Source organism: Dermacentor andersoni, unplaced genomic scaffold, assembly GCF_023375885.2.
Source record: "Dermacentor andersoni unplaced genomic scaffold, qqDerAnde1_hic_scaffold ctg00000108.1, whole genome shotgun sequence".
Taxonomy (NCBI): Eukaryota; Metazoa; Arthropoda; class Arachnida; order Ixodida; family Ixodidae; genus Dermacentor; species Dermacentor andersoni.
The window spans coordinates 191,504-263,019 of record NW_027314815.1 but is presented as its reverse complement, the minus strand read 5'-3'; the positions used below and the strand labels follow the sequence as shown (position 1 = coordinate 263,019).

The following is a 71,516-nucleotide window of genomic DNA, read 5'->3' as shown; positions in this document are numbered from 1 at the left end:
ACACACGCGAGACAGATCTTAAAACGCGTTTTCGCACAAATCCGTGCGCGGGTGCTAAAAAGAGCAGCATCGGCATGCTTAGCACGTCGTTTGGTAGAAATCCACGTGCGCGTTCTGCCAAAAGCACCATTTGCATGCACATCTTGTGGTTTTGCAGAAAACTTCATCCGCGTCTACCAAAAGATGCATGTGCATGCTTAAAACGCGTTTTCGCACAAATGCGTGCGCGGGTGCTAAAAAGAGCAGCATCGGCATGCTTAGCACGTCGTTTGGTAGAAATCCACGTGCGCGTTCTGCCAAAAGCACCATTTGCATGCACATCTTGTGGTTTTGCAGAAAACTTCATCCGCGTCTACCAAAAGATGCATGTGCATGCTTAAAACGCGTTTTCGCACAAATCCGTGCGCGGGTGCTAAAAAGAGCAGCATCGGCATGCTTAGCACGTCGTTTGGTAGAAATCCACGTGCGCGTTCTGCAAAAAGCACCATTTGCATGCACATCTTGTGGTTTTGCAGAAAACTTCATCCGCGTCTACCAAAAGATGCATGTGCATGCTTAAAACGCGTTTTCGCACAAATGCGTGCGCGGGTGCTAAAAAGAGCAGCATCGGCATGCTTAGCACGTCGTTTGGTAGAAATCCACGTGCGCGTTCTGCCAAAAGCACCATTTGCATGCACATCTTGTGGTTTTGCAGAAAACTTCATCCGCGTCTACCAAAAGATGCATGTGCATGCTTAAAACGCGTTTTCGCACAAATGCGTGCGCGGGTGCTAAAAAGAGCTGCATAGGCATGCTTAGCACGTCGTTTGGTAGAAATCCACGTGCGCGTTCTGCCAAAAGCACCATTTGCATGCACATCTTGTGGTTTTGCAGAAAACTTCATCCGCGTCTACCAAAAGATGCATGTGCATGCTTAAAACGCGTTTTCGCACAAATCCGTGCGCGGGTGCTAAAAAGAGCAGCATCGGCATGCTTAGCACGTCGTTTGGTAGAAATCCACGTGCGCGTTCTGCCAAAAGCACCATTTGCATGCACATCTTGTGGTTTTGCAGAAAACTTCATCCGCGTCTACCAAAAGATGCATGTGCATGCTTAAAACGCGTTTTCGCACAAATGCGTGCGCGGGTGCTAAAAAGAGCTGCATCGGCATGCTTAGCACGTCGTTTGGTAGAAATCCACGTGCGCGTTCTGCCAAAAACACCATTTGCATGCACATCTTGTGGTTTTGCAGAAAACTTCATCCGCGTCTACCAAAAGATGCATGTGCATGCTTAAAACGCGTTTTCGCACAAATCCGTGCGCGGGTGCTAAAAAGAGCAGCATCGGCATGCTTAGCACGTCGTTTGGTAGAAATCCACGTGCACGTTCTGCCAAAAGCACCATTTGCATGCACATCTTGTGGTTTTGCAGAAAACTTCATCCGCGTCTACCAAAAGATGCATGTGCATGCTTAAAACGCGTTTTCGCACAAATCCGTGCGCGGGTGCTAAAAAGAGCAGCATCGGCATGCTTAGCACGTCCTTTGGTAGAAATCCACGTGCGCGTTCTGCCAAAAGCACCATTTGCATGCACATCTTGTGGTTTTGCAGAAAACTTCATCCGCGTCTACCAAAAGATGCATGTGCATGCTTAAAACGCGTTTTCGCACAAATCCGTGCGCGGGTGCTAAAAAGAGCAGCATCGGCATGCTTAGCCCGTCGTTTGGTAGAAATCCACGTGCGCGTTCTGCCAAAAGCACCATTTGCATGCACATCTTGTGGTTTTGCAGAAAACTTCATCCTCGTCTACCAAAAGATGCGTGTGTATGCTTAAAACGCGTTTTCGCACAAATCCGTGCGCGGGTGCTAAAAAGAGCAGCATCGGCATGCTTAGCACGTCGTTTGGTAGAAATCCACGTGCGCGTTCTGCCAAAAGCACCATTTGCATGCACATCTTATGGTTTTGCAGAAAACTTCATCCGCGTCTACCAAAAGATGCATGTGCATGCTTAAAACGCGTTTTCGCAACAAATACGTGCGCGGGTGCTAAAAAGAGCAGCATCGGCATGCTTAGCACGTCGTTTGGTAGAAATCCACGTGCACGTTCTGCCAAAAGCACCATTTGCATGCACATCTTGTGGTTTTGCAGAAAACTTCATCCGCGTCTACCAAAAGATGCATGTGCATGCTTAAAACGCGTTTTCGCACAAATCCGTGCGCGGGTGCTAAAAAGAGCAGCATCGGCATGCTTAGCACGTCCTTTGGTAGAAATCCACGTGCGCGTTCTGCCAAAAGCACCATTTGCATGCACATCTTGTGGTTTTGCAGAAAACTTCATCCGCGTCTACCAAAAGATGCATGTGCATGCTTAAAACGCGTTTTCGCACAAATGCGTGCGCGGGTGCTAAAAAGAGCTGCATAGGCATGCTTAGCACGTCGTTTGGTAGAAATCCACGTGCGCGTTCTGCCAAAAGCACCATTTGCATGCACATCTTGTGGTTTTGCAGAAAACTTCATCCGCGTCTACCAAAAGATGCATGTGCATGCTTAAAACGCGTTTTCGCACAAATCCGTGCGCGGGTGCTAAAAAGAGCAGCATCGGCATGCTTAGCACGTCGTTTGGTAGAAATCCACGTGCGCGTTCTGCCAAAAGCACCATTTGCATGCACATCTTGTGGTTTTGCAGAAAACTTCATCCGCGTCTACCAAAAGATGCATGTGCATGCTTAAAACGCGTTTTCGCACAAATCCGTGCGCGGGTGCTAAAAAGAGCAGCATCGGCATGCTTAGCACGTCGTTTGGTAGAAATCCACGTGCGCGTTCTGCCAAAAGCACCATTTGCATGCACATCTTGTGGTTTTGCAGAAAACTTCATCCGCGTCTACCAAAAGATGCATGTGCATGTTTAAAACGCGTTTTCGCACAAATCCGTGCGCGGGTGCTAAAAAGAGCAGCATCGGCATGCTTAGCCCGTCGTTTGGTAGAAATCCACGTGCGCGTTCTGCCAAAAGCACCATTTGCATGCACATCTTGTGGTTTTGCAGAAAACTTCATCCTCGTCTACCAAAAGATGCGTGTGTATGCTTAAAACGCGTTTTCGCACAAATCCGTGCGCGGGTGCTAAAAAGAGCAGCATCGGCATGCTTAGCACGTCGTTTGGTAGAAATCCACGTGCGCGTTCTGCCAAAAGCACCATTTGCATGCACATCTTGTGGTTTTGCAGAAAACTTCATCCGCGTCTACCAAAAGATGCATGTGCATGCTTAAAACGCGTTTTCGCACAAATCCGTGCGCGGGTGCTAAAAAGAGCAGCATCGGAATGCTTAGCACGTCGTTTGGTAGAAATCCACGTGCACGTTCTGCCAAAAGCACCATTTGCATGCACATCTTGTGGTTTTGCAGAAAACTTCATCCTCGTCTACCAAAAGATGCATGTGCATGCTTAAAACGCGTTTTCGCACAAATCCGTGCGCGGGTGCTAAAAAGAGCAGCATCGGCATGCTTAGCACGTCGTTTGGTAGAAATCCACGTGCGCGTTCTGCAAAAAGCACCATTTGCATGCACATCTTGTGGTTTTGCAGAAAACTTCATCCGCGTCTACCAAAAGATGCATGTGCATGCTTAAAACGCGTTTTCGCACAAATCCGTGCGCGGGTGCTAAAAAGAGCAGCATCGGCATGCTTAGCACGTCGTTTGGTAGAAATCCACGTGCGCGTTCTGCCAAAAGCACCATTTGCATGCACATCTTGTGGTTTTGCAGAAAACTTCATCCGCGTCTACCAAAAGATGCATATCCATGCTTAAAACGCGTTTTCGCACAAATCCGTGCGCGGGTGCTAAAAAGAGCAGCATCGGCATGCTTAGCACGCCGTTTGGTAGAAATCCACGTGCGCGTTTTGCCAAAAGCACCATTTGCATGCACATCTTCTGGTTTTGAGAAAACTTCATCCGCGTCTACCAAAAGATGCATGTGCATGCTTAAAACGCGTTTTCGCACAAATCCGTGCGCGGGTGCTAAAAAGAGCAGCATCGGCATGCTTAGCACGTCGTTTGGTAGAAATCCACGTGCGCGTTCTGCCAAAAGCACCATTTGCATGCACATCTTGTGGTTTTGCAGAAAACTTCATCCGCGTCTACCAAGAGATGCATGTGCATGCTTAAAACGCGTTTTCGCACAAATCCGTGCGCGGGTGCTAAAAAGAGCAGCATCGGCATGCTTAGCACGTCGTCTGGTAGAAATCCACGTGCGCGTTCTGCAAAATGCACCATTTGCATGCACATCTTGTGGTTTTGCAGAAAACTTCATCCGCGTCTACCAAAAGATGCATGTGCATGCTTAAAACGCGTTTTCGCATAAATGCGTGCGCGGGTGCTAAAAAGAGCAGCATCGGCATGCTTAGCACGTCGTTTGGTAGAAATCCACGTGCGCGTTCTGCCAAAAGCACCATTTCCATGCACATCTTGTGGTTTTGCAGAAAACTTCATCCGCGTCTACCAAAAGATGCATGTGCATGCTTAAAACGCGTTTTCACAAAAATCCGTGCGCGGGTGCTAAAAAGAGCAGCATCGGCATGCTTAGCACGTCGTTTGGTAGGAATCCACGTGCGCGTTCTGCAAAAAACACCATTTGCATGCACATCTTGTGGTTTTGCAGAAAACTTCATCCGCGTCTACCAAAAGATGCATGTGCATGCTTAAAACGCGTTTTCGCACAAATGCGTGCGCGGGTGCTAAAAAGAGCAGCATCGCCATGCTTAGCACGTCGTTTGGTAGAAATCCACGTGCGCGTTCTGCCAAAAGCACCATTTGCATGCACATCTTGTGGTTTTGCAGAAAACTTCATCCGCGTCTACCAAAAGATGCATGTGCATGCTTAAAACGCGTTTTCGCACAAATGCATGCGCGGGTGCTAAAAAGAGTAGCATCGGCATGCTTAGCACGTCGTTTGGTAGAAATCCACGTGCGCGTTCTGCAAAAAGCACCATTTGCATGCACATCTTGTGGTTTTGCAGAAAACTTCATCCGCGTCTACCAAAAGATGCATGTGCATGCTTAAAACGCGTTTTCCCACAAATGCGTGCGCGGGTGCTAAAAAGAGCAGCATCGGCATGCTTAGCACGTCATTTGGTAGAAATCCACGTGCGCGTTCTGCCAAAAGCACCATTTGCATGCACATCTTGTGGTTTTGCAGAAAACTTCATCCGCGTCTACCAAAAGATGCATGTGCATGCTTAAAACGCGTTTTCGCACAAATCCGTGCGCGGGAGCTAAAAAGAGCAGCATCGGCATGCTTAGCACGTCGTTTGGTAGAAATCCACGTGCGCGTTCTGCCAAAAGCACCATTTGCATGCACATCTTGTGGTTTTGCAGAAAACATCATCCGCGTCTACCAAAAGATGCATGTGCATGCTTAAAACGCGTTTTCGCACAAATGCGTGCGCGGGTGCTAAAAAGAGCAGCATCGGCATGCTTAGCACGTCGTTTGGTAGAAATCCACGTGCGCGTTCTGCCAAAAGCACCATTTGCATGCACATCTTGTGGTTTTGCAGAAAACTTCATCCGCGTCTACCAAAAGATGCATGTGCATGCTTAAAACGCGGTTTCGCACAAATCCGTGCGCGGGTGCTAAAAAGAGCAGCATCGGCATGCTTAGCACGTCGTTTGGTAGAAATCCACGTGCGCGTTCTGCCAAAAGCACCATTTGCATGCACATCTTGTGGTTTTGCAGAAAACTTCATCCGCGTCTACCAAAAGATGCGTGTGCATGCTTAAAACGCGTTTTCGCACAAATCCGTGCGCGGGTGCTAAAAAGAGCAGCATCGGCATGCTTAGCACGTCGTTTGGTAGAAATCCACGTGCGCGTTCTGCCAAAAGCACCATTTGCATGCACATCTTGTGGTTTTGCAGAAAACTTCATCCGCGTCTACCAAAAGATGCATGTGCATGCTTAAAACGCGTTTTCGCACAAATCCGTGCGCGGGTGCTAAAAAGAGCAGCATCGGCATGCTTAGCACGTCGTTTGGTAGAAATCCACGTGCGCGTTCTGCCAAAAGCACCATTTGCATGCACATCTTGTGGTTTTGCAGAAAACTTCATCCGCGTCTACCAAAAGATGCATATCCATGCTTAAAACGCGTTTTCGCACAAATCCGTGCGCGGGTGCTAAAAAGAGCAGCATCGGCATGCTTAGCACGCCGTTTGGTAGAAATCCACGTGCGCGTTTTGCCAAAAGCACCATTTGCATGCACATCTTCTGGTTTTGAGAAAACTTCATCCGCGTCTACCAAAAGATGCATGTGCATGCTTAAAACGCGTTTTCGCACAAATCCGTGCGCGGGTGCTAAAAAGAGCAGCATCGGCATGCTTAGCACGTCGTTTGGTAGAAATCCACGTGCGCGTTCTGCCAAAAGCACCATTTGCATGCACATCTTGTGGTTTTGCAGAAAACTTCATCCGCGTCTACCAAGAGATGCATGTGCATGCTTAAAACGCGTTTTCGCACAAATCCGTGCGCGGGTGCTAAAAAGAGCAGCATCGGCATGCTTAGCACGTCGTTTGGTAGGAATCCACGTGCGCGTTCTGCAAAAAACACCATTTGCATGCACATCTTGTGGTTTTGCAGAAAACTTCATCCGCGTCTACCAAAAGATGCATGTGCATGCTTAAAACGCGTTTTCGCACAAATGCGTGCGCGGGTGCTAAAAAGAGCAGCATCGGCATGCTTAGCACGTCGTTTGGTAGAAATCCACGTGCGCGTTCTGCCAAAAGCACCATTTGCATGCACATCTAGTGGTTTTGCAGAAAACTTCATCCGCGTCTACCAAAAGATGCATGTGCATGCTTAAAACGCGTTTTCGCACAAATCCGTGCGCGGGTGCTAAAAAGAGCAGCATCGGCATGCTTAGCACGTCGTTTGGTAGAAATCCACGTGCGCGTTCTGCAAAAAGCACCATTTGCATGCACATCTTGTGGTTTTGCAGAAAACTTCATCCGCGTCTACCAAAAGATGCATGTGCATGCTTAAAACGCGTTTTCGCACAAATGCGTGCGCGGGTGCTAAAAAGAGCAGCATCGGCATGCTTAGCACGTCGTTTGGTAGAAATCCACGTGCGCGTTCTGCAAAAAGCACCATTTGCATGCACATCTTGTGGTTTTGCAGAAAACTTCATCCGCGTCTACCAAAAGATGCATGTGCATGCTTAAAACGCGTTTTCGCACAAATGCGTGCGCGGGTGCTAAAAAGAGCAGCATCGGCATGCTTAGCACGTCGTTTGGTAGAAATCCACGTGCGCGTTCTGCAAAAAGCACCATTTGCATGCACATGTTGTGGTTTTGCAGAAAACTTCATCCGCGTCTACCAAAAGATGCATGTGCATGCTTAAAACGCGTTTACGCACAAATGCGTGCGCGGGTGCTAAAAAGAGCAGCATCGGCATGCTTAGCACGTCGTTTGGTAGAAATCCACGTGCGCGTTCTGCCAAAAGCACCATTTCCATGCACATCTTGTGGTTTTGCAGAAAACTTCATCCGCGTCTACCAAAAGATGCATGTGCATGCTTAAAACGCGTTTTCACAAAAATCCGTGCGCGGGTGCTAAAAAGAGCAGCATCGGCATGCTTAGCACGTCGTTTGGTAGGAATCCACGTGCGCGTTCTGCAAAAAACACCATTTGCATGCACATCTTGTGGTTTTGCAGAAAACTTCATCCGCGTCTACCAAAAGATGCATGTGCATGCTTAAAACGCGTTTTCGCACAAATGCGTGCGCGGGTGCTAAAAAGAGCAGCATCGCCATGCTTAGCACGTCGTTTGGTAGAAATCCACGTGCGCGTTCTGCCAAAAGCACCATTTGCATGCACATCTTGTGGTTTTGCAGAAAACTTCATCCGCGTCTACCAAAAGATGCATGTGCATGCTTAAAACGCGTTTTCGCACAAATCCGTGCGCGGGTGCTAAAAAGAGCAGCATCGGCATGCTTAGCACGTCGTTTGGTAGAAATCCACGTGCGCGTTCTGCCAAAAGCACCATTTCCATGCACATCTTGTGGTTTTGCAGAAAACTTCATCCGCGTCTACCAAAAGATGCATGTGCATGCTTAAAACGCGTTTTCACAAAAATCCGTGCGCGGGTGCTAAAAAGAGCAGCATCGGCATGCTTAGCACGTCGTTTGGTAGGAATCCACGTGCGCGTTCTGCAAAAAACACCATTTGCATGCACATCTTGTGGTTTTGCAGAAAACTTCATCCGCGTCTACCAAAAGATGCATGTGCATGCTTAAAACGCGTTTTCGCACAAATGCGTGCGCGGGTGCTAAAAAGAGCAGCATCGGCATGCTTAGCACGTCGTTTGGTAGAAATCCACGTGCGCGTTCTGCCAAAAGCACCATTTGCATGCACATCTAGTGGTTTTGCAGAAAACTTCATCCGCGTCTACCAAAAGATGCATGTGCATGCTTAAAACGCGTTTTCGCACAAATGCGTGCGCGGGTGCTAAAAAGAGCAGCATCGCCATGCTTAGCACGTCGTTTGGTAGAAATCCACGTGCGCGTTCTGCCAAAAGCACCATTTGCATGCACATCTTGTGGTTTTGCAGAAAACTTCATCCGCGTCTACCAAAAGATGCATGTGCATGCTTAAAACGCGTTTTCGCACAAATCCGTGCGCGGGTGCTAAAAAGAGCAGCATCGGCATGCTTAGCACGTCGTTTGGTAGAAATCCACGTGCGCGTTCTGCCAAAAGCACCATTTCCATGCACATCTTGTGGTTTTGCAGAAAACTTCATCCGCGTCTACCAAAAGATGCATGTGCATGCTTAAAACGCGTTTTCCCACAAATGCGTGCGCGGGTGCTAAAAAGAGCAGCATCGGCATGCTTAGCACGTCATTTGGTAGAAATCCACGTGCGCGTTCTGCCAAAAGCACCATTTGCATGCACATCTTGTGGTTTTGCAGAAAACTTCATCCGCGTCTACCAAAAGATGCATGTGCATGCTTAAAACGCGTTTTCGCACAAATCCGTGCGCGGGAGCTAAAAAGAGCAGCATCGGCATGCTTAGCACGTCGTTTGGTAGAAATCCACGTGCGCGTTCTGCCAAAAGCACCATTTGCATGCACATCTTGTGGTTTTGCAGAAAACATCATCCGCGTCTACCAAAAGATGCATGTGCATGCTTAAAACGCGTTTTCGCACAAATGCGTGCGCGGGTGCTAAAAAGAGCAGCATCGGCATGCTTAGCACGTCGTTTGGTAGAAATCCACGTGCGCGTTCTGCCAAAAGCACCATTTGCATGCACATCTTGTGGTTTTGCAGAAAACTTCATCCGCGTCTACCAAAAGATGCATGTGCATGCTTAAAACGCGGTTTCGCACAAATCCGTGCGCGGGTGCTAAAAAGAGCAGCATCGGCATGCTTAGCACGTCGTTTGGTAGAAATCCACGTGCGCGTTCTGCCAAAAGCACCATTTGCATGCACATCTTGTGGTTTTGCAGAAAACTTCATCCGCGTCTACCAAAAGATGCATGTGCATGCTTAAAACGCGTTTTCGCACAAATCCGTGCGCGGGTGCTAAAAAGAGCAGCATCGGCATGCTTAGCACGTCGTTTGGTAGAAATCCACGTGCGCGTTCTGCCAAAAGCACCATTTGCATGCACATCTTGTGGTTTTGCAGAAAACTTCATCCGCGTCTACCAAAAGATGCATGTGCATGCTTAAAACGCGTTTTCGCACAAATCCGTGCGCGGGTGCTAAAAAGAGCAGCATCGGCATGCTTAGCACGTCGTTTGGTAGAAATCCACGTGCGCGTTCTGCCAAAAGCACCATTTGCATGCACATCTTGTGGTTTTGCAGAAAACTTCATCCGCGTCTACCAAAAGATGCATATCCATGCTTAAAACGCGTTTTCGCACAAATCCGTGCGCGGGTGCTAAAAAGAGCAGCATCGGCATGCTTAGCACGCCGTTTGGTAGAAATCCACGTGCGCGTTTTGCCAAAAGCACCATTTGCATGCACATCTTCTGGTTTTGAGAAAACTTCATCCGCGTCTACCAAAAGATGCATGTGCATGCTTAAAACGCGTTTTCGCACAAATCCGTGCGCGGGTGCTAAAAAGAGCAGCATCGGCATGCTTAGCACGTCGTTTGGTAGAAATCCACGTGCGCGTTCTGCCAAAAGCACCATTTGCATGCACATCTTGTGGTTTTGCAGAAAACTTCATCCGCGTCTACCAAGAGATGCATGTGCATGCTTAAAACGCGTTTTCGCACAAATCCGTGCGCGGGTGCTAAAAAGAGCAGCATCGGCATGCTTAGCACGTCGTTTGGTAGGAATCCACGTGCGCGTTCTGCAAAAAACACCATTTGCATGCACATCTTGTGGTTTTGCAGAAAACTTCATCCGCGTCTACCAAAAGATGCATGTGCATGCTTAAAACGCGTTTTCGCACAAATGCGTGCGCGGGTGCTAAAAAGAGCAGCATCGGCATGCTTAGCACGTCGTTTGGTAGAAATCCACGTGCGCGTTCTGCCAAAAGCACCATTTGCATGCACATCTAGTGGTTTTGCAGAAAACTTCATCCGCGTCTACCAAAAGATGCATGTGCATGCTTAAAACGCGTTTTCGCACAAATCCGTGCGCGGGTGCTAAAAAGAGCAGCATCGGCATGCTTAGCACGTCGTTTGGTAGAAATCCACGTGCGCGTTCTGCAAAAAGCACCATTTGCATGCACATCTTGTGGTTTTGCAGAAAACTTCATCCGCGTCTACCAAAAGATGCATGTGCATGCTTAAAACGCGTTTTCGCACAAATGCGTGCGCGGGTGCTAAAAAGAGCAGCATCGGCATGCTTAGCACGTCGTTTGGTAGAAATCCACGTGCGCGTTCTGCAAAAAGCACCATTTGCATGCACATCTTGTGGTTTTGCAGAAAACTTCATCCGCGTCTACCAAAAGATGCATGTGCATGCTTAAAACGCGTTTTCGCACAAATGCGTGCGCGGGTGCTAAAAAGAGCAGCATCGGCATGCTTAGCACGTCGTTTGGTAGAAATCCACGTGCGCGTTCTGCAAAAAGCACCATTTGCATGCACATGTTGTGGTTTTGCAGAAAACTTCATCCGCGTCTACCAAAAGATGCATGTGCATGCTTAAAACGCGTTTACGCACAAATGCGTGCGCGGGTGCTAAAAAGAGCAGCATCGGCATGCTTAGCACGTCGTTTGGTAGAAATCCACGTGCGCGTTCTGCCAAAAGCACCATTTCCATGCACATCTTGTGGTTTTGTAGAAAACTTCATCCGCGTCTACCAAAAGATGCATGTGCATGCTTAAAACGCGTTTTCACAAAAATCCGTGCACGGGTGCTAAAAAGAGCAGCATCGGCATGCTTAGCACGTCGTTTGGTAGGAATCCACGTGCGCGTTCTGCAAAAAACACCATTTGCATGCACATCTTGTGGTTTTGCAGAAAACTTCATCCGCGTCTACCAAAAGATGCATGTGCATGCTTAAAACGCGTTTTCGCACAAATGCGTGCGCGGGTGCTAAAAAGAGCAGCATCGCCATGCTTAGCACGTCGTTTGGTAGAAATCCACGTGCGCGTTCTGCCAAAAGCACCATTTGCATGCACATCTTGTGGTTTTGCAGAAAACTTCATCCGCGTCTACCAAAAGATGCATGTGCATGCTTAAAACGCGTTTTCGCACAAATCCGTGCGCGGGTGCTAAAAAGAGCAGCATCGGCATGCTTAGCACGTCGTTTGGTAGAAATCCACGTGCGCGTTCTGCCAAAAGCACCATTTCCATGCACATCTTGTGGTTTTGCAGAAAACTTCATCCGCGTCTACCAAAAGATGCATGTGCATGCTTAAAACGCGTTTTCACAAAAATCCGTGCGCGGGTGCTAAAAAGAGCAGCATCGGCATGCTTAGCACGTCGTTTGGTAGGAATCCACGTGCGCGTTCTGCAAAAAACACCATTTGCATGCACATCTTGTGGTTTTGCAGAAAACTTCATCCGCGTCTACCAAAAGATGCATGTGCATGCTTAAAACGCGTTTTCGCACAAATGCGTGCGCGGGTGCTAAAAAGAGCAGCATCGGCATGCTTAGCACGTCGTTTGGTAGAAATCCACGTGCGCGTTCTGCCAAAAGCACCATTTGCATGCACATCTAGTGGTTTTGCAGAAAACTTCATCCGCGTCTACCAAAAGATGCATCCCTATTGAAAAAATATGTATGAGAATTGTACGAGAACTTCTCTACGCTATTATTGCTCCGTAGACTCTACGATGTCGTATGTCACATGTGTACGAGAGGACATCGTTACTGAACGAGATCGTTCTCGTATGGGTACATTAAACGAGATTATTCTCGCATAGCTATGCTTGACGAGATAGTTCTCGCACGTCTATGCTCAACGATATCGTTCTCGTTTGTGCATGCTACATGAAAATATTCTCGTTCAGCTATGCAAAATGACACTATTCTTGTTTAGCTGCATTCTACAAGTGTTCTCATTTGTGTTGAATGAGTTTTGTTCATGCAATATTTTTGGTGAAGTTCCACACAGTAACATCTACTGCCAACATTACAGCGAGTTAATTTCTATCATGTGAGTCGGCCGATGTGCCAGCTCGGAGACAAAGAGGACACTTTTTAGGGCCCACAATTAACACAAACCATCTTTATTTTGCATCCCGAAGCATGGTGGCCAGGTGCTTGTTCAGGTCCTTCAGCCTCCTTGCCTCTGTATCCACGGTGCTTGGCGTTTTTGAAACAAAGTGCTCGTATGCCTCTGCAAAAAAATGTAAACAAAGCAGCCGGCACTGTTAGATTCTAACAAGCCATTGGAACTGACATGCACAATAGGTGGCTCCACTGCATAACTGAATGGGCTGGTTCTTGCATGATATTGAGTAAAGCGTGAAAATCTCACAGAGAAACAGGAAATAGAAAACACGGAGGCTTATGAGTTTTTTACCTATGTAAATTGATATTTCAACATTAACCACAGCAGTTGAAAGCAAGTGCTCGTCCTCGCATTGTCTTGTTCCTGTCTCTGTTAAATGTTCGTGTTTTACAAACAATATAAATGGCTGCAGAATTGCAATACCAGACCACAGAAATAGTCTAATACTTTTCCACAAGTATTTTACATTAAATGAACAAGTATAACAAGCTCATGCAAGTGAATACACAGATAGCACAGCTCTTTGCTACCGCACTGCGGAATATGCAGACGGAAAACACTGCATAGATGCCAGTGCAGAATTGTTTATAGGAACGATTAATGCACCTTTAATACCACTATAGAAACTAAATGATAGTTTTTGTTAGCGAGCTAGAGCACAGCACTTAATATACGCATACAGCTATGCATGCCCCTGATGTGTAGATGTAAACTGTGTCGGCCCATATGAGAGATCACCTCAATACAACCCGATCTTACCGACAGCCCATTATATTCGTGCAGAAAAAGCACCGTGTGATAGGCATTACTCCTTTAACTTCCAAACACTTTGCAATCATTATGAAAACATGAGCTAGCAGGACAGGGTCTACTTACTTAGATATGCACCAAGATTTTGTGGTGTCAACGCTGGCTTGGCCTCGCCACCTTCCTTTAGCTTTCGCATACATACTTTTGCTCGTAACACTCCTGTGGATTAATTCCTGTGCCTGCCACAAGCATCGGGCAATCTCCCAGGCAAACGTGCTGTCCGTTTTGGCTTGGTTTACCCACATCCACTTACTAGCACAAATAAATAACCCATTTCGATTGTGAACCTACGAAAGATGAAAATTGCAAGAGATTAGTTACTCATATACAAAAATAGCATATGTGCTCTCAGAAAAAGTATCTTTTCCCGAAATAATGGATAAAAAAGGTAACAGTTATTGAGGGAAACTAGGTTGCCAGACACAGTGATGGCACTCAAGGATAAAACTAAGATATATGCAAAAGGTTCAAAGTTTACATCCTGGCTGTAGGAAAGCCCTAGTCAATGAAGCTTCACTGATAATGGGCCAGGGACAATTCTAGCTCAGAGGATTCACCACATTTAATCCCACAGTCAGCGACAAGCACCTTTTGTACGGGATATACTAGATTTTCTTTACATTTGAGAAGAAGTTTAGGGAAGCAGATGGGAACAGTAGAAAACCACAGTAAAACTTCTTGCATCCTTAAGGAGCTGCTTTGTCCGAGCTAGAAATTTTACCCTTGAGGCTGAAAAAAGTTCTTGCAGTAACCCAGTGAGCTCAAATTACACATGCGGTGAAAGAAGGGGTGTATACAGTAAAAGCTCATTCATTGAAATTTCCCAGGACTGGAACAAAATTCTGAATTAACGGAATGTTGAATTATTAAGGGTATGAAAATAAGAAACAAACGTTCACACAAACACACTTTTATACTGAATTAATCCAGAAATCCTGTTTCTATTTCACACATAAGCAGTATGGGAGCTGCAAATGTCAATTCACGACTGATTATACTGCTTGTAGTGGCAAGGGTGTTGAGGAAGTACTCCTTTGCAGTGCAGTCATAGCACAAGACTTGGTCACATCTTTATCAGAAACGTGCTATTCACTACCACGGGTCCATCCCGATAATTTTTTCACCATTGAGCTGGCTGTAACAGATTGTTCTACAAACTCAATGTAACTGGCTGATTGGATGCCAGAGTGCAGGCCACAGTACAATTATTGTCCTCGATAGCCATCATGTTTGTGAGACTGCGTGCATTGCACCAAGTCACAATGAAAGTGCTACTTGCCACAGTTGACCGCTGCGAACGAAACCGTGGTCATGATCATCACGACTACACAGTGTGACTATGCAGTTCTGAAAGGCGCCAGCCGCGGGGCGCGGCTGGCGACGTAGGCGCGGAGTAGGTCAATCGCGCGCGCCGGTAACCGAACGAACACGCCGAACAACCACCTCCGATCGCACCCCAGCATTCATAGTAGCCATGCCACGTGTCGCATTCGCAGTTGTGCGAGCAACATGCATTGCCTATTAATCTGTTCTTGCCCCTTCGCTTCTCACTTGATATTGCTGGGAAAGCAGTCAAACTGGATAGTTGTTAGACACTGGCGGTCATCTCCTTACCTTCCTTATGAATTGTGCGTTAAATGAGGCTTTTTTCTTGGTGAAAGAGTTCTAGTTTAAGGCCTAAACAAGCTCCATGGCAGTTTGCATTTAAGGAGTGTAAGCATCCTCTGAAAACATGTACATGAGGAACACTGCCGAAAGAGCACTTTAAAAAAAGAACACGAGTGTATTTATCACCAAGGCCAACCCTTGTGTCTTCTTAAATATTTATCAAAAGTCAAACTCAAAACTGATACTAAGGTGCAAGGTGTCCATATCATATTACCTTGTGAAAGCACCGTGGTGCCTGGATATTGTGGGACCAACTCGGACGTGGAGATCAGCACTGATCAGCAACACTGCAGTCTGCTTACAGCTTTTCTGCAGGCCCAGCCACACCTGCATTAAAACAAGTGAGCTTGGTGTCACAAGAGTACTGTATTTACCCGCATAATGATCAGACTTTTTTGTAAAAAAAATGGTCGCAAATTCAGATGTGTGATCATTACGCCGGTTAAATTTCCCGCGAAAAGAATTTTTTATCCCGCGTTTGCTGCGGGATGGCAACAGGTCAACAAATAGGTGGCTGCCACTGAGTGTAGTGCGGAACACCAAAACAAAAATGGCGGCCGGCGCAGCAAGCTGAACACACCAAATGCGCCAAATGCGATTTTTTTTTTCTCGTGAGTACGTTACATGCATTGAAACAGTTTCTTCCGTATCCGGAATGAATAATATCATTAATATCAGTAAGTCTATGGCAATAACGTAGCCATGTCCACTATGAGGGGGCAGAAACAGATGGGCGCGCTTAGCTGCCAGTGACATAGAAAGACACGGCGGGCATGCTGCGGAAACTGCGGCATTTGTCTTCACTACTATATTAATACAGCACGTTTCCGCTAAGGGTGGGCGAATATCTTAGCTGTATTACAAGTGTTACAAGATTTGTTGCGTGCCCACGAGTGCAGATGAGAAGAATCGAAAGGTGCCTTTTTTGTTGTTCTTGACCACAACCATTACAAAGCCTACACATAATAAAGGCAATTTTGGTTGTAGCTTTTGTGTCATGGAAGTGCGGAAAGTGATGAAAGGAATGAAATCGGGCATCTGCTTAAGAATGTTTGGTGCGTGCAGACTGCTTGGTTTGTCTTGAAGAGTTGTTCGCGTAGCATTCGACAGATCGTAAGCGCGATCATTAATAGCTAGACTTGGCACATGACAGATCGCTGCGGCAAGTTCGGAGTGTGATCAACACAGGAAATAAAAAAAAATCGAATTTGGACGACAAAATTCAGGGCTGTGATCATTACGTGAGTGCGATCATTATGCGAGTAAATACGGTAAATATAGAAAGTGACACTGTGAACAAAGCAATACTTATTAGGTAAAAATAAGGATGAAATGCTGATATTCACCCATAGAAAGCTTTAAGTAACAAAGCTTGCAAGATAAGAAAAATGCAATGTATGGGCCATCTGTACAAGAACATTAATCGAAGGTCCCTTCATGTTTTTAGTCCCTTCTCCTCATGCATAGATGGCAGTCGGGTTAAGTAAACTGGGCCAGATTACCACATAGTGTAAGCAAAGGTGGTCACTTTGTGGGCCAATTATGATACCATAGCACGACACGCATCCCTACAGTCGTTTTAATGTGTTCTGTAATGCTAGCCATCTTGTAGGCCCTACAGTGTCAAAGCATCCATAACCCTAACAGCGTTACCCAGTAGGGATAACCAATAAGTGTGCACAGCAGCACAACTCAGCATATCTATCAGGAGGCTTTCGTTACACTTTTACAACTCTCCTCCTATGGCTTCATCCCAATTTTTGTCAATACAAGCTTGAAGCATCTGCACAAGCTGAATGCACCAGGGCACCATAAGAAATACCACATCTTTCTAACCAATTCCATGTTTAATATAAGACTGGCAAGTTCACTATCATGGGTAGAACAAACCAAATTGTTCTGGAATCAAGTAATCTTCCACTACCTGTGAAAAAAAAGCACGCAAGAAAGAGTACGTAGAGCACAGGGGTGTTGATGGATATTAAATATCACTGTCGTGCAGTAGACACTACGTCGGCAAAACAGGCCAATGTATAAATGACTGGATTTGCAACCATGTTAACTGAATGCTCAGGTCATTTCGTGGTCACTTGGTAGTGCAAAGCTCACTTACATTATTTTGTTTGAAAACTGTGCAACCGTGGCAATGTATAAGGACCATAGCGCTGGCGAAATTCGTTAAGATTTCCTGATATGTGTGACAGGGAATCTGCAAGTTGGCTCCACCTCCAGTGGACTATCATATAGCAAGACTGCTTATTTATCATTGTAAAACAAGCGTCATAGTAGCCATGCCATGTGTCCTTTTCGCGGTTGTGTGAGCAACATGCATTTTCGATTTATCTGTTCTTGCCCTTTCACCTCTCGCTTTATAGTGCTGTGCAAGCAGTAAAACTGGATGGTTGTTACACTTATGTCCTGTCACTTCCTCACCTTTCTTATGAATTGTGCATTAAATAAGGCTTTTCTTTTGGTGAAAGAGTGCTACATTAAGGCATAAACAAGTTCCATGGCGGTTTGCATTTAAGCATCTTCTGAAAACATGTACATGAGGAACACTGCAAGAAGAACGCTTTAAAAAAGAACACGAGTGTATTTATCACCAAGGCCAACCCTTGTGTCTTAGCATATTTCTCAAAACTGATACTGACGTGCAAGGTGTCTATATCATATTACCTTGTCAATGAAGCAAAGCACAGTGGCGCCTGGACGTTGTGAGGCCAACTCAGACGTAGAGATCAGCACCAGCACTGATCAGCAACACAGTAGTGTGCTTACACTCTTTCTGCAGGCCCAGCCACATCTGCATTAAAACAAGTGAGCTTATTCTCACAAGAGTATAATATAAAAAGTGACACTATGAACAAAGTAATTCTTATTAGGTATAAATAGGAATGAAATGCTGATATTCGCCCATAGAAAGCTTTGAGTTAACAAAGCCTGCAAGATACGAAAAGTGCAATGTATGAGCCATCTGTGCAAAAACATTAATCGAAGGTCCCTTTTTTGCGCTTCTGTCCTCCTCGTGCATAGATGGCAGACAGGTTAAGTAAACTGGACCAGACTGCCCTGTAGGGTAAGCAAAGGTGGTCACTTCTTCGGGGAGCAGCCTATAGGCTGCTTCTTGAGAGTATTAGAAAATGCGAATAATGCATGTATGCATTATTCACAAGAGGCCTTGTTTCTCTGAGAATGCCACAGCCAATCACATATTTCAAATTGACCATTTTAAAATGCATGCAAAGTACAGCATGGCTTTGAGGGTACCCCAGACTACTGAAATTCACATCAGCCAAGTTCAGCAGACAACACCATAATTAAGCCTCCAGAAGTTGTGCATTTTACTGCAAGTTAACAGAATAATGAGGAAGAGAAGGTGAGGGAGATGGTGCCACTATAGCATAGTTCAAGCTCTATCCCACATCATGTGCAGAAGGGCAAAGAATGCCCAGCTTTCGGTTATACTCGCACCTGTGACCACTGCACCATGTTGACTGACATGCGTAACAAGCAGTTTGTGATACCACGTTATTACATCCTGCAACTGACGTGACATCAGAGATCAGCTTCAAGCTTGACGCTATGCTATACTAGGGACAGATAATGAACTGGCTACATTAAAATCTAAAGCAAAAGTGTTGAACATTGTTTGCCAAACCTGCCAGCCTCTGCACTTCATATTTTGCAAAAATTCTAGACAGAAATCCTGTGTTGGAAAGACAGCATGCACTTTCCTAAAGCTTGCTCTCAGCGCCCACATTTTTCTATGCATACATTATTAACCACTATTTACCTTGACACGCTGTACACAAACAGCACACTTGGAAAAGCAGAAACTAATCGGGAAAGTTGGCAGGTACCAAATACACAAATAGAACCTAGAACACATAAATGGCTGTGACCGTTTTGTACGTACCTTGTCAAAGCAGGCAGATCAGATGCTTTGTCGTGCTGTTCAGGCTGCATGGTGCCGCAGTCTCCTTTGTGGTGCAGAGATGCCTCCGTCTCAGGAAATTGTGACATCCCTAAACAATAAATGTTCAGCTTATTGTAATCACTGCTGAATCTGCAAACTTGTGATTTAACAACATCGCGTCAAATTGTGGAAAGCTCTCGTACAGCCAGCTACAAGAAGCTGCATCCGCTTAGACAAATAAATATTTCATTCTTACATCACAGGCGGTTATTAAACGTGTCAAAGGCACGAAAACAAACAGAACACTAAACACAAGAAATACAGGTTGTCTTGGCGACAATCTATAAGCATCAAAGTTTGCATACAAGCTAAAAGCTTCTCACGAGTCAGATCATTTGGATGCCGTCGCGCGTTGGCGTTAGCTGTGAAAACATTTGCACAACACATCAACGTACTTCTAGAATTGTCTATACGATTTCTTGCTGAGGAATTACGTACAGAAGCAGTGACATTCCCTGCTTGAATTTTTGTGCCCGTTCAGACCAAGCGATGCCCCGGCGCTAGCATACTTCATAACAAAAAGAAAATAAACAATAGATGAAGCTCTTAACAACATCAATCTCGGGGTAATTTTCGTGAAACGTTTTCCTAAATGTGCACTACGATATCGAACGAACATTAGGGAATCACTGTCACTGTTTTTGTAGCTGTACTAATCATCTTCTGCTGCGCATGACAAGGTACACTACATGAACCATAAGAATGCGCTAGGCGCCGGACTTACCTTCTGAGGCGAGCGCTCCTTCGTGTCCGTTCACGCCGCATCGACTGCACCAACAGTCCGTCCAACGTAGTGTTGAATTGCGGTGAACTACAGTACGCGATAGCACAACTATCAACACATTCTTCCGTGCACTGTGAGCCGATGCGGGAGCGGCGAGAGTACAACACTTCTCATGAGCCGGGCACAAAGAAAGCGCGTGTGGACCGCAATACGATAATCAACAACGGCGCACAGCAAGAAACATACAGCGAGCTAATAGCATTGCACAGGACCCAGGGCTTAGTGATCGTTAATTCGCACAAAAAATGAGCACATGTTCTCTACGCACCGCGTAAATATGATCAAACGATCAGTACCACATCGACCGCCCGGGCCGCCGCAACAACGTTTATAGATTCTCTTTAAGTACCCCAACTCCTAGCCTATGCGCACCATTTAGCCCGCTACCGTTCACGCCACCGCAGCGCTGCCATCGACCTCCGCGCCAAGCGTCCAAGCGTCGTCTGCTATAGCCTGGCACGGTTATAGGTGCTTGTCGCGGCACTCGGCATTTACATGGTGCTCGCTGAATAAAGCAGCCGTTATTTCTTTCTGTTGTTGTTTAAGCTGAAGTATAATATTTTACAGACACCATACCTGGGGGTACAGGTCCGAAGAAAGGAATGAGATGAAAAAAAAGTGGGCCTACAAACCAAAGTGCGCACGCAATGTTAACGCTCGGTGACCCACACTTCGCCGGTACTGGCGTCTCCGTGAGCGCAAAACTTGAACCGGACGCAAAAGACCTCGACCGCCAGCCACGTGCACGAGGACAGTGACAAGGCACACGCAGTGAGAAAATAAAATCGGCTACAGCACAAGAAGCGCAAACACCCGCAACTAACCTGCACATGTCAGCAGAGCAGCACCGCTCACTTGGTGCAGAGCTCGACCGCAGCGCCCTCACAGTCCCAGCAACAAGTCGCGCCTTGCTCGAAAGGAAGAGTCGTGCAACTGAGAAAGTAATTATAGGTCTCGGTCCGAAATGAGGGGAAATGACGTCTTTTGTTTACTTCGCCGTCTGTGGTTCCGGTAACCGTGATCGCATGGGTAGCGTGGGTAGTACAGGCGTATTATTTCAATGTTCTTGCGTGTTTTAGGCGACCTTTTTCAACAACTTTGCTGACATTGCTTTCAACAGCGAGGACAACCTGTGGAGCAGCCCTATCAATCGGACAGGACCGTAAAATCTGTTTGGAGTTCGCAGCACATCGTCGTTTGGTTTGTGAATGTTAGAAGGTGTTCGTGATTCTCAGCGGCGTAATCGACGACAGATTTGGCGTCGAGTGGTGTACGCTTTGTTCAGGCTTGTTGTGCGCCGTTCTACGGATGTGTACTGTGGTGTTGTTTGTGCTTCGGGAAATGGTGCCACGCCGGCGGGATTTGCTTTCTTGTAAAAACGTCCGTACCGTCTTCGGCGAGTGCTTTCGGAAACTGCTCGCCTTTTGTGCTTGTGTGTGTGCGTGTGCGCGCACGCGCGCGCTTCTGATATGCGTCGAACGCGTAGGAACGTCCGTACAGTCTTTCGTTAGCGCTTTCGGAAACTGCTCGCATTCTGTCTGTGTGCGCGCGCTTGACATTCGTCGTTATTGCGATTTGCAAAGGTGTTTTTCATTTGGTGACTGCGTCCGCGAACGCCAGGATGTGATACGCGTTCGTCATTTAAAGACCCTGCTTCAGTGTAGGGTCACTTACATTTTGGTTGCTTGGAGGTCAGCTTTCAACACATGGCAAGGCATTCCAGTGCGCTTAACCATCATTGGCACACGAACTGCTTTGTCATTTCTCCTTTAAATTTAAATTCAGTTTTGTGTAGTATGTAGGCAGATAATGGTCACCAAGTTGCGACGCTCATCTCGTTTTTTGCCACTGCTGTGCACATATGAGTATTTTTTACTAGGTCAAGCCCTCTTAGCAAGTTGTGAAACACTTAGTGCAAATAATTTTTCACAGCAGTAACTGTGATCATGACCACGATTGATCACATGACTTTTTAGGGATTGTTATTGTTATTACCACATTTTCTTATTTATTTGTGACAAAGTGCGATGGATTTTGACTGCTATTTTGGCTATCTGTTCACCAACCTATTACACTGTTTTGTGGTTGTGCTTTTTATATTTATATGTGGGCATGCATGGCCAATCTCATGCCTACCTTCTACAATTTGACATAAACAGGCACTAACATGCTCTTAGCAGATTTGTATTTGACAGTATTGTGGTTGACGCACTTGGCTATTAGGAAAATATGCAGGTTCAAGTTCACCCATTACTACCTCTGACTGATATCTCTGATGCAAAGCAATATTATTAGGATGTGACAAAGCGCATGCATAATTTGTCACTGCTCAAACTGCCTGCAATAAACTTTGCCAACTCGTCCTTGTTTGAAGTGTTTCCAATGTGCTATAATCGCATTGCCAGATTATTTTATTGCGTGCACAAACATATAGCATTTTATTATGAAACTTTGATGGTACCCGACTCCTATATTGCAATAAAATCTTAGGCAGATCTACTCTGAACAAAGGATTCATTCTCAGATGGTAGCTTTCGACAATATCATGGTGCTATCCAGTGCCTATTGGCTGGTCGAGGAATGCGTCATGCAAAGGCAGTAGTATCGCCATAAGTGTTCATCCGAGAATATGTCCCCAAGTGAAAATCATTGCATCAAAAGTACCGACAGCAGCTTTGATGGGGATGTATATGTGTTCGTTGCATGAAATTCCAGAAGTTGAACTCTGAACATCTTATTTGCTCTGTAGTTTATGCTGGTATATATGTGTCACAATGGTTCAATGTGATCATGCAGCACATTGATCACGCTCTTGCATGTACTGCAAACAACTCATCATAAATCTCACTGTCATTAATGAGCTTTTGTATGCACTACGACTTGAGTACACACACTTTGTATGCAATTCATAGTCATCCACAATGATCAAGTTGCTCATACGACTACAGTGCGTACACATCACACACCACCTCACACACGTCATACATAATCTCGTCAGGTCTACGCAACTCATCGCACACATGTCATACAAGTTCTACGCATTCTTATCGCAGATCGCATAAATCTCGTGCACATCGTAAAAGTCTGCGTAGCACATCATACAGATCTCGCTCATTTTCTACGAGAGTTCGTTCAATATGCATTTCATATCGTTCATTTCTCGTCAAATCTGTACGACATGCATACATCTCGTTCAATTTCTCGTCAAATCTGTACGACATGCATACATCTCGTTCAGTTTCTCATACAAATTTTTCAATAGGGATGTGCATGCTTAAAACGCGTTTTCGCACAAATCCGTGCGCGGGTGCTAAAAAGAGCAGCATCGGCATGCTTAGCACGTCGTTTGGTAGAAGTCCACGTGCGCGTTCTGCAAAAAGCACCATTTGCATGCACATCTTGTGGTTTTGCAGAAAACTTCATCCGCGTCTACCAAAAGTGCATGTGCATGCTTAAAACGCGTTTTCGCACAAATGCGTGCGCGGGTGCTAAAAAGAGCAGCATCGGCATGCTTAGCACGTCGTTTGGTAGAAATCCACGTGCGCGTTCTGCAAAAAGCACCATTTGCATGCACATCTTGTGGTTTTGCAGAAAACTTCATCCGCGTCTACCAAAAGATGCATGTGCATGCTTAAAACGCGTTTTCGCACAAATGCGTGCGCGGGTGCTAAAAAGAGCAGCATCGGCATGCTTAGCACGTCGTTTGGTAGAAATCCACGTGCGCGTTCTGCAAAAAGCACCATTTGCATGCACATGTTGTGGTTTTGCAGAAAACTTCATCCGCGTCTACCAAAAGATGCATGTGCATGCTTAAAACGCGTTTACGCACAAATGCGTGCGCGGGTGCTAAAAAGAGCAGCATCGGCATGCTTAGCACGTCGTTTGGTAGAAATCCACGTGCGCGTTCTGCAAAAAGCACCATTTGCATGCTCATCTTGTGGTTTTGCAGAAAACTTCATCCGCGTCTACCAAAAGATGCATGTGCATGCTTAAAACGCGTTTTCGCACAAATGCGTGCGCGGGTGCTAAAAATAGCAGCATCGGCATGCTTAGCACGTCGTTTGGTAGAAATCCACGTGCGCGTTCTGCAAAAAGCGCCATTTGCATGCACATCTTGTGGTTTTGCAGAAAACTTCATCCGCGTCTACCAAAAGATGCATGTGCATGCTTAAAACGCGTTTACGCACAAATGCGTGCGCGGGTGCTAAAAAGAGCAGCATCGGCATGCTTAGCACGTCGTTTGGTAGAAATCCACGTGCGCGTTCTGCCAAAAGCACCATTTGCATGCACATCTTGTGGTTTTGCAGAAAACTTCATCCGCGTCTACCAAAAGATGCATGTGCATGCTTAAAACGCGTTTTCGCACAAATGCGTGCGCGGGTGCTTAAAAGAGCAGCATCGGCATGCTTAGCACGTCGTTTGGTAGAAATCCACGTGCGCGTTCTGCAAAAAGCACCATTTGCATGCACATCTTGTGGTTTTGCAGAAAACTTCATCCGCGTCTACCAAAAGATGCATGTGCATGCTTAAAACGCGTTTTCGCACAAATGCGTGCGCGGGTGCTAAAAAGAGCAGCATCGGCATGCTTAGCACGTCGTTTGGTAGAAATCCACGTGCGCGTTCTGCCAAAAGCACCATTTGCATGCACATCTTGTTGTTTTGCAGAAAACTTCATCCGCGTCTACCAAAAGATGCATGTGCATGCTTAAAACGCGTTTTCGCACAAATCCGTGCGCGGGTGCTAAAAAGAGCAGCATCGGCATGCTTAGCACGTCGTTTGGTAGAAATCCACGTGCGCGTTCTGCCAAAAGCACCATTTGCATGCACATCTTGTGGTTTTGCAGAAAACTTCATCCGCGTCTACCAAAAGATGCATGTGCATGCTTAAAACGCGTTTTCGCACAAATCCGTGCGCGGGTGCTAAAAAGAGCAGCATCGGCATGCTTAGCACGTCGTTTGGTAGAAATCCACGTGCGCGTTCTGCCAAAAGCACCATTTGCATGCACATCTTGTGGTTTTGCAGAAAACTTCATCCGCGTCTACCAAAAGATGCATGTGCATGCTTAAAACGCGTTTTCGCACAAATCCGTGCGCGGGTACTAAAAAGAGCAGCATCGGCATGCTTAGCACGTCGTTTGGTAGAAATCCACGTGCGCGTTCTGCCAAAAGCACCATTTGCATGCACATCTTCTGGTTTTGCAGAAAACTTCATCCGCGTCTACCAAAAGATGCATGTGCATGCTTAAAACGCGTTCTCGCACAAATCCGTGCGCGGGTGCTAAAAAGAGCTGCATCGGCATGCTTAGCACGTCGTTTGGTAGAAATCCACGTGCGCGTTCTGCCAAAAGCACCATTTGCATGCACATCTTGTGGTTTTGCAGAAAACTTCACCGCGTCTACCAAAAGATGCATGTGCATGCTTAAAACGCGTTTACGCACAAATGCGTGCGCGGGTGCTAAAAAGAGCAGCATCGGCATGCTTAGCACGTTGTTTGGTAGAAATCCACGTGCGCGTTCTGCCAAAAGCACCATTTGCATGCACATCTTGTGGTTTTGCAGAAAACTTCATCCGCGTCTACCAAAAGATGCATGTGCATGCTTAAAACGCGTTTTCGCACAAATGCGTGCGCGGGTGCTAAAAAGAGCAGCATCGGCATGCTTAGCACGTCGTTTGGTAGAAATCCACGTGCGCGTTCTGCAAAAAGTACCATTTGCATGCACATCTTGTGGTTTTGCAGAAAACTTCATCCGCGTCTACCGAAAGATGCATGTGCATGCTTAAAACGCATTTTCGCACAAACGCGTGCGCGGGTGCTAAAAAGAGCAGCATCGGCATGCTTAGCACTTCGTTTGGTAGAAATCCACGTGCGCGTTCTGCCAAAAGCACCATTTGCATGCACATCTTGTGGTTTTGCAGAAAACTTCATCCGCGTCTACCAAAAGATGCATGTGCATGCTTAAAACGCGTATTCGCACAAATCCGTGCGCGGGTGCTAAAAAGAGCAGCATCGGCATGCTTAGCACGTCGTTTGGTAGAAATCCACGTGCGCGTTCTGCCAAAAGCACCATTTGCATGCACATCTTGTGGTTTTGCAGAAAACTTCATCCGCGTCTACCAAAAGATGCATGTGCATGCTTAAAACGCGTTTTCGCACAAATCCGTGCGCGGGTGCTAAAAAGAGCAGCATCGGCATGCTTAGCACGTCGTTTGGTAGAAATACACGTGCGCGTTCTGCCAAAAGCACCATTTGCATGCACATCTTGTGGTTTTGCAGAAAACTTCATCCGCGTCTACCAAAAGTTGCATGTGCATGCTTAAAACGCGTTTTCGCACAAATCCGTGCGCGGGTGCTAAAAAGAGCAGCATCGGCATGCTTAGCACGTCGCTTGGTAGAAATCCACGTGCGCGTTCTGCCAAAAGCACCATTTGCATGCACATCTTCTGGTTTTGCAGAAAACTTCATCCGCGTCTACCAAAAGATGCATGTGCATGCTTAAAACGCGTTCTCGCACAAATCCGTGCGCGGGTGCTAAAAAGAGCAGCATCGGCATGCTTAGCACGTCGTTTGGTAGAAATCCACGTGCGCGTTCTGCCAAAAGCACCATTTGCATGCACATCTTGTGGTTTTGCAGAAAACTTCATCCGCGTCTACCAAAAGATTCATGTGCATGCTTAAAACGCGTTTTCGCACAAATGCGTGCGCGGGTGCTAAAAAGAGCAGCATCGGCATGCTTAGCACGTCGTTTGGTAGAAATCCACGTGCGCGTTCTGCCAAAAGCATCATTTGCATGCACATCTTGTGGTTTTGCAGAAAACTTCATCCGCGTCTACCAAAAGATGCATGTGCATGCTTAAAACGCGTTTTCGCACTAATCCGTGCGCGGGTGCTAAAAAGAGCAGCATCGGCATGCTGAGCACGTCGTTTGGTAGAAATCCACGTGCGCGTTCTGCCAAAAGCACCATTTGCATGCACATCTTGTGGTTTTGCAGAAAACTTCATCCGCGTCTACCAAAAGATGCATGTGCATGCTTAAAACGCGTTTTCGCACAAATCCGTGCGCGGGTGCTAAAAAGAGCAGCATCGGCATGCTTAGCACGTCGTTTGGTAGAAATCCACGTGCGCGTTCTGCCAAAAGCACCATTTGCATGCACATCTTGTGGTTTTGCAGAAAACTTCATCCGCGTCTACCAAAAGATTCATGTGCATGCTTAAAACGCGTTTTCGCACAAATGCGTGCGCGGGTGCTAAAAAGAGCAGCATCGGCATGCTTAGCACGTCGTTTGGTAGAAATCCACGTGCGCGTTCTGCCAAAAGCATCATTTGCATGCACATCTTGTGGTTTTGCAGAAAACTTTATCCGCGTCTACCAAAAGATGCATGTGCATGCTTAAAACGCGTTTTCGCACTAATCCGTGCGCGGGTCCTAAAAAGAGCAGCATCGGCATGCTTAGCACGTCGTTTGGTAGAAATCCACGTGCGCGTTCTGCCAAAAGCACCATTTGCATGCACATTTTGTGGTTTTGCAGAAAACTTCATCCGCGTCTACCAAAAGATGCATGTGCATGCTTAAAACGCGTTTTCGCACAAATCCGTGCGCGGGTGCTAAAAAGAGCAGCATCGGCATGCTTAGCACGTCGTTTGGTAGAAATCCACGTGCGCGTTCTGCAAAAAGCACCATTTGCATGCACATCTTGTGGTTTTGCAGAAAACTTCATCCGCGTCTACCAAAAGATGCATGTGCATGCTTAAAACGCGTTTTCGCACAAATCCGTGCGCGGGTGCTAAAAAGAGCAGCATCGGCATGCTTAGCACGTCGTTTGGTAGAAATCCACGTGCGCGTTCTGCCAAAAGCACCATTTGCATGCACATCTTGTGGTTTTGCAGAAAACTTCATCCGCGTCTACCAAAAGATGCATGTGCATGCTTAAAACGCGTTTTCGCACAAATCCGTGCGCGGGTGCTAAAAAGAGCAGCATCGGCATGCTTAGCACGTCGTTTGGTAGAAATCCACGTGCGCGTTCTGCCAAAAGCACCATTTGCATGCACATCTTCTGGTTTTGCAGAAAACTTCATCCGCGTCTACCAAAAGATGCATGTGCATGCTTAAAACGCGTTCTCGCACAAATCCGTGCGCGGGTGCTAAAAAGAGCAGCATCGGCATGCTTAGCACGTCGTTTGGTAGAAATCCACGTGCGCGTTCTGCCAAAAGCACCATTTGCATGCACATCTTGTGGTTTTGCAGAAAACTTCATCCGCGTCTACCAAAAGATTCATGTGCATGCTTAAAACGCGTTTTCGCACAAATGCGTGCGCGGGTGCTAAAAAGAGCAGCATCGGCATGCTTAGCACGTCGTTTGGTAGAAATCCACGTGCGCGTTCTGCCAAAAGCATCATTTGCATGCACATCTTGTGGTTTTGCAGAAAACTTCATCCGCGTCTACCAAAAGATGCATGTGCATGCTTAAAACGCGTTTTCGCACAAATCCGTGCGCGGGTGCTAAAAAGAGCAGCATCGGCATGCTTAGCACGTCGTTTGGTAGAAATCCACGTGCGCGTTCTGCCAAAAGCACCATTTGCATGCACATCTTGTGGTTTTGCAGAAAACTTCATCCGCGTCTACCAAAAGATGCATGTGCATGCTTAAAACGCGTTTTCGCACAAATCCGTGCGCGGGTTCTAAAAAGAGCAGCATCGGCATGCTTAGCACGTCGTTTGGTAGAAATCCACGTGCGCGTTCTGCAAAAAGCACCATTTGCATGCACATCTTGTGGTTTTGCAGAAAACTTCATCCGCGTCTACCAAAAGATGCATGTGCATGCTTAAAACGCGTTTTCGCACAAATCCGTGCGCGGGTGCTAAAAAGAGCAGCATCGGCATGCTTAGCACGTCGTTTGGTAGAAATCCACGTGCGCGTTCTGCCAAAAGCACCATTTGCATGCACATCTTGTGGTTTTGCAGAAAACTTCATCCGCGTCTACCAAAAGATGCATGTGCATGCTTAAAACGCGTTTTCGCACAAATCCGTGCGCGGGTGCTAAAAAGAGCAGCATCGGCATGCTTAGCACGTCGTTTGGTAGAAATCCACGTGCGCGTTCTGCCAAAAGCACCATTTGCATGCACATCTTCTGGTTTTGCAGAAAACTTCATCCGCGTCTACCAAAAGATGCATGTGCATGCTTAAAACGCGTTCTCGCACAAATCCGTGCGCGGGTGCTAAAAAGAGCAGCATCGGCATGCTTAGCACGTCGTTTGGTAGAAATCCACGTGCGCGTTCTGCCGAAAGCACCATTTGCATGCACATCTTGTGGTTTTGCAGAAAACTTCATCCGCGTCTACCAAAAGATTCATGTGCATGCTTAAAACGCGTTTTCGCACAAATGCGTGCGCGGGTGCTAAAAAGAGCAGCATCGGCATGCTTAGCACGTCGTTTGGTAGAAATCCACGTGCGCGTTCTGCCAAAAGCATCATTTGCATGCACATCTTGTGGTTTTGCAGAAAACTTCATCCGCGTCTACCAAAAGATGCATGTGCATGCTTAAAACGCGTTTTCGCACAAATCCGTGCGCGGGTGCTAAAAAGAGCAGCATCGGCATGCTTAGCACGTCGTTTGGTAGAAATCCACGTGCGCGTTCTGCCAAAAGCACCATTTGCATGCACATCTTGTGGTTTTGCAGAAAACTTCATCCGCGTCTACCAAAAGATGCATGTGCATGCTTAAAACGCGTTTTCGCACAAATCCGTGCGCGGGTTCTAAAAAGAGCAGCATCGGCATGCTTAGCACGTCGTTTGGTAGAAATCCACGTGCGCGTTCTGCAAAAAGCACCATTTGCATGCACATCTTGTGGTTTTGCAGAAAACTTCATCCGCGTCTACCAAAAGATGCATGTGCATGCTTAAAACGCGTTTTCGCACAAATGCGTGCGCGGGTGCTAAAAAGAGCAGCATCGGCATGCTTAGCACGTCGTTTGGTAGAAATCCACGTGCGCGTTCTGCAAAAAGCACCATTTGCATGCACATCTTGTGGTTTTGCAGAAAACTTCATCCGCGTCTACCAAAAGATGCATGTGCATGCTTAAAACGCGTTTTCGCACAAATGCGTGCGCGGGTGCTAAAAAGAGCAGCATCGGCATGCTTAGCACGTCGTTTGGTAGAAATCCACGTGCGCGTTCTGCCAAAAGCACCATTTGCATGCACATCTTGTGGTTTTGCAGAAAACTTCATCCGCGTCTACCAAAAGATGCATGTGCATGCTTAAAACGCGTTTTCGCACAAATGCGTGTGCGGGTGCTAAAAGGAGCAGCATCGGCATGCTTAGCACGTCGTTTGGTAGAAATCCACGTGCGCGTTCTGCCAAAAGCACCATTTGCATGCACATCTTGTGGTTTTGCAGAAAACTTCATCCGCGTCTACCAAAAGATGCATGTGCATGCTTAAAACGCGTTTTCGCACAAATCCGTGCGCGGGTGCTAAAAAGAGCAGCATCGGCATGCTTAGCACGTCGTTTGGTAGAAATCCACGTGCGCGTTCTGCCAAAAGCACCATTTGCATGCACATCTTGTGGTTTTGCAGAAAACTTCATCCGCGTCTACCAAAAGATGCATGTGCATGCTTAAAACGCGTTTTCGCACAAATCCGTGCGCGGGTGCTAAAAAGAGCAGCATCGGCATGCTTAGCACGTCGTTTGGTAGAAATCCACGTGCGCGTTCTGCAAAAAGCACCATTTGCATGCACATCTTGTGGTTTTGCAGAAAACTTCATCCGCGTCTACCAAAAGATGCATGTGCATGCTTAAAACGCGTTTTCGCACAAATCCGTGCGCGGGTGCTAAAAAGAGCAGCATCGGCATGCTTAGCACGTCGTTTGGTAGAAATCCACGTGCGCGTTCTGCAAAAAGCACCATTTGCATGCACATCTTGTGGTTTTGCAGAAAACTTCATCCGCGTCTACCAAAAGATGCATGTGCATGCTTAAAACGCGTTTTCGCACAAATGCGTGCGCGGGTGCTAAAAAGAGCAGCATCGGCATGCTTAGCACGTCGTTTGGTAGAAATCCACGTGCGCGTTCTGCCAAAAGCACCATTTGCATGCACATCTTGTGGTTTTGCAGAAAACTTCATCCGCGTCTACCAAAAGATGCATGTGCATGCTTAAAACGCGTTTTCGCACAAATGCGTGCGCGGGTGCTAAAAAGAGCTGCATAGGCATGCTTAGCACGTCGTTTGGTAGAAATCCACGTGCGCGTTCTGCCAAAAGCACCATTTGCATGCACATCTTGTGGTTTTGCAGAAAACTTCATCCGCGTCTACCAAAAGATGCATGTGCATGCTTAAAACGCGTTTTCGCACAAATCCGTGCGCGGGTGCTAAAAAGAGCAGCATCGGCATGCTTAGCACGTCGTTTGGTAGAAATCCACGTGCGCGTTCTGCCAAAAGCACCATTTGCATGCACATCTTGTGGTTTTGCAGAAAACTTCATCCGCGTCTACCAAAAGATGCATGTGCATGCTTAAAACGCGTTTTCGCACAAATCCGTGCGCGGATGCTAAAAAGAGCAGCATCGGCATGCTTAGCACGTCGTTTGGTAGAAATCCACGTGCGCGTTCTGCCAAAAGCACCATTTGCATGCACATCTTGTGGTTTTGCAGAAAACTTCATCCGCGTCTACCAAAAGATGCATGTGCATGCTTAAAACGCGTTTTCGCACAAATCCGTGCGCGGGTGCTAAAAAGAGCAGCATCGGCATGCTTAGCACGTCGTTTGGTAGAAATCCACGTGCGCGTTCTGCCAAAAGCACCATTTGCATGCACATCTTGTGGTTTTGCAGAAAACTTCATCCGCGTCTACCAAAAGATGCGTGTGTATGCTTAAAACGCGTTTTCGCACAAATCCGTGCGCGGGTGCTAAAAAGAGCAGCATCGGCATGCTTAGCACGTCGTTTGGTAGAAATCCACGTGCGCGTTCTGCCAAAAGCACCATTTGCATGCACATCTTATGGTTTTGCAGAAAACTTCATCCGCGTCTACCAAAAGATGCATGTGCATGCTTAAAACGCGTTTTCGCAACAAATGCGTGCGCGGGTGCTAAAAAGAGCAGCATCGGCATGCTTAGCACGTCGTTTGGTAGAAATCCACGTGCACGTTCTGCCAAAAGCACCATTTGCATGCACATCTTGTGGTTTTGCAGAAAACTTCATCCGAGTCTACCAAAAGATGCATGTGCATGCTTAAAACGCGTTTTCGCACAAATCCGTGCGCGGGTGCTAAAAAGAGCAGCATCGGCACGCTTAGCACGTCGTTTGGTAGAAATCCACGTGCGCGTTCTGCAAAAAGCACCATTTGCATGCACATCTTGTGGTTTTGCAGAAAACTTCATCCGCGTCTACCAAAAGATGCATGTGCATGCTTAAAACGCGTTTTCGCACAAATGCGTGCGCGGGTGCTAAAAAGAGTAGCATCGGCATGCTTAGCACGTCGTTTGGTAGAAATCCACGTGCGCGTTCTGCAAAAAGCACCATTTGCATGCACATCTTGTGGTTTTGCAGAAAACTTCATCCGCGTCTACCAAAAGATGCATGTGCATGCTTAAAACGCGTTTTCGCACAAATGCGTGCGCGGGTGCTAAAAAGAGCAGCATCGGCATGCTTAGCACGTCGTTTGGTAGAAATCGACGTGCGCGTTCTGCCAAAAGCACCATTTGCATGCACATCTTGTGGTTTTGCAGAAAACTTCATCCGCGTCTACCAAATGATGCATGTGCATGCTTAAAACGCGTTTTCGCACAAATCCGTGCGCGGGTGCTAAAAAGAGCAGCATCGGCATGCTTAGCACGTCGTTTGGTAGAAATCCACGTGCGCGTTCTGCCAAAAGCACCATTTGCATGCACATCTTGTGGTTTTGCAGAAAACTTCATCCGCGTCTACCAAAAGATGCATGTGCATGCTTAAAACGCGTTTTCGCACAAATGCGTGCGCGGGTGCTAAAAAGAGCAGCATCGGCATGCTTAGCACGTCGTTTGGTAGAAATCCACGTGCGCGTTCTGCCAAAAGCACCATTTGCATGCACATCTTGTGGTTTTGCAGAAAACTTCATCCGCGTCTACCAAAAGATGCATGTGCATGCTTAAAACGCGTTTTCGCACAAATCCGTGCGCGGGTGCTAAAAAGAGCAGCATCGGCATGCTTAGCACATCGTTTGGTAGAAATCCACGTGCGCGTTCTGCAAAAAGCACCATTTGCATGCACATCTTGTGGTTTTGCAGAAAACTTCATCCGCGTCTACCAAAAGATGCATGTGCATGCTTAAAACGCGTTTTCGCACAAATGCGTGCGCGGGTGCTAAAAAGAGCAGCATCGGCATGCTTAGCACGTCGTTTGGTAGAAATCCACGTGCGCGTTCTGCAAAAAGCACCATTTGCATGCACATCTTGTGGTTTTGCAGAAAACTTCATCCGCGTCTACCAAAAGATGCATGTGCATGCTTAAAACGCGTTTTCGCACAAATGCGTGCGCGGGTGCTAAAAAGAGCAGCATCGGCATGCTTAGCACGTCGTTTGGTAGAAATCCACGTGCGCGTTCTGCCAAAAGCACCATTTGCATGCACATCTTGTGGTTTTGCAGAAAACTTCATCCGCGTCTACCAAAAGATGCATGTGCATGCTTAAAACGCGTTTTCGCACAAATGCGTGCGCGGGTGCTAAAAAGAGCTGCATAGGCATGCTTAGCACGTCGTTTGGTAGAAATCCACGTGCGCGTTCTGCCAAAAGCACCATGTGCATGCACATCTTGTGGTTTTGCAGAAAACTTCATCCGCGTCTACCAAAAGATGCATGTGCATGCTTAAAACGCGTTTTCGCACAAATCCGTGCGCGGGTGCTAAAAAGAGCAGCATCGGCATGCTTAGCACGTCGTTTGGTAGAAATCCACGTGCGCGTTCTGCCAAAAGCACCATTTGCATGCACATCTTGTGGTTTTGCAGAAAACTTCATCCGCGTCTACCAAAAGATGCATGTGCATGCTTAAAACGCGTTTTCGCACAAATCCGTGCGCGGGTGCTAAAAAGAGCAGCATCGGCATGCTTAGCACGTCGTTTGGTAGAAATCCACGTGCGCGTTCTGCCAAAAGCACCATTTGCATGCACATCTTGTGGTTTTGCAGAAAACTTCATCCGCGTCTACCAAAAGATGCATGTGCATGCTTAAAACGCGTTTTCGCACAAATCCGTGCGCGGGTGCTAAAAAGAGCAGCATCGGCATGCTTAGCACGTCGTTTGGTAGAAATCCACGTGCGCGTTCTGCCAAAAGCACCATTTGCATGCACATCTTGTGGTTTTGCAGAAAACTTCATCCGCGTCTACCAAAAGATGCGTGTGTATGCTTAAAACGCGTTTTCGCACAAATCCGTGCGCGGGTGCTAAAAAGAGCAGCATCGGCATGCTTAGCACGTCGTTTGGTAGAAATCCACGTGCGCGTTCTGCCAAAAGCACCATTTGCATGCACATCTTATGGTTTTGCAGAAAACTTCATCCGCGTCTACCAAAAGATGCATGTGCATGCTTAAAACGCGTTTTCGCAACAAATGCGTGCGCGGGTGCTAAAAAGAGCAGCATCGGCATGCTTAGCACGTCGTTTGGTAGAAATCCACGTGCACGTTCTGCCAAAAGCACCATTTGCATGCACATCTTGTGGTTTTGCAGAAAACTTCATCCGCGTCTACCAAAAGATGCATGTGCATGCTTAAAACGCGTTTTCGCACAAATCCGTGCGCGGGTGCTAAAAAGAGCAGCATCGGCATGCTTAGCACGTCGTTTGGTAGAAATCCACGTGCGCGTTCTGCAAAAAGCACCATTTGCATGCACATCTTGTGGTTTTGCAGAAAACTTCATCCGCGTCTACCAAAAGATGCATGTGCATGCTTAAAACGCGTTTTCGCACAAATGCGTGCGCGGGTGCTAAAAAGAGTAGCATCGGCATGCTTAGCACGTCGTTTGGTAGAAATCCACGTGCGCGTTCTGCAAAAAGCACCATTTGCATGCACATCTTGTGGTTTTGCAGAAAACTTCATCCGCGTCTACCAAAAGATGCATGTGCATGCTTAAAACGCGTTTTCGCACAAATGCGTGCGCGGGTGCTAAAAAGAGCAGCATCGGCATGCTTAGCACGTCGTTTGGTAGAAATCGACGTGCGCGTTCTGCCAAAAGCACCATTTGCATGCACATCTTGTGGTTTTGCAGAAAACTTCATCCGCGTCTACCAAAAGATGCATGTGCATGCTTAAAACGCGTTTTCGCACAAATCCGTGCGCGGGTGCTAAAAAGAGCAGCATCGGCATGCTTAGCACGTCGTTTGGTAGAAATCCACGTGCGCGTTCTGCCAAAAGCACCATTTGCATGCACATCTTGTGGTTTTGCAGAAAACTTCATCCGCGTCTACCAAAAGATGCATGTGCATGCTTAAAACGCGTTTTCGCACAAATCCGTGCGCGGGTGCTAAAAAGAGCAGCATCGGAATGCTTAGCACGTCGTTTGGTAGAAATCCACGTGCGCGTTCTGCCAAAAGCACCATTTGCATGCACATCTTGTGGTTTTGCAGAAAACTTTATCCGCGTCTACCAAAAGATGCATGTGCATGCTTAAAACGCGTTTTCGCACAAATCCGTGCGCGGGTGCTAAAAAGAGCAGCATCGGCATGCTTAGCACGTCGTTTGGTAGAAATCCACGTGCGCGTTCTGCCAAAAGCACCATTTGCATGCACATCTTGTGGTTTTGCAGAAAACTTCATCCGCGTCTACCAAAAGATGCATGTGCATGCTTAAAACGCGTTTTCGCACAAATCCGTGCGCGGGTGCTAAAAAGAGCAGCATCGGCATGCTTAGCACGTCGTTTGGTAGAAATCCACGTGCGCGTTCTGCCAAAAGCACCATTTGCATGCACATATTGTGGTTTTGCAGAAAACTTCATCCGCGTGTACCAAAAGATGCATGTGCATGCTTAAAACGCGTTTTCGCACAAATCCGTGCGCGGGTGCTAAAAAGAGCAGCATCGGCATGCTTAGCACGTCGTTTGGTAGAAATCCACGTGCGCGTTCTGTCAAAAGCACCATTTGCATGCACATCTTGTGGTTTTGCAGAAAACTTCATCCGCGTCTACCAAAAGATGCATGTGCATGCTTAAAACGCGTTTTCGCACAAATGCGTGCGCGGGTGCTAAAAAGAGCAGCATCGGCATGCTTAGCACGTCGTTTGGTAGAAATCCACGTGCGCGTTCTGCCAAAAGCACCATTTGCATGCACATCTTGTGGTTTTGCAGAAAACTTCATCCGCGTCTACCAAAAGATGCATGTGGATGCTTAAAACGCGTTTTCGCACAAATCCGTGCGCGGGTGCTAAAAAGAGCAGCATCGGCATGCTTAGCACGTCGTTTGGTAGAAATCCACGTGCGCGTTCTGCAAAAAGCACCATTTGCATGCACATCTTGTGGTTTTGCAGAAAACTTCATCCGCGTCTACCAAAAGATGCATGTGCATGCTTAAAACGCGTTTTCGCACAAATGCATGCGCGGGTGCTAAAAAGAGTAGCATCGGCATGCTTAGCACGTCGTTTGGTAGAAATCCACGTGCGCGTTCTGCAAAAAGCACCATTTGCATGCACATCTTGTGGTTTTGCAGAAAACTTCATCCGCGTCTACCAAAAGATGCATGTGCATGCTTAAAACGCGTTTTCGCACAAATGCGTGCGCGGGTGCTAAAAAGAGCAGCATCGGCATGCTTAGCACGTCATTTGGTAGAAATCCACGTGCGCGTTCTGCCAAAAGCACCATTTGCATGCACATCTTGTGGTTTTGCAGAAAACTTCATCCGCGTCTACCAAAAGATGCATGTGCATGCTTAAAACGCGTTTTCGCACAAATCCGTGCGCGGGAGCTAAAAAGAGCAGCATCGGCATGCTTAGCACGTCGTTTGGTAGAAATCCACGTGCGCGTTCTGCCAAAAGCACCATTTGCATGCACATCTTGTGGTTTTGCAGAAAACATCATCCGCGTCTACCAAAAGATGCATGTGCATGCTTAAAACGCGTTTTCGCACAAATGCGTGCGCGGGTGCTAAAAAGAGCAGCATCGGCATGCTTAGCACGTCGTTTGGTAGAAATCCACGTGCGCGTTCTGCCAAAAGCACCATTTGCATGCACATCTTGTGGTTTTGCAGAAAACTTCATCCGCGTCTACCAAAAGATGCATGTGCATGCTTAAAACGCGGTTTCGCATAAATCCGTGCGCGGGTGCTAAAAAGAGCAGCATCGGCATGCTTAGCACGTCGTTTGGTAGAAATCCACGTGCGCGTTCTGCCAAAAGCACCATTTGCATGCACATCTTGTGGTTTTGCAGAAAACTTCATCCGCGTCTACCAAAAGATGCATGTGCATGCTTAAAACGCGTTTTCGCACAAATCCGTGCGCGGGTGCTAAAAAGAGCAGCATCGGCATGCTTAGCACGTCGTTTGGTAGAAATCCACGTGCGCGTTCTGCCAAAAGCACCATTTGCATGCACATCTTGTGGTTTTGCAGAAAACTTCATCCGCGTCTACCAAGAGATGCATGTGCATGCTTAAAACGCGTTTTCGCACAAATCCGTGCGCGGGTGCTAAAAAGAGCAGCATCGGCATGCTTAGCACGTCGTCTGGTAGAAATCCACGTGCGCGTTCTGCAAAAAGCACCATTTGCATGCACATCTTGTGGTTTTGCAGAAAACTTCATCCGCGTCTACCAAAAGATGCATGTGCATGCTTAAAACGCGTTTTCGCATAAATCCGTGCGCGGGTGCTAAAAAGAGCAGCATCGGCATGCTTAGCACGTCGTTTGGTAGAAATCCACGTGCGCGTTCTGCCAAAAGCACCATTTGCATGCACATCTTGTGGTTTTGCAGAAAACTTCATCCGCGTCTACCAAAAGATGCATGTGCATGCTTAAAACGCGTTTTCGCACAAATCCGTGCGCGGGTGCTAAAAAGAGCAGCATCGGCATGCTTAGCACGTCGTTTGGTAGAAATCCACGTGCGCGTTCTGCAAAAAGCACCATTTGCATGCACATCTTGTGGTTTTGCAGAAAACTTCATCCGCGTCTACCAAAAGATGCATGTGCATGCTTAAAACGCGTTTTCGCACAAATGCGTGCGCGGGTGCTAAAAAGAGTAGCATCGGCATGCTTAGCACGTCGTTTGGTAGAAATCCACGTGCGCGTTCTGCAAAAAGCACCATTTGCATGCACATCTTGTGGTTTTGCAGAAAACTTCATCCGCGTCTACCAAAAGATGCATGTGCATGCTTAAAACGCGTTTTCGCACAAATGCGTGCGCGGGTGCTAAAAAGAGCAGCATCGGCATGCTTAGCACGTCGTTTGGTAGAAATCGACGTGCGCGTTCTGCCAAAAGCACCATTTGCATGCACATCTTGTGGTTTTGCAGAAAACTTCATCCGCGTCTACCAAAAGATGCATGTGCATGCTTAAAACGCGTTTTCGCACAAATCCTTGCGCGGGTGCTAAAAAGAGCAGCATCGGCATGCTTAGCACGTCGTTTGGTAGAAATCCACGTGCGCGTTCTGCCAAAAGCACCATTTGCATGCACATCTTGTGGTTTTGCAGAAAACTTCATCCGCGTCTACCAAAAGATGCATGTGCATGCTTAAAACGCGTTTTCGCACAAATCCGTGCGCGGGTGCTAAAAAGAGCAGCATCGGAATGCTTAGCACGTCGTTTGGTAGAAATCCACGTGCGCGTTCTGCCAAAAGCACCATTTGCATGCACATCTTGTGGTTTTGCAGAAAACTTCATCCGCGTCTACCAAAAGATGCATGTGCATGCTTAAAACGCGTTTTCGCACAAATCCGTGCGCGGGTGCTAAAAAGAGCAGCATCGGCATGCTTAGCACGTCGTTTGGTAGAAATCCACGTGCGCGTTCTGCCAAAAGCACCATTTGCATGCACATCTTGTGGTTTTGCAGAAAACTTCATCCGCGTCTACCAAAAGATGCATGTGCATGCTTAAAACGCGTTTTCGCACAAATCCGTGCGCGGGTGCTAAAAAGAGCAGCATCGGCATGCTTAGCACGTCGTTTGGTAGAAATCCACGTGCGCGTTCTGCCAAAAGCACCATTTGCATGCACATATTGTGGTTTTGCAGAAAACTTCATCCGCGTGTACCAAAAGATGCATGTGCATGCTTAAAACGCGTTTTCGCACAAATCCGTGCGCGGGTGCTAAAAAGAGCAGCATCGGCATGCTCAGCACGTCGTTTGGTAGAAATCCACGTGCGCGTTCTGTCAAAAGCACCATTTGCATGCACATCTTGTGGTTTTGCAGAAAACTTCATCCGCGTCTACCAAAAGATGCATGTGCATGCTTAAAACGCGTTTTCGCACAAATGCGTGCGCGGGTGCTAAAAAGAGCAGCATCGGCATGCTTAGCACGTCGTTTGGTAGAAATCCACGTGCGCGTTCTGCCAAAAGCACCATTTGCATGCACATCTTGTGGTTTTGCAGAAAACTTCATCCGCGTCTACCAAAAGATGCATGTGGATGCTTAAAACGCGTTTTCGCACAAATCCGTGCGCGGGTGCTAAAAAGAGCAGCATCGGCATGCTTAGCACGTCGTTTGGTAGAAATCCACGTGCGCGTTCTGCAAAAAGCACCATTTGCATGCACATCTTGTGGTTTTGCAGAAAACTTCATCCGCGTCTACCAAAAGATGCATGTGCATGCTTAAAACGCGTTTTCGCACAAATGCATGCGCGGGTGCTAAAAAGAGTAGCATCGGCATGCTTAGCACGTCGTTTGGTAGAAATCCACGTGCGCGTTCTGCAAAAAGCACCATTTGCATGCACATCTTGTGGTTTTGCAGAAAACTTCATCCGCGTCTACCAAAAGATGCATGTGCATGCTTAAAACGCGTTTTCGCCCAAATGCGTGCGCGGGTGCTAAAAAGAGCAGCATCGGCATGCTTAGCACGTCATTTGGTAGCAATCCACGTGCGCGTTCTGCCAAAAGCACCATTTGCATGCACATCTTGTGGTTTTGCAGAAAACTTCATCCGCGTCTACCAAAAGATCCATGTGCATGCTTAAAACGCGTTTTCGCACAAATCCGTGCGCGGGAGCTAAAAAGAGCAGCATCGGCATGCTTAGCACGTCGTTTGGTAGAAATCCACGTGCGCGTTCTGCCAAAAGCACCATTTGCATGCACATCTTGTGGTTTTGCAGAAAACATCATCCGCGTCTACCAAAAGATGCATGTGCATGCTTAAAACGCGTTTTCGCACAAATGCGTGCGCGGGTGCTAAAAAGAGCAGCATCGGCATGCTTAGCACGTCGTTTGGTAGAAATCCACGTGCGCGTTCTGCCAAAAGCACCATTTGCATGCACATCTTGTGGTTTTGCAGAAAACTTCATCCGCGTCTACCAAAAGATGCATGTGCATGCTTAAAACGCGGTTTCGCATAAATCCGTGCGCGGGTGCTAAAAAGAGCAGCATCGGCATGCTTAGCACGTCGTTTGGTAGAAATCCACGTGCGCGTTCTGCCAAAAGCACCATTTGCATGCACATCTTGTGGTTTTGCAGAAAACTTCATCCGCGTCTACCAAAAGATGCATGTGCATGCTTAAAACGCGTTTTCGCACAAATGCATGCGCGGGTGCTAAAAAGAGTAGCATCGGCATGCTTAGCACGCCGTTTGGTAGAAATCCACGTGCGCGTTTTGCCAAAAGCACCATTTGCATGCACATCTTCTGGTTTTGAGAAAACTTCATCCGCGTCTACCAAAAGATGCATGTGCATGCTTAAAACGCGTTTTCGCACAAATCCGTGCGCGGGTGCTAAAAAGAGCAGCATCGGCATGCTTAGCACGTCGTTTGGTAGAAATCCACGTGCGCGTTCTGCCAAAAGCCCCATTTGCATGCACATCTTGTGGTTTTGCAGAAAACTTCATCCGCGTCTACCAAGAGATGCATGTGCATGCTTAAAACGCGTTTTCGCACAAATCCGTGCGCGGGTGCTAAAAAGAGCAGCATCGGCATGCTTAGCACGTCGTCTGGTAGAAATCCACGTGCGCGTTCTGCAAAAAGCACCATTTGCATGCACATCTTGTGGTTTTGCAGAAAACTTCATCCGCGTCTACCAAAAGATGCATGTGCATGCTTAAAACGCGTTTTCGCACAAATCCGTGCGCGGGTGCTAAAAAGAGCAGCATCGGCATGCTTAGCACGTCGTTTGGTAGAAATCCACGTGCGCGTTCTGCCAAAAGCACCATTTGCATGCACATCTTGTGGTTTTGCAGAAAACTTCATCCGCGTCTACCAAAAGATGCATGTGCATGCTTAAAACGCGTTTTCGCACAAATCCGTGCGCGGGTGCTAAAAAGAGCAGCATCGGAATGCTTAGCACGTCGTTTGGTAGAAATCCACGTGCGCGTTCTGCCAAAAGCACCATTTGCATGCACATCTTGTGGTTTTGCAGAAAACTTCATCCGCGTCTACCAAAAGATGCATGTGCATGCTTAAAACGCGTTTTCGCACAAATCCGTGCGCGGGTGCTAAAAAGAGCAGCATCGGCATGCTTAGCACGTCGTTTGGTAGAAATCCACGTGCGCGTTCTGCCAAAAGCACCATTTGCATGCACATCTTGTGGTTTTGCAGAAAACTTCATCCGCGTGTACCAAAAGATGCATGTGCATGCTTAAAACGCGTTTTCGCACAAATCCGTGCGCGGGTGCTAAAAAGAGCAGCATCGGCATGCTTAGCACGTCGTTTGGTAGAAATCCACGTGCGCGTTCTGTCAAAAGCACCATTTGCATGCACATCTTGTGGTTTTGCAGAAAACTTCATCCGCGTCTACCAAAAGATGCATGTGCATGCTTAAAACGCGTTTTCGCACAAATGCGTGCGCGGGTGCTAAAAAGAGCAGCATCGGCATGCTTAGCACGTCGTTTGGTAGAAATCCACGTGCGCGTTCTGCCAAAAGCACCATTTGCATGCACATCTTGTGGTTTTGCAGAAAACTTCATCCGCGTCTACCAAAAGATGCATGTGGATGCTTAAAACGCGTTTTCGCACAAATCCGTGCGCGGGTGCTAAAAAGAGCAGCATCGGCATGCTTAGCACGTCGTTTGGTAGAAATCCACGTGCGCGTTCTGCAAAAAGCACCATTTGCATGCACATCTTGTGGTTTTGCAGAAAACTTCATCCGCGTCTACCAAAAGATGCATGTGCATGCTTAAAACGCGTTTTCGCACAAATGCATGCGCGGGTGCTAAAAAGAGTAGCATCGGCATGCTTAGCACGTCGTTTGGTAGAAATCCACGTGCGCGTTCTGCAAAAAGCACCATTTGCATGCACATCTTGTGGTTTTGCAGAAAACTTCATCCGCGTCTACCAAAAGATGCATGTGCATGCTTAAAACGCGTTTTCGCACAAATGCGTGCGCGGGTGCTAAAAAGAGCAGCATCGGCATGCTTAGCACGTCATTTGGTAGAAATCCACGTGCGCGTTCTGCCAAAAGCACCATTTGCATGCACATCTTGTGGTTTTGCAGAAAACTTCATCCGCGTCTACCAAAAGATGCATGTGCATGCTTAAAACGCGTTTTCGCACAAATCCGTGCGCGGGAGCTAAAAAGAGCAGCATCGGCATGCTTAGCACGTCGTTTGGTAGAAATCCACGTGCGCGTTCTGCCAAAAGCACCATTTGCATGCACATCTTGTGGTTTTGCAGAAAACATCATCCGCGTCTACCAAAAGATGCATGTGCATGCTTAAAACGCGTTTTCGCACAAATGCGTGCGCGGGTGCTAAAAAGAGCAGCATCGGCATGCTTAGCACGTCGTTTGGTAGAAATCCACGTGCGCGTTCTGCCAAAAGCACCATTTGCATGCACATCTTGTGGTTTTGCAGAAAACTTCATCCGCGTCTACCAAAAGATGCATGTGCATGCTTAAAACGCGGTTTCGCATAAATCCGTGCGCGGGTGCTAAAAAGAGCAGCATCGGCATGCTTAGCACGTCGTTTGGTAGAAATCCACGTGCGCGTTCTGCCAAAAGCACCATTTGCATGCACATCTTGTGGTTTTGCAGAAAACTTCATCCGCGTCTACCAAAAGATGCATGTGCATGCTTAAAACGCGTTTTCGCACAAATCCGTGCGCGGGTGCTAAAAAGAGCAGCATCGGCATGCTTAGCACGTCGATTGGTAGAAATCCACGTGCGCGTTCTGCCAAAAGCACCATTTGCATGCACATCTTGTGGTTTTGCAGAAAACTTCATCCGCGTCTACCAAAAGATGCATGTGCATGCTTAAAACGCGTTTTCGCACAAATCCGTGCGCGGGTGCTAAAAAGAGCAGCATCGGCATGCTTAGCACGTCGTTTGGTAGAAATCCACGTGCGCGTTCTGCCAAAAGCACCATTTGCATGCACATCTTGTGGTTTTGCAGAAAACTTCATCCGCGTCTACCAAAAGATGCATGTCCATGCTTAAAACGCGTTTTCGCACAAATCCGTGCGCGGGTGCTAAAAAGAGCAGCATCGGCATGCTTAGCACGCCGTTTGGTAGAAATCCACGTGCGCGTTTTGCCAAAAGCACCATTTGCATGCACATCTTCTGGTTTTGAGAAAACTTCATCCGCGTCTACCAAAAGATGCATGTGCATGCTTAAAACGCGTTTTCGCACAAATCCGTGCGCGGGTGCTAAAAAGAGCAGCATCGGCATGCTTAGCACGTCGTTTGGTAGAAATCCACGTGCGCGTTCTGCCAAAAACACCATTTGCATGCACATCTTGTGGTTTTGCAGAAAACTTCATCCGCGTCTACCAAGAGATGCATGTGCATGCTTAAAACGCGTTTTCGCACAAATCCGTGCGCGGGTGCTAAAAAGAGCAGCATCGGCATGCTTAGCACGTCGTCTGGTAGAAATCCACGTGCGCGTTCTGCAAAAAGCACCATTTGCATGCACATCTTGTGGTTTTGCAGAAAACTTCATCCGCGTCTACCAAAAGATGCATGTGCATGCTTAAAACGCGTTTTCGCATAAATGCGTGCGCGGGTGCTAAAGAGAGCAGCATCGGCATGCTTAGCACGTCGTTTGGTAGAAATCCACGTGCGCGTTCTGCCAAAAGCACCATTTCCATGCACATCTTGTGGTTTTGCAGAAAACTTCATCCGCGTCTACCAAAAGATGCATGTGCATGCTTAAAACGCGTTTTCAGAAAAATCCGTGCGCGGGTGCTAAAAAGAGCAGCATCGGCATGCTTAGCACATCGTTTGGTAGGAATCCACGTGCGCGTTCTGCAAAAAACACCATTTGCATGCACATCTTGTGGTTTTGCAGAAAACTTCATCCGCGTCTACCAAAAGATGCATGTGCATGCTTAAAACGCGTTTTCGCACAAATGCGTGCGCGGGTGCTAAAAAGAGCAGCATCGGCATGCTTAGCACGTCGTTTGGTAGAAATCCACGTGCGCGTTCTGCCAAAAGCACCATTTGCATGCACATCTTGTGGTTTTGCAGAAAACTTCATCCGCGTCTACCAAAAGATGCATGTGCATGCTTAAAACGCGTTTTCGCACAAATCCGTGCGCGGGTGCTAAAAAGAGCAGCATCGGCATGCTTAGCACGTCGTTTGGTAGAAATCCACGTGCGCGTTCTGCCAAAAGCACCATTTTCATGCACATCTTGTGGTTTTGCAGAAAACTTCATCCGCGTCTACCAAAAGATGCATGTGCATGCTTAAAACGCGTTTTCACAAAAATCCGTGCGCGGGTGCTAAAAAGAGCAGCATCGGCATGCTTAGCACGTCGTTTGGTAGGAATCCACGTGCGCGTTCTGCAAAAAACACCATTTGCATGCACATCTTGTGGTTTTGCAGAAAACTTCATCCGCGTCTACCAAAAGATGCATGTGCATGCTTAAAACGCGTTTTCGCACGAATGCGTGCGCGGGTGCTAAAAAGAGCAGCATCGGCATGCTTAGCACGTCGTTTGGTAGAAATCCACGTGCGCGTTCTGCCAAAAGCACCATTTGCATGCACATCTTGTGGTTTTGCAGAAAACTTCATCCGCGTCTACCAAAAGATGCATGTGCATGCTTAAAACGCGTTTTCGCACAAATCCGTGCGCGGGTGCTAAAAAGAGCAGCATCGGCATGCTTAGCACGTCGTTTGGTAGAAATCCACGTGCGCGTTCTGCAAAAAGCACCATTTGCATGCACATCTTGTGGTTTTGCAGAAAACTTCATCCGCGTCTACCAAAAGATGCATGTGCATGCTTAAAACGCGTTTTCGCACAAATGCGTGCGCGGGTGCTAAAAAGAGCAGCATCGGCATGCTTAGCACGTCGTTTGGTAGAAATCCACGTGCGCGTTCTGCAAAAAGCACCATTTGCATGCACATCTTGTGGTTTTGCAGAAAACTTCATCCGTGTCTACCAAAAGATGCATGTGCATGCTTAAGAGGAAGCTTTAGCTTGGGTGCTCCTATCTAAATACATGTAAAAGGAGAATTCGTTTTTCTCGGCAACCACTGCACTAAATTTGACGGGGTTTGCTGCATTTATTTATTAATTTTTATTTATTTATTCAATACTGCCGGCCACCTTTTGGTAGCCAGGGCAGGAGTGGGTACATGACGCTTTTCATATTAACGGTCCATCAAGAAAACAACAGTAACAGTTAAGACAGAGAACCACATAGGCACACAGAAGATTACTGCGAAGCAAAGCAAACAAAACAAGATGCAAACGCGTTACATTCAAATCCAAAAAAAAAAAAAAACGAGCTCACAAAGGTTATTGGCTAGAACTGACTGCTGAAAAAAATGCATCGGGTGATGATAAGGTGGCCACATCGTAGGGCAACTTGTTCCAGTCTGCTATCGTTCTTGGAAAGAACGACAGCTTGTATGTGTTGGTTCTGCACTGAGGCATTATAATTGTTTTGTCGTGTTTGTGTCGAGTCTGTCGGGTTCTGTTGTACTGCATGTAAGTGTGGAAGTCTAATTTGGTATGATTATTAATTATTGCAAATAGCATCTTCAGACGTTGCATTTTTCGACGAGATTCCAAGGTAGGAAGACCGGAGCGGCTAAGAAGATCAGATATCGATACCTGTCTTCCGTAGGCGTGGTGTATAAATCGCAGTGCCTTTCTCTGAACCCCCTCGATACTTTTTACATTTGTTTTAGTGTGCGGATCCCAGATCACGTCAGCATATTCCAGTAGGGGACGCACGAGCGAAGTATAAGCTACAAGTTTCGTTTTAGTGGTTGCATGTTTTAACCGGTGTCTTATTAGCCATAGTCTTTTGGATGCTACTGAAACCATGTTTTTAATGTGGGGGCTCCAACTGAGGTTAGAGCTGATCGTTACGCCAAGATACTTAAATTGTTCTACTGGTTCTAGAGGAGCGCTATTAATTTTGTACGAATACTTCAGTGGATCTTTCTTTCGGGTTAAGGTCATTTGTTTGCATTTCGTGACATTTAATGTCATCGACCAGTTTTGGCACCAATTACTAACAGCACACAAGTAGTTATTTAGAACGAGCTGGTCACCTTCGGTGAGAATTGTGTGATAAATTACGCAGTCATCTGCGAAAAAACGGGCCCGCACAGGAGAGTCAAGTTTTAGGTCATTTAAATATATAAGAAAAAGAAGCGGCCCAAGGACTGAGCCCTGTGGCACTCCTGAAAATACTGGAGCGATGGGTGAGCTTGAACTGGATATCTGGACGTACTGTTGCCGGTGTGATAGGTATGAATCAAGCCACTGTAAAATTTGTTGATTCTGTAAGATGTGTCTAAGTTTTAGCAGAAGTTTACTATGCAGTACGCGGTCGAAGGCTTTTTCAAAGTCCAGAAAAATGGCATCTATTTGTCCTGCTTTGTCAAAGGCTTTACAGAAATCATTGGTAGTGTGAATTAGCTGTGTCACAGTAGATAACCCGCGACGAAATCCATGTTGAGCTTCAGAAAAAAAATTATTGTCTTCCAAGAATGAGGCGATGTGTTTGAAAACAAAGTGTTCCATCACTTTACCTGCGGTGCACAACAAGCTAATTGGCCTGTAATTAGCGACATGGAGTTTGGTACCACATTTGTGCACAGGAATAACCTTAGCCAGCTTCCAATCCCTGGGAACGTCACCCTCTCGTAGACTAGTACGGAATATAATAAAGAGGAATTTTGAACACCATTCCGCGTATCTGGAAAGAAACGTGTTCGGAATATCATCTGGTCCAGATGATTTCTTTGTATTCAGGTGTAGAAGGGCGGAAAAAATGCCGTCTTCGCCTATGGTAAGATCGGGTACCTGGAAGCTGGTTGATCTGAAATTGGTAGACGGACCACCACCCCGCAGGAACACAGAAGAAAAATAGTCGTTGAACGTTGCCGCTATTTGTTGTCCGTCACTAACGTCCACGTCATTTATTGTCAATTTGTGTATGGGGTCCTTTTTTTTGAGCTAGATAAGTCCAGAATTTTCGCGGGTCATTAATGAGGAAGTTGTGCAGTTTTACGTTAATGAATTGGAATTTTGATTGTCGTATTTGATTTCTTAGCTCTCTACGAAGTGACGCCACAGTACTGTGTGCAGCCCTCGAAATGTTACGGGAAAGTCTGCTTACGCGACGTTTTAGGTGAATTATTTCTCGTGTAATCCATGGGCTGTGGCTATGAATTTTCTTTTTCTTCAGCGGGACGTACCGATGAATACACATATGTACCGTACGTTTAAAGTTCAACCACAATTCATTCGGACTTGTGTGGCCTTCACTGTACCTTGCAAAAAAATTGTCGTATTCTTGTTCAAGAAGGTCTAAAATACTCTCGTCTTCAGCGTTATTGAAATCGTAAAATTGTTTTGTTGATTGGCGTGTGATTGGTCGTGCCATATTGGTTTTGAAAAGCACTAAATCGTGGTCGGATATACCAGGCATAATATTAACCGTGAAACCCAGCCTTTCAATAGCATCAGACACAAACACAAGGTCTAGAAGTGAGCCCGTGGTAGCAGTAACTCGCGATGGTTCAGCCACAACCTGCTTCAAATTAAAAGAAAAGGCAATATCGAGTAGCAAATCAGAATGCCGGCATGAAGATGAGACGCTCAAAGATTCCCAGTTGATTTTTGGCAAGTTAAAATCACCACACAAAATGACATGTGAATATCGCTTTTTGTGCTCATTCAAAAAGTCATACAGCGTCTCGAGCATACCTAGATCTGAATTTGGTGGCCTATAAACGGCGCCAATAAGGATGCTGTGTTTGCAAGTATGAAGTCGGATCCAGACCATTTCTATGCTAGTATGGTGTGGTACAAGCGTGTAATCTGTTCCTTTCTTTATCACAATGGCTACCCCACCCCCTCTAGAACTGCGGTCATGGCGGATAATTTCGTGCGAATGAGGTATCACATCCTTATCGGATATGTTATCATGGAGCCACGTTTCGGTGAGCACTGCAACATCAGGCTCATACGTTAAAAGAAGACCTTCGAAGTCTTCTGTTTTATTCCGGATGCTACGGGCAATAATGTTCAGAACAGAGAACTCGCTTTGAACTGTGTCTCTGTGACATAAATTGCGGCTCTTAAGCGGACTCTTATTTCCGAAGTTAGGCCGTCATTGTGAAGCTAGCGGGACTATTTTATCTTGAGTGTCGTCCCATTGGAACAGTTTACCATTAATTTTGATTTTGTCGAATGACAGCACGACCTTGGCACCTTTCTTCCTGTGTTCAGCAGCAGCAGCCCAGAGCTTCTTTCGGATTGATTGTACGCGCGGGGAGAAATCTTCCGATATGCTATAGGCTGTGCCTCTCAGTTTGTTACAATTCTTCAAAATATTGGCCTTATCTCTGCCATCCACAAGTTTGAATATGACGGGTCGGCATCTGCCCTCGGCTGGGCGGCCAATCCTGTGAATACGCTCGATAGCCACGTTTGGAACCTTTAGAGTGTCAGTCAGAATGTTTTTAGTCACGACTTGTTCGAGGGATTGCCAATTTTCTTCGGTCGATTCTTTTATGCCATATACAATCAAGTTCTCCCTTCTACTCCTATTCTCCAAGTCGTCTACTTTCAAAGCCAGTTTTTCGACTTCTGACTGAAGCTCGTCAACCTTGCTCGTGTAATTAGTCACCGTAGCAGAAATATCGTCAAGCTTCTTGTCAATTGAAAACAGCTTAATACTTGTTTCGTTAACCTTGCTGTTAGTAGCTTGCACAGTGTGTTTAAGTTCACGAACATCATCAATTAGGGTCTGAAGCATCTCTGCAGTAGACGGTCCCGGGTTAGTCTCTACGTCACTACAGGTAGGCAGTAGGTTCACAAAGCAATGGTAAATCGCAGTAAGCATATCACTCAAAGACCGTGGGCACGGCAGAAGCAAGAGGCAAACATTGTCACTGCGATAGGTATACGTTAGGCGATAGTCTCTCACCTGAACGAAAAACAGGAAAGGATTCGTGAGCGGCATTGTCGCTGTGCCCCTGCCGCGCCCACTGGCCGGAATCCGCGAAGTGGCCGGACCTTTATGCTGCCAAAACTCTGACGTAACCGATGACGGCGAGGAAAATCCAGCAAGTAACGGTGTCCATGTGCGCATGTCCGGGAGCATGTCACTGATATCGCATCTCTGTGGACTGGTAGGCCTGAAGATACAGTATTCCGTCGTCTCAGCCGCAGAAAGGCCGAAGCATGTCTCGATGGCTGGGGGTGTCGGGCAGATGCAGAGCACGGCCTGAACGAAAAACAGGAAAGGATTCGTGAGCGGCATTGTCGCTGTGCCCCTGCCGCGCCCACTGGCCGGAATCCGCGAAGTGGCCGGACCTTTATGCTGCCAAAACTCTGACGTAACCGATGACGGCGAGGAAAATCCGGCAAGTAACGGTGTCCATGTGCGCATGTCCGGGAGCATGTCACTGATATCGCATCTCTGTGGACTGGTAGGCCTGAAGATACAGTATTCCGTCGTCTCAGCCGCAGAAAGGCCGAAGCATGTCTCGATGGCTGGGGGTGTCGGGCAGATGCAGAGCACGGCCTGAACGAAAAACAGGAAAGGATTCGTGAGCGGCATTGTCGCTGTGCCCCTGCCGCGCCCACTTAGAAAAGAAAAGCTTAAGAAAAGAAAAGAAAAGCTTAACATATAGTGACTGTTGGTTTCGAATTTTCGATTTAGGTCGTCAAATTTTTGTAAAAATTTGGCAAAAATCGCAAATTTTCAGAAAACGAAACTATCAAGTTTACAACTCCGTAACTCAGCAAGAAAAAATCATATCGCCATTCTGTATATTGTACCTGATAGCACATCTAAAGCGGACAAAATTGATGTGTTACATATGAACCTCAAAAAATGGAGTAATGTGTAATTACAACTTTTGCGGAACCTTCGTAAACAACGTAACAAGATCACGTAAGATGTAAACTGACATATCAAATTTGTCCGCTTTGAATGGTCTAATGGATGCCGTTTACAGAATCGCGATATCTGTTCTTGATGCAGAGCTATTAGCTTGTAAACTTCGTGCTTTTATTTTTTTCATACGTCTGAATTTTTGAAAATCCTTTTAACAAAATTCAAGCCCTAAATCAAAATTCCGCTTCCAACAGTCACTAGAATTTAACTTTCTCTCTCAAATGCAACAAATTTCATTAAAATCGGTCCAGAGGTTATCTCAGAAAAACGCTTTTGCGTTTTTACATGTATTTGAGTAGGCCGCGTTGGAGTTGAGCCCGAGCTAAAGCTTCCTCTTAAAACGCGTTTTCGCACAAATGCGTGCGCGGGTGCTAAAAAGAGCAGCATCGGCATGCTTAGCACGTCGTTTGGTAGAAATCCACGTGCGCGTTCTGCCAAAAGCACCATTTGCATGCACATCTTGTGGTTTTGCAGAAAACTTCATCCGCGTCTACCAAAAGATGCATCTGCATGCTTAAAACGCGTTTTCGCACAAATGCGTGCGCGGGTGCTAAAAAGAGCAGCATCGGCATGCTTAGCACGTCGTTTGGTAGAAATCCACGTGCGCGTTCTGCCAAAAGCACCATTTGCATGCACATCTTGTGGTTTTGCAGAAAACTTCATCCGCGTCTACCAAAGGATGCATGTGCATGCTTAAAACGCGTTTTCGCACAAATCCGTGCGCGGGTGCTAAAAAGAGCAGCATCGGCATGCTTAGCACGTCGTTTGGTAGAAATCCACGTGCGCGTTCTGCCAAAAGCACCATTTGCATGCACATCTTGTGGTTTTGCAGAAAACTTCATCCGCGTCTACCAAAAGATGCATGTGCATGCTTAAAACGCGTTTTCGCACAAATCCGTGCGCGGGTGCTAAAAAGAGCAGCATCGGCATGCTTAGCACGTCGTTTGGTAGAAATCCACGTGCGCGTTCAGCCAAAAGCACCATTTGCATGCACATCTTGTGGTTTTGCAGAAAACTTCATCCGCGTCTACCAAAAGATGCATGTGCATGCTTAAAACGCGTTTTCGCACAAATCCGTGCGCGGGTGCTAAAAAGAGCAGCATCGGCATGCTTAGCACGTCGTTTGGTAGAAATCCACGTGCGCGTTCTGCCAAAAGCACCATTTGCATGCACATCTTGTGGTTTTGCAGAAAACTTCATCCGCGTCTACCAAAAGATGCATGTGCATGCTAAAAACGCGTTTTCGCACAAATCCGTGCGCGGGTGCTAAAAAGAGCAGCATCGGCATGCTTAGCACGTCGTTTGGTAGAAATCCACGTGCGCGTTCTGCCAAAAGCACCATTTGCATGCACATCTTGTGGTTTTGCAGAAAACTTCATCCGCGTCTACCAAAAGATGCATGTGCATGCTTAAAACGCGTTTTCGCACAAATCCGTGCGCGGGTGCTAAAAAGAGCAGCATCGGCATGCTTAGCACGTCGTTTGGTAGAAATCCACGTGCGCGTTCTGCAAAAAGCAGCATTTGCATGCACATCTTGTGGTTTTGCAGAAAACTTCATCCGCGTCTACCAAAATATGCATGTGCATGCCTAAAACGCGTTTTCGCACAAATGCGGGTGCTAAAAAGAGCAGCATCGGCATGCTTAGCACGTCGTTTGGTAGAAATCCACGTGCGCGTTCTGCCAAAAGCACCATTTGCATGCACATATTGTGGTTTTGCAGAAAACTTCATCCGCGTCTACCAAAAGATGCGTGTGCATGCTTAAAACGCGTTTTCGCTCAAATGCGTGTGCGGGTGCTAAAAGGAGCAGCATCGGCATGCTTAGCACGTCGTTTGGTAGAAATCCACGTGCGCGTTCTGCCAAAAGCACCATTTGCATGCACATCTTGTGGTTTTGCAGAAAACTTCATCCGCGTCTACCAAAAGATGCATGTGCATGCTTAAAACGCGTTTTCGCACAAATCCGTGCGCGGGTGCTAAAAAGAGCAGCATCGGCATGCTTAGCACGTCGTTTGGTAGAAATCCACGTGCGCGTTCTGCCAAAAGCATCATTTGCATGCACATCTTGTGGTTTTGCAGAAAACTTCATCCGCGTCTACCAAAAGATACATTAGCATGCTTAAAACGCGTTTTCGCACAAATGCGTGCGCGGGTGCTAAAAAGAGCAGCATCGGCATGCTTAGCACGTCGTTTGGTAGAAATCCACGTGCGCGTTCTGCCAAAAGCACCATTTGCATGCACATCTTGTGGTTTTGCAGAAAACTTCATCCGCGTCTACCAAAAGATGCATGTGCATGCTTAAAATGCGTTTTCGCACAAATCCGTGCGCGGGTGCTAAAAAGAGCAGCATCGGCATGCTTAGCACGTCGTTTGGTAGAAATCCACGTGCGCGTTCTGCCAAAACCACCATTTGCATGCACATATTGTGGTTTTGCAGAAAACTTCATCCGCGTCTACCAAAAGATGCATGTGCATGCTTAAAACGCGTTTTCGCACAAATCCGTACGCGGGTGCTAAAAAGAGCAGCATCGGCATGCTTAGCACGTCGTTTGGTAGAAATCCACGTGCGCGTTCTGCCAAAAGCACCATTTGCATGCATATCTTGTGGTTTTGCAGAAAACTTCATCCGCGTCTACCAAAAGATGCATGTGCATGCTTAAAACGCGTTTTCGCACAAATCCGTGCGCGGGTGCTAAAAAGAGCAGCATCGGCATGCTTAGCGCGTCGTTTGGTAGAAATCCACGTGCGCGTTCTGCCAAAAGCACCATTTGCATGCACATCTTGTGGTTTTGCAGAAAACTCCATCCGCGTCTACCAAAAGATGCATGTGCATGCTTAAAACGCGTTTTCGCACAAATCCGTGCGCGGGTGCTAAAAAGAGCAGCATCGGCATGCTTAGCACGTCGTTTGGTAGAAATCCACGTGCGCGTTCTGCCAAAAGCACCATTTGCATGCACATCTTGTGGTTTTGCAGAAAACTTCATCCACGTCTACCAAAAGATGCATGTGCATGCTTAAAACGCGTTTTCGCACAAATCCGTGCGCGGGTGCTAAAAAGAGCAGCATCGGCATGCTTAGCACGTCGTTTGGTAGAAATCCACGTGCGCGTTCTGCCAAAAGCACCATTTGCATGCACATCTTGTGGTTTTGCAGAAAACTTCATCCGCGTCTACCAAAAGATGCATGTGCATGCTTAAAACGCGTTTTCGCACAAATGCGTGCGCGGGTGCTAAAAAGAGCAGCATCGGCATGCTTAGCACGTCGTTTGGTAGAAATCCACGTGCGCGTTCTGCCAAAAGCACCATTTGCATGCACATCTTGTGGTTTTGCAGAAAACTTCATCCGCGTCTACCAAAAGATGCATGTGCATGCTTAAAACGCGTTTTCGCACAAATCCGTGCGCGGGTGCTAAAAAGAGCAGCATCGGCATGCTTAGCACGTCGTTTGGTAGAAATCCACGTGCGCGTTCTGCCAAAAGCATCATTTGCATGCACATCTTGTGGTTTTGCAGAAAACTTCATCCGCGTCTACCAAAAGATACATTAGCATGCTTAAAACGCGTTTTCGCACAAATGCGTGCGCGGGTGCTAAAAAGAGCAGCATCGGCATGCTTAGCACGTCGTTTGGTAGAAATCCACGTGCGCGTTCTGCCAAAAGCACCATTTGCATGCACATCTTGTGGTTTTGCAGAAAACTTCATCCGCGTCTACCAAAAGATGCATGTGCATGCTTAAAACGCGTTTTCGCACAAATCCGTGCGCGGGTGCTAAAAAGAGCAGCATCGGCATGCTTAGCACGTCGTTTGGTAGAAATCCACGTGCGCGTTCTGCAAAAAGCACCATTTGCATGCACATCTTGTGGTTTTGCAGAAAACTTCATCCGCGTCTACCAAAAGATGCATGTGCATGCTTAAAACGCGTTTTCGCACAAATCCGTGCGCGGGTGCTAAAAAGAGCAGCATCGGCATGCTTAGCACGTCGTTTGGTAGAAATCCACGTGCGCATTCTGCCAAAAGCACCATTTGCATGCACATCTTGTGGTTTTGCAGAAAACTTCATCCGCGTCTACCAAAAGATGCATGTGCATGCTTAAAACGCGTTTTCGCACAAATCCGTGCGCGGGTGCTAAAAGAGCAGCATCGGCATGCTTAGCACGTCGTTTGGTAGAAATCCACGTGCGCGTTCTGCAAAAAGCACCATTTGCATGCACATCTTGTGGTTTTGCAGAAAACTTCATCCGCGTCTACCAAAAGATGCATGTGCATGCTTAAAACGCGTTTTCGCACAAATGCGTGCGCGGGTGCTAAAAGGAGCAGCATCGGCATGCTTAGCACGTCGTTTGGTAGAAATCCACGTGCGCGTTCTGCCAAAAGCACCATTTGCATGCACATCTTGTGGTTTTGCAGAAAACTTCATCCGCGTCTACCAAAAGATGCATGTGCATGCTTAAAACGCGTTTTCGCACAAATCCGTGCGCGGGTGCTAAAAAGAGCAGCATCGGCATGCTTAGCACGTCGTTTGGTAGAAATCCACGTGCGCGTTCTGCCAAAAGCACCATTTGCATGCACATCTTGTGGTTTTGCAGAAAACTTCATCCGCGTCTACCAAAAGATGCATGTGCATGCTTAAAACGCGTTTTCGCACAAATGCGTGCGCGGGTGCTAAAAAGAGCAGCATCGGCATGCTTAGCACGTCGTTTGGTAGAAATCCACGTGCGCGTTCTGCCAAAAGCACCATTTGCATGCACATATTGTGGTTTTGCAGAAAACTTCATCCGCGTCTACCAAAAGATGCATGTGCATGCTTAAAACGCGTTTTCGCACAAATGCGTGCGCGGGTGCTAAAAAGAGCAGCATCGGCATGCTTAGCACGTCGTTTGGTAGAAATCCACGTGCGCGTTCTGCCAAAAGCACCATTTGCATGCACATCTTGTGGTTTTGCAGAAAACTTCATCCGCGTCTACCAAAAGATGCATGTGCATGCTTAAAATGCGTTTTCGCACAAATCCGTGCGCGGGTGCTAAAAAGAGCAGCATCGGCATGCTTAGCACGTCGTTTGGTAGAAATCCACGTGCGCGTTCTGCCAAAAGCACCATTTGCATGCACATATTGTGGTTTTGCAGAAAACTTCATCCGCGTCTACCAAAAGATGCATGTGCATGCTTAAAACGCGTTTTCGCACAAATCCGTGTGCGGGTGCTAAAAAGAGCAGCATCGGCATGCTTAGCACGTCGTTTGGTAGAAATCCACGTGCGCGTTCTGCCAAAAGCACCATTTGCATGCATATCTTGTGGTTTTGCAGAAAACTTCATCCGCGTCTACCAAAAGATGCATGTGCATGCTTAAAACGCGTTTTCGCACAAATCCGTGCGCGGGTGCTAAAAAGAGCAGCATCGGCATGCTTAGCGCGTCGTTTGGTAGAAATCCACGTGCGCGTTCTGCCAAAAGCACCATTTGCATGCACATCTTGTGGTTTTGCAGAAAACTTCATCCGCGTCTACCAAAAGATGCATGTGCATGCTTAAAAGGCGTTTTCGCACAAATCCGTGCGCGGGTGCTAAAACGAGCAGCATCGGCATGCTTAGCACGTCGTTTGGTAGAAATCCACGTGCGCGTTCTGCAAAAAGCACCATTTGCATGCACATCTTGTGGTTTTGCAGAAAACTTCATCCGCGTCTACCAAAAGATGCATGTGCATGCTTGAAACGCGTTTTCGCACAAATGCATGCGCGGGTGCTAAAAAGAGCAGCATCGGCATGCTTAGCACGTCGTTTGGTAGAAATCCACGTGCGCGTTCTGCAAAAAGCACCATTTGCATGCACATCTTGTGGTTTTGCAGAAAACTTCATCCGCGTCTACCAAAAGATGCATGTGCATGCTTAAAACGCGTTTTCGCACAAATGCGTGCGCGGGTGCTAAAAAGAGCAGCATCGGCATGCTTAGCACGTCATTTGGTAGAAATCCACGTGCGCGTTCTGCCAAAAGCACCATTTGCATGCACATCTTGTGGTTTTGCAGAAAACTTCATCCGCGTCTACCAAAAGATGCATGTGCATGCTTAAAACGCGTTTTCGCACAAATCCGTGCGCGGGAGCTAAAAAGAGCAGCATCGGCATGCTTAGCACGTCGTTTGGTAGAAATCCACGTGCGCGTTCTGCCAAAAGCACCATTTGCATGCACATCTTGTGGTTTTGCAGAAAACATCATCCGCGTCTACCAAAAGATGCATGTGCATGCTTAAAACGCGTTTTCGCACAAATGCGTGCGCGGGTGCTAAAAAGAGCAGCATCGGCATGCTTAGCACGTCGTTTGGTAGAAATCCACGTGCGCGTTCTGCCAAAAGCACCATTTGCATGCACATCTTGTGGTTTTGCAGAAAACTTCATCCGCGTCTACCAAAAGATGCATGTGCATGCTTAAAACGCGGTTTCGCACAAATCCGTGCGCGGGTGCTAAAAAGAGCAGCATCGGCATGCTTAGCACGTCGTTTGGTAGAAATCCGCGTGCGCGTTCTGCCAAAAGCACCATTTGCATGCACATCTTGTGATTTTGCAGAAAACTTCATCCGCGTCTACCAAAAGATGCATGTGCATGCTTAAAACACGTTTTCGCACAAATCCGTGCGCGGGTGCTAAAAAGAGCAGCATCGGCATGCTTAGCACGTCGTTTGGTAGAAATCCACGTGCGCGTTCTGCCAAAAGCACCATTTGCATGCACATCTTGTGGTTTTGCAGAAAACTTCATCCGCGTCTACCAAAAGATGCATGTGCATGCTTAAAACGCGTTTTCGCACAAATCCGTGCGCGGGTGCTAAAAAGAGCAGCATCGGCATGCTTAGCACGTCGTTTGGTAGAAATCCACGTGCGCGTTCTGCCAAAAGCACCATTTGCATGCACATCTTGTGGTTTTGCAGAAAACTTCATCCGCGTCTACCAAAAGATGCATGTCCATGCTTAAAACGCGTTTTCGCACAAATCCGTGCGCGGGTGCTAAAAAGAGCAGCATCGGCATGCTTAGCACGCCGTTTGGTAGAAATCCACGTGCGCGTTTTGCCAAAAGCACCATTTGCATGCACATCTTCTGGTTTTGAGAAAACTTCATCCGCGTCTACCAAAAGATGCATGTGCATGCTTAAAACGCGTTTTCGCACAAATCCGTGCGCGGGTGCTAAAAAGAGCAGCATCGGCATGCTTAGCACGTCGTTTGGTAGAAATCCACGTGCGCGTTCTGCCAAAAGCACCATTTGCATGCACATCTTGTGGTTTTGCAGAAAACTTCATCCGCGTCTACCAAGAGATGCATGTGCATGCTTAAAACGCGTTTTCGCACAAATCCGTGCGCGGGTGCTAAAAAGAGCAGCATCGGCATGCTTACCACGTCGTCTGGTAGAAATCCACGTGCGCGTTCTGCAAAAAGCACCATTTGCATGCACATCTTGTGGTTTTGCAGAAAACTTCATCCGCGTCTACCAAAAGATGCATGTGCATGCTTAAAACGCGTTTTCGCATAAATGCGTGCGCGGGTGCTAAAAAGAGCAGCATCGGCATGCTTAGCACGTCGTTTGGTAGAAATCCACGTGCGCGTTCTGCCAAAAGCACCATTTCCATGCACATCTTGTGGTTTTGCAGAAAACTTCATCCGCGTCTACCAAAAGATGCATGTGCATGCTTAAAACGCGTTTTCACAAAAATCCGTGCGCGGGTGCTAAAAAGAGCAGCATCGGCATGCTTAGCACGTCGTTTGGTAGGAATCCACGTGCGCGTTCTGCAAAAAACACCATTTGCATGCACATCTTGTGGTTTTGCAGAAAACTTCATCCGCGTCTACCAAAAGATGCATGTGCATGCTTAAAACGCGTTTTCGCACAAATGCGTGCGCGGGTGCTAAAAAGAGCAGCATCGGCATGCTTAGCACGTCGTTTGGTAGAAATCCACGTGCGCGTTCTGCCAAAAGCACCATTTGCATGCACATCTTGTGGTTTTGCAGAAAACTTCATCCGCGTCTACCAAAAGATGCGTGTGTATGCTTAAAACGCGTTTTCGCACAAATCCGTGCGCGGGTGCTAAAAAGAGCAGCATCGGCATGCTTAGCACGTCGTTTGGTAGAAATCCACGTGCGCGTTCTGCCAAAAGCACCATTTGCATGCACATCTTATGGTTTTGCAGAAAACTTCATCCGCGTCTACCAAAAGATGCATGTGCATGCTTAAAACGCGTTTTCGCAACAAATGCGTGCGCGGGTGCTAAAAAGAGCAGCATCGGCATGCTTAGCACGTCGTTTGGTAGAAATCCACGTGCACGTTCTGCCAAAAGCACCATTTGCATGCACATCTTGTGGTTTTGCAGAAAACTTCATCCGCGTCTACCAAAAGATGCATGTGCATGCTTAAAACGCGTTTTCGCACAAATCCGTGCGCGGGTGCTAAAAAGAGCAGCATCGGCATGCTTAGCACGTCGTTTGGTAGAAATCCACGTGCGCGTTCTGCAAAAAGCACCATTTGCATGCACATCTTGTGGTTTTGCAGAAAACTTCATCCGCGTCTACCAAAAGATGCATGTGCATGCTTAAAACGCGTTTTCGCACAAATGCGTGCGCGGGTGCTAAAAAGAGTAGCATCGGCATGCTTAGCACGTCGTTTGGTAGAAATCCACGTGCGCGTTCTGCAAAAAGCACCATTTGCATGCACATCTTGTGGTTTTGCAGAAAACTTCATCCGCGTCTACCAAAAGATGCATGTGCATGCTTAAAACGCGTTTTCGCACAAATGCGTGCGCGGGTGCTAAAAAGAGCAGCATCGGCATGCTTAGCACGTCGTTTGGTAGAAATCGACGTGCGCGTTCTGCCAAAAGCACCATTTGCATGCACATCTTGTGGTTTTGCAGAAAACTTCATCCGCGTCTACCAAATGATGCATGTGCATGCTTAAAACGCGTTTTCGCACAAATCCGTGCGCGGGTGCTAAAAAGAGCAGCATCGGCATGCTTAGCACGTCGTTTGGTAGAAATCCACGTGCGCGTTCTGCCAAAAGCACCATTTGCATGCACATCTTGTGGTTTTGCAGAAAACTTCATCCGCGTCTACCAAAAGATGCATGTGCATGCTTAAAACGCGTTTTCGCACAAATGCGTGCGCGGGTGCTAAAAAGAGCAGCATCGGCATGCTTAGCACGTCGTTTGGTAGAAATCCACGTGCGCGTTCTGCCAAAAGCACCATTTGCATGCACATCTTGTGGTTTTGCAGAAAACTTCATCCGCGTCTACCAAAAGATGCATGTGCATGCTTAAAACGCGTTTTCGCACAAATCCGTGCGCGGGTGCTAAAAAGAGCAGCATCGGCATGCTTAGCACATCGTTTGGTAGAAATCCACGTGCGCGTTCTGCAAAAAGCACCATTTGCATGCACATCTTGTGGTTTTGCAGAAAACTTCATCCGCGTCTACCAAAAGATGCATGTGCATGCTTAAAACGCGTTTTCGCACAAATGCGTGCGCGGGTGCTAAAAAGAGCAGCATCGGCATGCTTAGCACGTCGTTTGGTAGAAATGCACGTGCGCGTTCTGCAAAAAGCACCATTTGCATGCACATCTTGTGGTTTTGCAGAAAACTTCATCCGCGTCTACCAAAAGATGCATGTGCATGCTTAAAACGCGTTTTCGCACAAATGCGTGCGCGGGTGCTAAAAAGAGCAGCATCGGCATGCTTAGCACGTCGTTTGGTAGAAATCCACGTGCGCGTTCTGCCAAAAGCACCATTTGCATGCACATCTTGTGGTTTTGCAGAAAACTTCATCCGCGTCTACCAAAAGATGCATGTGCATGCTTAAAACGCGTTTTCGCACAAATGCGTGCGCGGGTGCTAAAAAGAGCTGCATAGGCATGCTTAGCACGTCGTTTGGTAGAAATCCACGTGCGCGTTCTGCCAAAAGCACCATTTGCATGCACATCTTGTGGTTTTGCAGAAAACTTCATCCGCGTCTACCAAAAGATGCATGTGCATGCTTAAAACGCGTTTTCGCACAAATCCGTGCGCGGGTGCTAAAAAGAGCAGCATCGGCATGCTTAGCACGTCGTTTGGTAGAAATCCACGTGCGCGTTCTGCCAAAAGCACCATTTGCATGCACATCTTGTGGTTTTGCAGAAAACTTCATCCGCGTCTACCAAAAGATGCATGTGCATGCTTAAAACGCGTTTTCGCACAAATCCGTGCGCGGGTGCTAAAAAGAGCAGCATCGGCATGCTTAGCACGTCGTTTGGTAGAAATCCACGTGCGCGTTCTGCCAAAAGCACCATTTGCATGCACATCTTGTGGTTTTGCAGAAAACTTCATCCGCGTCTACCAAAAGATGCATGTGCATGCTTAAAACGCGTTTTCGCACAAATCCGTGCGCGGGTGCTAAAAAGAGCAGCATCGGCATGCTTAGCACGTCGTTTGGTAGAAATCCACGTGCGCGTTCTGCCAAAAGCACCATTTGCATGCACATCTTGTGGTTTTGCAGAAAACTTCATCCGCGTCTACCAAAAGATGCGTGTGTATGCTTAAAACGCGTTTTCGCACAAATCCGTGCGCGGGTGCTAAAAAGAGCAGCATCGGCATGCTTAGCACGTCGTTTGGTAGAAATCCACGTGCGCGTTCTGCCAAAAGCACCATTTGCATGCACATTTTATGGTTTTGCAGAAAACTTCATCCGCGTCTACCAAAAGATGCATGTGCATGCTTAAAACGCGTTTTCGCAACAAATGCGTGCGCGGGTGCTAAAAAGAGCAGCATCGGCATGCTTAGCACGTCGTTTGGTAGAAATCCACGTGCACGTTCTGCCAAAAGCACCATTTGCATGCACATCTTGTGGTTTTGCAGAAAACTTCATCCGCGTCTACCAAAAGATGCATGTGCATGCTTAAAACGCGTTTTCGCACAAATCCGTGCGCGGGTGCTAAAAAGAGCAGCATCGGCATGCTTAGCACGTCGTTTGGTAGAAATCCACGTGCGCGTTCTGCAAAAAGCACCATTTGCATGCACATCTTGTGGTTTTGCAGAAAACTTCATCCGCGTCTACCAAAAGATGCATGTGCATGCTTAAAACGCGTTTTCGCACAAATGCGTGCGCGGGTGCTAAAAAGAGTAGCATCGGCATGCTTAGCACGTCGTTTGGTAGAAATCCACGTGCGCGTTCTGCAAAAAGCACCATTTGCATGCACATCTTGTGGTTTTGCAGAAAACTTCATCCGCGTCTACCAAAAGATGCATGTGCATGCTTAAAACGCGTTTTCGCACAAATGCGTGCGCGGGTGCTAAAAAGAGCAGCATCGGCATGCTTAGCACGTCGTTTGGTAGAAATCGACGTGCGCGTTCTGCCAAAAGCACCATTTGCATGCACATCTTGTGGTTTTGCAGAAAACTTCATCCGCGTCTACCAAAAGATGCATGTGCATGCTTAAAACGCGTTTTCGCACAAATCCGTGCGCGGGTGCTAAAAAGAGCAGCATCGGCATGCTTAGCACGTCGTTTGGTAGAAATCCACGTGCGCGTTCTGCCAAAAGCACCATTTGCATGCACATCTTGTGGTTTTGCAGAAAACTTCATCCGCGTCTACCAAAAGATGCATGTGCATGCTTAAAACGCGTTTTCGCACAAATCCGTGCGCGGGTGCTAAAAAGAGCAGCATCGGAATGCTTAGCACGTCGTTTGGTAGAAATCCACGTGCGCGTTCTGCCAAAAGCACCATTTGCATGCACATCTTGTGGTTTTGCAGAAAACTTCATCCGCGTCTACCAAAAGATGCATGTGCATGCTTAAAACGCGTTTTCGCACAAATCCGTGCGCGGGTGCTAAAAAGAGCAGCATCGGCATGCTTAGCACGTCGTTTGGTAGAAATCCACGTGCGCGTTCTGCCAAAAGCACCATTTGCATGCACATCTTGTGGTTTTGCAGAAAACTTCATCCGCGTCTACCAAAAGATGCATGTGCATGCTTAAAACGCGTTTTCGCACAAATCCGTGCGCGGGTGCTAAAAAGAGCAGCATCGGCATGCTTAGCACGTCGTTTGGTAGAAATCCACGTGCGCGTTCTGCCAAAAGCACCATTTGCATGCACATATTGTGGTTTTGCAGAAAACTTCATCCGCGTGTACCAAAAGATGCATGTGCATGCTTAAAACGCGTTTTCGCACAAATCCGTGCGCGGGTGCTAAAAAGAGCAGCATCGGCATGCTTAGCACGTCGTTTGGTAGAAATCCACGTGCGCGTTCTGTCAAAAGCACCATTTGCATGCACATCTTGTGGTTTTGCAGAAAACTTCATCCGCGTCTACCAAAAGATGCATGTGCATGCTTAAAACGCGTTTTCGCACAAATGCGTGCGCGGGTGCTAAAAAGAGCAGCATCGGCATGCTTAGCACGTCGTTTGGTAGAAATCCACGTGCGCGTTCTGCCAAAAGCACCATTTGCATGCACATCTTGTGGTTTTGCAGAAAACTTCATCCGCGTCTACCAAAAGATGCATGTGGATGCTAAAAACGCGTTTTCGCACAAATCCGTGCGCGGGTGCTAAAAAGAGCAGCATCGGCATGCTTAGCACGTCGTTTGGTAGAAATCCACGTGCGCGTTCTGCAAAAAGCACCATTTGCATGCACATCTTGTGGTTTTGCAGAAAACTTCATCCGCGTCTACCAAAAGATGCATGTGCATGCTTAAAACGCGTTTTCGCACAAATGCATGCGCGGGTGCTAAAAAGAGTAGCATCGGCATGCTTAGCACGTCGTTTGGTAGAAATCCACGTGCGCGTTCTGCAAAAAGCACCATTTGCATGCACATCTTGTGGTTTTGCAGAAAACTTCATCCGCGTCTACCAAAAGATGCATGTGCATGCTTAAAACGCGTTTTCGCACAAATGCGTGCGCGGGTGCTAAAAAGAGCAGCATCGGCATGCTTAGCACGTCATTTGGTAGAAATCCACGTGCGCGTTCTGCCAAAAGCACCATTTGCATGCACATCTTGTGGTTTTGCAGAAAACTTCATCCGCGTCTACCAAAAGATGCATGTGCATGCTTAAAACGCGTTTTCGCACAAATCCGTGCGCGGGAGCTAAAAAGAGCAGCATCGGCATGCTTAGCACGTCGTTTGGTAGAAATCCACGTGCGCGTTCTGCCAAAAGCACCATTTGCATGCACATCTTGTGGTTTTGCAGAAAACATCATCCGCGTCTACCAAAAGATGCATGTGCATGCTTAAAACGCGTTTTCGCACAAATGCGTGCGCGGGTGCTAAAAAGAGCAGCATCGGCATGCTTAGCACGTCGTTTGGTAGAAATCCACGTGCGCGTTCTGCCAAAAGCACCATTTGCATGCACATCTTGTGGTTTTGCAGAAAACTTCATCCGCGTCTACCAAAAGATGCATGTGCATGCTTAAAACGCGTTTTCGCATAAATCCGTGCGCGGGTGCTAAAAAGAGCAGCATCGGCATGCTTAGCACGTCGTTTGGTAGAAATCCACGTGCGCGTTCTGCCAAAAGCACCATTTGCATGCACATCTTGTGGTTTTGCAGAAAACTTCATCCGCGTCTACCAAAAGATGCATGTGCATGCTTAAAACGCGTTTTCGCACAAATCCGTGCGCGGGTGCTAAAAAGAGCAGCATCGGCATGCTTAGCACGTCGTTTGGTAGAAATCCACGTGCGCGTTCTGCCAAAAGCACCATTTGCATGCACATCTTGTGGTTTTGCAGAAAACTTCATCCGCGTCTACCAAAAGATGCATGTGCATGCTTAAAACGCGTTTTCGCACAAATCCGTGCGCGGGTGCTAAAAAGAGCAGCATCGGCATGCTTAGCACGTCGTTTGGTAGAAATCCACGTGCGCGTTCTGCCAAAAGCACCATTTGCATGCACATCTTGTGGTTTTGCAGAAAACTTCATCCGCGTCTACCAAAAGATGCATGTCCATGCTTAAAACGCGTTTTCGCACAAATCCGTGCGCGGGTGCTAAAAAGAGCAGCATCGGCATGCTTAGCACGCCGTTTGGTAGAAATCCACGTGCGCGTTTTGCCAAAAGCACCATTTGCATGCACATCTTCTGGTTTTGAGAAAACTTCATCCGCGTCTACCAAAAGATGCATGTGCATGCTTAAAACGCGTTTTCGCACAAATCCGTGCGCGGGTGCTAAAAAGAGCAGCATCGGCAAGCTTAGCACGTCGTTTGGTAGAAATCCACGTGCGCGTTCTGCCAAAAGCACCATTTGCATGCACATCTTGTGGTTTTGCAGAAAACTTCATCCGCGTCTACCAAAAGATGCATGTGCATGCTTAAAACGCGTTTTCGCACAAATGCGTGCGCGGGTGCTAAAAAGAGTAGCATCGGCATGCTTAGCACGTCGTTTGGTAGAAATCCACGTGCGCGTTCTGCAAAAAGCACCATTTGCATGCACATCTTGTGGTTTTGCAGAAAACTTCATCCGCGTCTACCAAAAGATGCATGTGCATGCTTAAAACGCGTTTTCGCACAAATGCGTGCGCGGGTGCTAAAAAGAGCAGCATCGGCATGCTTAGCACGTCGTTTGGTAGAAATCGACGTGCGCGTTCTGCCAAAAGCACCATTTGCATGCACATCTTGTGGTTTTGCAGAAAACTTCATCCGCGTCTACCAAAAGATGCATGTGCATGCTTAAAACGCGTTTTCGCACAAATCCGTGCGCGGGTGCTAAAAAGAGCAGCATCGGCATGCTTAGCACGTCGTTTGGTAGAAATCCACGTGCGCGTTCTGCCAAAAGCACCATTTGCATGCACATCTTGTGGTTTTGCAGAAAACTTCATCCGCGTCTACCAAAAGATGCATGTGCATGCTTAAAACGCGTTTTCGCACAAATCCGTGCGCGGGTGCTAAAAAGAGCAGCATCGGAATGCTTAGCACGTCGTTTGGTAGAAATCCACGTGCGCGTTCTGCCAAAAGCACCATTTGCATGCACATCTTGTGGTTTTGCAGAAAACTTCATCCGCGTCTACCAAAAGATGCATGTGCATGCTTAAAACGCGTTTTCGCACAAATCCGTGCGCGGGTGCTAAAAAGAGCAGCATCGGCATGCTTAGCACGTCGTTTGGTAGAAATCCACGTGCGCGTTCTGCCAAAAGCACCATTTGCATGCACATCTTGTGGTTTTGCAGAAAACTTCATCCGCGTCTACCAAAAGATGCATGTGCATGCTTAAAACGCGTTTTCGCACAAATCCGTGCGCGGGTGCTAAAAAGAGCAGCATCGGCATGCTTAGCACGTCGTTTGGTAGAAATCCACGTGCGCGTTCTGCCAAAAGCACCATTTGCATGCACATATTGTGGTTTTGCAGAAAACTTCATCCGCGTGTACCAAAAGATGCATGTGCATGCTTAAAACGCGTTTTCGCACAAATCCGTGCGCGGGTGCTAAAAAGAGCAGCATCGGCATGCTTAGCACGTCGTTTGGTAGAAATCCACGTGCGCGTTCTGTCAAAAGCACCATTTGCATGCACATCTTGTGGTTTTGCAGAAAACTTCATCCGCGTCTACCAAAAGATGCATGTGCATGCTTAAAACGCGTTTTCGCACAAATGCGTGCGCGGGTGCTAAAAAGAGCAGCATCGGCATGCTTAGCACGTCGTTTGGTAGAAATCCACGTGCGCGTTCTGCCAAAAGCACCATTTGCATGCACATCTTGTGGTTTTGCAGAAAACTTCATCCGCGTCTACCAAAAGATGCATGTGGATGCTTAAAACGCGTTTTCGCACAAATCCGTGCGCGGGTGCTAAAAAGAGCAGCATCGGCATGCTTAGCACGTCGTTTGGTAGAAATCCACGTGCGCGTTCTGCAAAAAGCACCATTTGCATGCACATCTTGTGGTTTTGCAGAAAACTTCATCCGCGTCTACCAAAAGATGCATGTGCATGCTTAAAACGCGTTTTCGCACAAATGCATGCGCGGGTGCTAAAAAGAGTAGCATCGGCATGCTTAGCACGTCGTTTGGTAGAAATCCACGTGCGCGTTCTGCAAAAAGCACCATTTGCATGCACATCTTGTGGTTTTGCAGAAAACTTCATCCGCGTCTACCAAAAGATGCATGTGCATGCTTAAAACGCGTTTTCGCACAAATGCGTGCGCGGGTGCTAAAAAGAGCAGCATCGGCATGCTTAGCACGTCATTTGGTAGAAATCCACGTGCGCGTTCTGCCAAAAGCACCATTTGCATGCACATCTTGTGGTTTTGCAGAAAACTTCATCCGCGTCTACCAAAAGATGCATGTGCATGCTTAAAACGCGTTTTCGCACAAATCCGTGCGCGGGAGCTAAAAAGAGCAGCATCGGCATGCTTAGCACGTCGTTTGGTAGAAATCCACGTGCGCGTTCTGCCAAAAGCACCATTTGCATGCACATCTTGTGGTTTTGCAGAAAACATCATCCGCGTCTACCAAAAGATGCATGTGCATGCTTAAAACGCGTTTTCGCACAAATGCGTGCGCGGGTGCTAAAAAGAGCAGCATCGGCATGCTTAGCACGTCGTTTGGTAGAAATCCACGTGCGGGTTCTGCCAAAAGCACCATTTGCATGCACATCTTGTGGTTTTGCAGAAAACTTCATCCGCGTCTACCAAAAGATGCATGTGCATGCTTAAAACGCGGTTTCGCATAAATCCGTGCGCGGGTGCTAAAAAGAGCAGCATCGGCATGCTTAGCACGTCGTTTGGTAGAAATCCACGTGCGCGTTCTGCCAAAAGCACCATTTGCATGCACATCTTGTGGTTTTGCAGAAAACTTCATCCGCGTCTACCAAAAGATGCATGTGCATGCTTAAAACGCGTTTTCGCACAAATCCGTGCGCGGGTGCTAAAAAGAGCAGCATCGGCATGCTTAGCACGTCGTTTGGTAGAAATCCACGTGCGCGTTCTGCCAAAAGCACCATTTGCATGCACATCTTGTGGTTTTGCAGAAAACTTCATCCGCGTCTACCAAAAGATGCATGTGCATGCTTAAAACGCGTTTTCGCACAAATCCGTGCGCGGGTGCTAAAAAGAGCAGCATCGGCATGCTTAGCACGTCGTTTGGTAGAAATCCACGTGCGCGTTCTGCCAAAAGCACCATTTGCATGCACATCTTGTGGTTTTGCAGAAAACTTCATCCGCGTCTACCAAAAGATGCATGTCCATGCTTAAAACGCGTTTTCGCACAAATCCGTGCGCGGGTGCTAAAAAGAGCAGCATCGGCATGCTTAGCACGTCGTTTGGTAGAAATCCACGTGCGCGTTCTGCCAAAAGCACCATTTGCATGCACATCTTGTGGTTTTGCAGAAAACTTCATCCGCGTCTACCAAGAGATGCATGTGCATGCTTAAAACGCGTTTTCGCACAAATCCGTGCGCGGGTGCTAAAAAGAGCAGCATCGGCATGCTTAGCACGTCGTCTGGTAGAAATCCACGTGCGCGTTCTGCAAAAAGCACCATTTGCATGCACATCTTGTCGTTTTGCAGAAAACTTCATCCGCGTCTACCAAAAGATGCATGTGCATGCTTAAAACGCGTTTTCGCATAAATGCGTGCGCGGGTGCTAAAAAGAGCAGCATCGGCATGCTTAGCACGTCGTTTGGTAGAAATCCACGTGCGCGTTCTGCCAAAAGCACCATTTCCATGCACATCTTGTGGTTTTGCAGAAAACTTCATCCGCGTCTACCAAAAGATGCATGTGCATGCTTAAAACGCGTTTTCGCACAAATCCGTGCGCGGGTGCTAAAAAGAGCAGCATCGGCATGCTTAGCACGTCGTTTGGTAGAAATCCACGTGCGCGTTCTGCAAAAAACACCATTTGCATGCACATCTTGTGGTTTTGCAGAAAACTTCATCCGCGTCTACCAAAAGATGCATGTGCATGCTTAAAACGCGTTTTCGCACAAATGCGTGCGCGGGTGCTAAAAAGAGCAGCATCGGCATGCTTAGCACGTCGTTTGGTAGAAATCCACGTGCGCGTTCTGCCAAAAGCACCATTTGCATGCACATCTTGTGGTTTTGCAGAAAACTTCATCCGCGTCTACCAAAAGATGCATGTGCATGCTTAAAACGCGTTTTCGCACAAATCCGTGCGCGGGTGCTAAAAAGAGCAGCATCGGCATGCTTAGCACGTCGTTTGGTAGAAATCCACGTGCGCGTTCTGCCAAAAGCACCATTTTCATGCACATCTTGTGGTTTTGCAGAAAACTTCATCCGCGTCTACCAAAAGATGCATGTGCATGCTTAAAACGCGTTTTCACAAAAATCCGTGCGCGGGTGCTAAAAAGAGCAGCATCGGCATGCTTAGCACGTCGTTTGGTAGGAATCCACGTGCGCGTTCTGCAAAAAACACCATTTGCATGCACATCTTGTGGTTTTGCAGAAAACTTCATCCGCGTCTACCAAAAGATGCATGTGCATGCTTAAAACGCGTTTTCGCACAAATGCGTGCGCGGGTGCTAAAAAGAGCAGCATCGGCATGCTTAGCACGTCGTTTGGTAGAAATCCACGTGCGCGTTCTGCCAAAAGCACCATTTGCATGCACATCTTGTGGTTTTGCAGAAAACTTCATCCGCGTCTACCAAAAGATGCATGTGCATGCTTAAAACGCGTTTTCGCACAAATCCGTGCGCGGGTGCTAAAAAGAGCAGCATCGGCATGCTTAGCACGTCGTTTGGTAGAAATCCACGTGCGCGTTCTGCCAAAAGCACCATTTGCATGCACATCTTGTGGTTTTGCAGAAAACTTCATCCGCGTCTACCAAAAGATGCATGTGCATGCTTAAAACGCGTTTTCGCACAAATCCGTGCGCGGGTGCTAAAAAGAGCAGCATCGGCATGCTTAGCACGTCGTTTGGTAGAAATCCACGTGCGCGTTCTGCCAAAAGCACCATTTGCATGCACATCTTGTGGTTTTGCAGAAAACTTCATCCGCGTCTACCAAAAGATGCATGTCCATGCTTAAAACGCGTTTTCGCACAAATCCGTGCGCGGGTGCTAAAAAGAGCAGCATCGGCATGCTTAGCACGCCGTTTGGTAGAAATCCACGTGCGCGTTTTGCCAAAAGCACCATTTGCATGCACATCTTCTGGTTTTGAGAAAACTTCATCCGCGTCTACCAAAAGATGCATGTGCATGCTTAAAACGCGTTTTCGCACAAATCCGTGCGCGGGTGCTAAAAAGAGCAGCATCGGCATGCTTAGCACGTCGTTTGGTAGAAATCCACGTGCGCGTTCTGCCAAAAGCACCATTTGCATGCACATCTTGTGGTTTTGCAGAAAACTTCATCCGCGTCTACCAAGAGATGCATGTGCATGCTTAAAACGCGTTTTCGCACAAATCCGTGCGCGGGTGCTAAAAAGAGCAGCATCGGCATGCTTAGCACGTCGTCTGGTAGAAATCCACGTGCGCGTTCTGCAAAAAGCACCATTTGCATGCACATCTTGTCGTTTTGCAGAAAACTTCATCCGCGTCTACCAAAAGATGCATGTGCATGCTTAAAACGCGTTTTCGCATAAATGCGTGCGCGGGTGCTAAAAAGAGCAGCATCGGCATGCTTAGCACGTCGTTTGGTAGAAATCCACGTGCGCGTTCTGCCAAAAGCACCATTTCCATGCACATCTTGTGGTTTTGCAGAAAACTTCATCCGCGTCTACCAAAAGATGCATGTGCATGCTTAAAACGCGTTTTCGCACAAATCCGTGCGCGGGTGCTAAAAAGAGCAGCATCGGCATGCTTAGCACGTCGTTTGGTAGAAATCCACGTGCGCGTTCTGCAAAAAACACCATTTGCATGCACATCTTGTGGTTTTGCAGAAAACTTCATCCGCGTCTACCAAAAGATGCATGTGCATGCTTAAAAACGCGTTTTCGCACAAATGCGTGCGCGGGTGCTAAAAAGAGCAGCATCGGCATGCTTAGCACGTCGTTTGGTAGAAATCCACGTGCGCGTTCTGCCAAAAGCACCATTTGCATGCACATCTTGTGGTTTTGCAGAAAACTTCATCCGCGTCTACCAAAAGATGCATGTGCATGCTTAAAACGCGTTTTCGCACAAATCCGTGCGCGGGTGCTAAAAAGAGCAGCATCGGCATGCTTAGCACGTCGTTTGGTAGAAATCCACGTGCGCGTTCTGCCAAAAGCACCATTTTCATGCACATCTTGTGGTTTTGCAGAAAACTTCATCCGCGTCTACCAAAAGATGCATGTGCATGCTTAAAACGCGTTTTCACAAAAATCCGTGCGCGGGTGCTAAAAAGAGCAGCATCGGCATGCTTAGCACGTCGTTTGGTAGGAATCCACGTGCGCGTTCTGCAAAAAACACCATTTGCATGCACATCTTGTGGTTTTGCAGAAAACTTCATCCGCGTCTACCAAAAGATGCATGTGCATGCTTAAAACGCGTTTTCGCACAAATGCGTGCGCGGGTGCTAAAAAGAGCAGCATCGGCATGCTTAGCACGTCGTTTGGTAGAAATCCACGTGCGCGTTCTGCCAAAAGCACCATTTGCATGCACATCTTGTGGTTTTGCAGAAAACTTCATCCGCGTCTACCAAAAGATGCATGTGCATGCTTAAAACGCGTTTTCGCACAAATCCGTGCGCGGGTGCTAAAAAGAGCAGCATCGGCATGCTTAGCACGTCGTTTGGTAGAAATCCACGTGCGCGTTCTGCAAAAAGCACCATTTGCATGCACATCTTGTGGTTTTGCAGAAAACTTCATCCGCGTCTACCAAAAGATGCATGTGCATGCTTAAAACGCGTTTTCGCACAAATGCGTGCGCGGGTGCTAAAAAGAGCAGCATCGGCATGCTTAGCACGTCGTTTGGTAGAAATCCACGTGCGCGTTCTGCAAAAAGCACCATTTGCATGCACATCTTGTGGTTTTGCAGAAAACTTCATCCGTGTCTACCAAAAGATGCATGTGCATGCTTAAGAGGAAGCTTTAGCTTGGGTGCTCCTATCTAAATACATGTAAAAGGAGAATTCGTTTTTCTCGGCAACCACTGCACTAAATTTGACGGGGTTTGCTGCATTTATTTATTAATTTTTATTTATTTATTCAATACTGCCGGCCACCTTTTGGTAGCCAGGGCAGGAGTGGGTACATGACGCTTTTCATATTAACGGTCCATCAAGAAAACAACAGTAACAGTTAAGACAGAGAACCACATAGGCACACAGAAGATTACTGCGAAGCAAAGCAAACA

General features: G+C 47.1%; 1 long non-coding RNA gene across 1 annotated transcript; it reads right to left on the bottom strand.

Annotated features, from left to right (window-relative positions):
* Positions 1 to 12,632: 12,632 nt before the first annotated feature.
* Positions 12,633 to 20,801, bottom strand: LOC140214472 (uncharacterized). The gene is made up of 6 exons (XR_011891397.1): positions 19,832 to 20,801; positions 19,048 to 19,156; positions 17,808 to 17,934; positions 15,346 to 15,458; positions 13,530 to 13,750; positions 12,633 to 12,758 (listed from the first exon to the last, which is right to left on the bottom strand). It is a non-coding gene; the product is annotated as an uncharacterized lncRNA (long non-coding RNA).
* Between the last annotated feature and the right edge of the window lie 50,715 nt (positions 20,802 to 71,516).